Source organism: Ruditapes philippinarum, unplaced genomic scaffold (assembly GCF_026571515.1).
Source record: "Ruditapes philippinarum isolate M1 unplaced genomic scaffold, ASM2657151v2 ctg426_1_1_1_1, whole genome shotgun sequence".
Lineage (NCBI taxonomy): Eukaryota > Metazoa > Mollusca > Bivalvia > Venerida > Veneridae > Ruditapes > Ruditapes philippinarum.
The window spans coordinates 159,990-229,455 of NW_026858313.1; the positions used below are offsets into that span (position 1 = coordinate 159,990).

General features: G+C 32.5%; 1 protein-coding gene across 2 annotated transcripts; it reads right to left on the reverse strand.

Annotated features, from left to right (window-relative positions):
• Positions 1-3,280: 3,280 nt before the first annotated feature.
• Positions 3,281-41,123, reverse strand: LOC132752760 (high-affinity choline transporter 1-like). Of its 2 annotated transcripts, none has more exons than XM_060743144.1 (9): positions 40,886-41,123; positions 21,404-21,608; positions 10,958-11,065; positions 10,284-10,439; positions 9,280-9,428; positions 6,675-6,830; positions 5,493-5,622; positions 4,679-4,902; positions 3,281-4,377 (listed from the first exon to the last, which is right to left on the reverse strand). In XM_060743144.1, the coding sequence occupies exons 2-9, from the start codon at positions 21,576-21,578 to the stop codon at positions 3,757-3,759; spliced, it is 1,719 nt and encodes a 572-aa protein (XP_060599127.1). In that variant the 5' UTR covers positions 21,579-21,608; positions 40,886-41,123; the 3' UTR covers positions 3,281-3,756. The 2 variants fall into 2 exon arrangements, with proteins under 2 accessions (XP_060599127.1, XP_060599128.1); XM_060743145.1 differs by lacking the exon at positions 40,886-41,123 and adding an exon at positions 40,625-40,810.
• Positions 41,124-69,466: the final 28,343 nt, after the last annotated feature.

Below are 69,466 nucleotides of genomic sequence, written 5' to 3' on the forward strand. Positions count from 1 at the left end.
AGCATAATGCACCATGAAATGTCCCTAAAGAAATCCTCATTGGGTCAAATTTTATCAAATAAGTCTCGTTTTTATTTCCTGAGTCCAAAAAACCCATTATATCAAATCACTAATTTACTCTATATGGCCCCATTTTCTGAGTCCCCAAAATTCCACATCAAATCTCTACTATACTCTGTCTTGACTATTTTTCATTCTCTACATGTAGTTCAAAAAATCCATATCAAATCATTATTGTACTTGTTTGGCCTCGTTTATTTAATGTCCAAAAAATCAATATCAAATACTTATAGTACTAGATCTAACAATGGTCTGTCAAAAAATTGGTGATGTGGAGGTCATTATACATTGTTGAATACAATATGTCTGATTCTATTAAGCTTGTACACAGCAGCAAAACCTATATTGGACTCGGCTAGCAACTTGTCCAATACAGGTTTGACAGCTGTATAATAGTCAAACAGAATACAGTATTGTACTCAACAATGCATAATAACCTCATAGTATCTAAGGACAACAGAGAAAGCAGGTCACCGTTTCTAAATTCACATATCACGTCACAAAACAAACATGTACTTCCCAAGCTTTCTCAAAGGGAAAATAATTAAGGAAAACAATTATCTATTTTGATCCCCAGTATAAATTAAAAATTAATTGAGCCACGTCATGACAAAACCAACATACTGGGTTTGCGACCAGCATGGATCCAGACCAGCTTGCGCATCCGCACAGTCTGATCAGGATACATGCTGTTCGCTATCGGTTTCTCTACTTATTATAGGGTTTGTATGCGAACAGCATGGATCCTGATCAGACTGCGCGGATGCGCAGGCTGGTCTGGATCCATGCTGGTCGCAAACGCATTATGTTGGTTTTGTCTTGACACGGCTCATTATTGTTTTAAAATGATCCATATAAAGCACACATCTACTAAACCAACACCTGATATGGCTGTGCTAAAATGTGACAAACATGACCTAATGAAATAAAACTTTTTCTAAAACCTTCAAATTTCACGGAGTCAATTATCCATCTTAATTCACAAAATAAATCTGACTTATTAAATAAAATTTAAAGTTCTTTATTTTTAGACAAAATTACAAAAATCATAACCTATTTCATACTTCTTTTTATCATCATCACAAATTTTCTTGTAAGTTTTAATAAATATACATGAAGGTAATATTGAACCAATTCATTAAATTATCCCAGATATCAATTGCATTATAACTTTTTAAATCTTTAAACGTTAGCAACATATAATCTATCTTAAAATACCAACAGTTAAGAGTGAAGAGCGAGACCAGCTTGCATATCTGTTCAGACTGACCTTATTTTATAAAGTCCTTGTACAGGTTACATCACCTTGATAAGTTAATCATGTGACTAAAAATCGGCAGACATTTAAATACTTTCATTAATTATTAGTAGAATCTATCATAGATTCTTTTTACTTTTTTTATTTTTTTACCTTTTTGTACATTACGCACAATAATTTAAAGATAAATGAAAGATTAAACCCAAAGTGATGAAAGTATTCAATCTGAAATAAAAGTGAAAATAAAATATTTGGTTCTGTACCGGTGGAATTTTATTTTTGATAGCAATGGTTTTTGTTTTGATCAGGGGAAGTAAACCCATGCCGGGAGTCTGAATTTTTTATACTTAGTGGTGCTCAATTTTATTATAACTATTTTGATATACCTTAAACTCACAATGGACAAGTCTGAATTCAAAATAGAACAGATCTATTAAAAGATTTTGAAAGAGTTATGGACCCTTACTGAAATTTAATTATTTAATCTGTTTAAGGTAATCCCTTGGTGGAAAAGTAACACAATTTAATGTAAAAAGTATGATTAAAAATTGATTAAAAATGTTTCTACAAAATATGATACAAAACTATAAAATCCTAAAAAATATGTAAATGTAAATGTATAATGCTCGTTGATATGATATGTTTACAAAGGTGAACTGAACACAACAACTTTAAATTTGCATAAAAATCTAAAAATGAACTTCAAAACAAATTAGTTTCTAAAAAAACAAATTGATAGCAAATATGCATCAATATTTCATTGTTTTGAATATGAAATATTGCATTATTGATCGCACAGTCGTTATTTGAATTGATATCATCGGAAAAATACCCTCAAGTGTACTTTCAAAGTTTACGCCTCTTTTATATTCAACTCCTATAGCCCTATACATATCTTTTAATTCTTTAGAAATGTCAAACATGAGTTGTTTTTTTTAACTTTAATAATGTTTAAATAGTGGATTAAGAGCATGAAAGACGTTTAACCACTGAAAAGTAGTACTGAACATGCAGTCATGAGTATATTTTTTGGCAACTGTAACAAGATATCAAAAATAAACAGTTTTTGAGAAAAGAAATGCTAGCATTTCTGAGGCATAATGGGCCTTTAAATGGATATGTGGACAAAACCATTTATCAGTTTAAGTGACAATTTTAAAATATATACTGACTGAATAGCAAACAAACATTGATCAGACGGCACAAATGTCCAGACTGATCTTGATCTGCACTGGTCGCATGGGTAGACTATGTTGCCACCATCATACTAAAAGAAAAATCCTACCATTTGGAATATCTATCTTTTTTTTAAATTATGTATAATTCACTTTAATTGAAACTAAACATAACTTGTTTTGTTAAATTAACCTTGGATCAAACATTCTGTTACATAAGGAAGTATATTCTAGTCATAATTATAGATCAATATTGATGAAAATACTACCTAAATGAATATCATTTTGAACATTATAAATGGACAAACAATGATGATGTGCATTAAAAAGTATTGTATTTCTTAACTTTTCTCAGGAAAATAAATTTAAGAAATAATATATCCCAAACTGTGATTTTATCGCTCAATAACATCACTGTTTGGAGTTCGGATGCGAGGAATTATATCACGAGGGCGTAGCCCGAGTGATATAATGATGCGCATCCGAACGACAAACAGTGATGTTATCCAGCGATAAAATCACCGATTTTGGATATATTATTTCGATTCTAACACGACATAAACAAAAAAATGCTGCCGTACCTGCTATTAAGCAAAATTGCGCCTGATTTGTTTCCGTACTTATTGTCAGCGCGTCGGATTTTATAGTGGTTACGTCACATGTATAATGATTACGTCACATGTCTAAATATAGAGCGTCAAACAGTGACTCTATTGCATAATAACACACACTTTCGGTTCTTCTATGTTCAATAGGGAAAAATGCGGGTCGTGTTAGAATAAATAATAGTCTACAGTCTTTGACTGAAGGTAAAAACATCTATTGAACGGTCTTAAGTTTGTCCAAAAGTTGGTTTCATGTCCTAGGACTTAGGATACACTTAGGACTCAATATGAAATTCAGCCCAGACACTTAATAATTTACATCACAGGTTTTGTATAATTATCTATTTGACAACAGTACAACAATGTAATGCACAGTTTATAAATGAACAAAACCTTATGTTTACTACACATTATCAGCATTGAAAAAGTTTAAAACAAGTAACCTTAGCATTATGCAAACAATTTAACAATAAAATTATATATTGAAATTTTTTCCAGACAAATGTAATGTAAAGAACAACCAACTAAATTTACATCACAACTAATAACGATTGCTAATTTCTAAATATTGTTAGTTTTCCAGTGCGTAACATAACCATAGTTTGGTCCCACATACGAATTTGCTTTCACACATGGCATATTCTCTAATTACACAAAACTATTTTTCCGTATACATATCTGGCGACAAATTCTTCTCGTATTCGTAATCCTTCCCTTGTAAAATCGGAAGATCATCAGCTGAAAATTTTAGTGCTGGGTTAATTTTTCCATTCTTTTCATCCGTCGGAGTGATTGCTGACATTTCACTATGTTCTGTATCACGTAACGCTATATTTTCATCCGGTGTATTAACAACACACATAAATATATCTAATTTCTGGCGCAATATTCCGTGTTCAAATATGTATTTTGTCAGGTATGAGAAAGATATGATCGATGTTAAAGTAACAAGCATTCCCAGTGTTTTGAACGGGAACAGTTGACCCTTCTCTTCATCATAAAACGGGTATTTTATGAGAATAGGTATTCCGAGTGCTTCTTCACCGCCGGCTAGCCGGAAGAATAGACCGAGTATATATCCAGCAAGAGAACCATATGTGTTAGTCCAACGTAAATATATAACACACACAAGCTGCGGAAACAACACAACATACACTAGGTCAGAACACAGGAACCATAGCGTGTAAATAGAATCCACAGTGATGCCCATTACGGTTGCTAGGATACCAACACCAAATATGGACGCTCTCATCACCCAAAGAATCTCATTTTCAGATGCCTGAAATAAAGTAACATCAATATAATATGTAATCTTGACAAAAGGTGCCACAAGTTGAACTATTCTCTATGTTTGATGACTCTCAGCACTAGAAATATTAAACCAATAGCTATTAAAGGGGTTGAATTCTGAAAAAATTAAATCTATTGCAATAAATACCTTATTATGGATTCTCTATCTATAAGATATACAAAAAATCTAAATCTGCATTTTTTGTTTTATATGGTAAGATATATACATGATTGTATCTCCCATTTAATTAGAAACTGTGTGAAAAATAAACAACTGAAACAGATCTTACTTTTTGTCTAAAAATCAGTTTGTACACATTTCTGGCAAACATGGCGCTAGCAGACAATATAGAAGAGTCAGCAGACGACATAACTGCAGCAGACACAGCACCAAGTCCAATAAAAGCTACAGCTTTTGGAGTAAGATATTGCAGAACTAATGGCAAAACCAGATTCAAATCGTCAGAAGGTATCGGAACTACACCAATCTGTGCATACTCGGTTTGATTCCAGTCTGAAAAAAAAAAAATTTGCATGATCATATTATACTTGTATGTGTTTGGATTTTTTTTTACAAATAACAACCTTGATTTTGACAGATTAAAAAGTAAAACAACAAGTGCATGTAGAGGAGGTAACTTAGAAAATGAATATCACAGTTATTAATGATTTTATAGCTTTAGTATTGCATAAGGTGAAAGTCATTTAAAGGTCAAGTTGAGTACAATACATCAATTTCAGCAAAATTTATGGAAATGACCTTAAAGGTCAAGGTCATCTATGAGTCAAGGTCAAATTCCTTACGATATGCTCTGTATGAAATCATTATTCCTGTCCAATCTTATTAAAATTGTGTGACCAGTTTCAGAGAAGAAAAACACACACAGACACCCAAGCAGCTTGACTAATATAGACTGCCTCAAACCAGTACGCCCCACATACAACTGCCAGTATACATGGGTATTATGGTATTTAGGACCTGATATACAGAATAACTAACTTGTTGGAATAAGTCTATCTCATACAGACAGACAGATGGATTGTTTTAGTTACGATTCTTCCCTGAGGGGCATAAAAACAACATTTGAATCATCAACAACAAACCTGTGACAGATGCTATGGCTCCTATAAGAATTGAAGGGATTGCCATTACGATACACCCGAACGCAGCAACGTAAGACAGGATCTGTGCATTACGTACAGTACTTGCTGATAACACTCTCTGGAAATATACCTGAAATACAAAACATATATATCATACGACACAATTGAAAGAATGAAATCAAAATATTGTTTTATAATTTACCTTATTGATGAGGATAAATTTTCATACTGATTCTAAATAAGCAAAAGGCTTGCTAAAGACAGCATGTTCAAGTGGTTAACACATTGGGATAGTATCAGTTAAATGATTTTGGATAGCTTGGGTTGGGTCAAGTCGTAGTTAATTTGAGCAAGAATTTTTATATTCATTGCTTATAGCACTTGTTGGTTCCAGGAATGGTTTTGAGATTTTGTCTATTAGACTCTTACACAAACTAAAAAAAACTTCTGTATATTAAACTTAAAGGCTTGTGATTCACATTAATTTACACATCTTTTAAAAAATATGTTTTATCTTTGTTTTTTCTTTTTTTTCTGAGCATTAAAAACACTATATTTTTGAAAAAAAAATATGAACATTATTATGTTAAGTAACAAATGATTTTAGTTGGTAGAAAATATATTGATGGAAAAATATGATTACATCTTATACAGGAAACGCTCAAAGTCATTTAACAGAACAGGAAAAAGAAAGATGGAACAGACTGGATGATTATATATAATCTCGTAAACAAAAAAAACCAAGTGATTTTCAAGACTAATTTGGCGTCTGGAATTTTAATATCATAGAATAATTGTATTGTTATTCAGTTATGTAACATAAATATATCTTAACTGTTGTATGATAGGAAAGCGCATATTATCCTTTAAGGCACTTTATGCTTCAAAAACAAATAAATTTTTACTTCTTTAGAAAAGGCAAACATGAATTTTATAGCATTTAAATAATGATTATCCTTGTAAGCTGAAGAAAGTAGCAATGAATGTAAAATAACATGTGAAAAAAGTAGCAAAATATACATGTTAAAATCTTTGATGGCAAATTCCCAGTGACTGTGCTTGCTTTATATGTCCCCTTTCCCTTTCTTCTTTCTTTAATTTCCCCTTCAATATCAGCTCCATGCTATCACTAACATAGGAAACCTAACCCCATTTGTCCTCCAAATAACGATTGCCTCTTACCTGCCATGGGATGCCACCAAACATCAGTAGAAGATAGCTGTCTATATAAACACCGGAATAAACCGGATCAACCGATTTCACCCATTTTGCTGTGGCATTTGCTGTTGTAATATCACCAACTGCTGCATGTGTGAATGCAAATGGGATGGACACCCACTGTAATGAATAAATAACAATAATACCAATTACTGCATAAAGTGAAATATATTTTATCTTGCTGAATTTTTTTAATGGACTTGTCCAAATTCAATATTTGGAACTGTTCATTATCATTTTGGGTAAAACACAGTGAAAATTACGTTAGACAGTCACCAGTATTGATCCTGGTCAGACGGCATGTAAGTGCGGGCTGGCCTGGCTCGATACCGGTTTGCAAAGACCCATCACATTTGCTTCTACCAGGGTTGAACAGTTAATTTTCAAACCTGATGTGAAAGCCAAATATAGCTCTATACTTTTTTTCAAATCTGAAGAGCTACCTGAAATATTTAAATAGATTAGAAAAACCATACTGCCTGATTCAAGTCCTATGTAAACATAATTAAATTCATTATTGTTTAATAGAACTCACCTGTTGTCAATTTACACAAATAATTTATCACTTTGTACTTAGAAATATAAATTTTCAACAGTTTTGTTTAAAGTTTTAAATTAATATTTCCAGACCAGGATTTTGAGCACTTACTAAAAAATTCAAGCAAATACTTGAGCATTTTTTTCCAAATGATTATTGATATCAGATTTATAAATTAGATGGTTTCATATTGGTTTTGATATTTGATATTGGACAGTTTTATTGACTATCAATGTGCAGCCTAGATCAAGCCAATACAGATGTCCTTGGCCAAATATAAAAAACATCTCATTTTATAACATTATAACTGATTTTACCTAGTAGTCGGTCTTTAAAGGGCGACCATCGTTTATATTATAAAAAGCGCACCATTATTTTTGCTAATACAGTCGACTCCACTTATAACGAACTCGCTTATAACGAATTATCGTTAATAGCGAACTAAATCTGACATCCCCGGCCGATTCCTTCTTTATCTTATATTAAATCACATTGCTTAATACGTACTTGCTTATAACGAATTTTCGGCTATAACGAACCATTTTTTCAAGCCCCAAATGACGGAATACATTTAAATTTCCTCGGTTATAACAAACTGTTATACTTAGGAAATAGATATCAATTCTGAGTGCATTGTTGTAGAATAATGCACGGTTTGAGTTCAAATGCGTAGTAATATAATCACGAAGGCCGATAGGCCTGAGTGATTAATTACAAAGCATTTGAACGAAAAACGTGCATTATTATACAATAATGCACGAAGAATTAATATCTATTTCCATTCTAACACGTCAAGAAAAAATATAAGTATCATTATAAAGTTGGACTTTATGTTTGGCGGTTAAATTTGTTTTCGCCTCAGAGTTTCCAATAGAAACGTTCTTTAAAGGCCGTTCCAGTGGGTTGAAAAAAACTGTCGTTAAATCTACCGTGTGTAGAAACATTTTGAGAATAACGAATTTTGTAAACGTTGATAAAACTTTGTTTGTTTATTCTATTTCAGTCTATAATTTTCCAAGCGAAATACAAATTATTAAAAGTGAAATAAATGTAAAACTTAACTCGTCTGCGACGTTAAAATAGCGTACTTGATTTTGATTGTTTTGCACGTGCTGTTTGGCGCTACATTGTGACGTCACGTAAACAACACTTTAAACGTCTGTACATCGTTAACGACTGAATTAAAGATATTGGTGTTCGGATTTATTTTCTTAGTTAGACCATTTTCTATCATTCTAGATAGTTTTCACAACAAAATTCGACAAAAAATTGTTTTTATTTATCAGATTTTTCAAACAAAATGGCGCCCTCAATGTGAAAATACACAGGGAGATAATAAGAACGGCGACTGCATTATTGCAGAATAATGCACGCTTCGGGCCTTCTTTGTTTATATAGAAAAATTTCCGATAGTGTTAGAATTGAAATTATATCGGGATGCGCTCGATTAGGATCAGTACATGAATAATGCTATCCGATAATTAAACATTTGAATGATTGCACAAGTTAGTTATGGCTTCAGGGAATAAAGATTTTGATAAGATGTTCTCACAATATAATTTCCTACTTGTTACGGAAAATTTGTATTTCACACCCTCAGTTGATTGCTGTAAATACCCGATAATTGCCAAATAATCGATTTTTTTGTTTGCAATATTAACCAAACGATAACAAACAAAGAAAACAAATGGTAAGAACTTTATAGACAATTAATACATGAATAAATACTTGTACCATGTACATGATATATATTGCTCAATAAACCCCGCATTAAATTTTTTCACGGCAAATTTCCCCATCCAAACAAATCAGCAAGTTGCTGCTACTTCGCTTTTAGCGAACTTCGGATATAACAAACGATATTTTAATGTCCCATTGAGTTCGTTATAACCGGAGTCGACTGTATGTGGTTTTCAAACCATGCAAACCATGAAATGTCTCATCCAGATTCTGTACTTCAAGCATCCAGTACACACCTTTTGTATTTAGATCTATTTTTATTATTTATTCCATAACTTATTTATAACTTACAAGTCCAATGAATATGCAGATAAGTTGTACAACATCTGTGTAAGCTACTGAGTAGAGTCCACCAAACAATGTGTAGAACACGGCAATACAAGCTGACACGATTATTGAAATCTTTGGGTCCAACTCAAGTATTACAGACAATGTAGCACCTGCAAGAGAAAGTGATGTATATCAATCAAGGGCAAGGTAAATTTCTGAATCAAGTTGATCTTCCTTTTTTTTAATGACACTATATATTCATATTGTGACCATCTGTAGTGTGTAGAATTTTAAACGTAACATAAATGTTTTTTGTGTGAAGTCAAAACATGTTTATTTTATATTTAGAAAGAGAATGTGTAGCAATATTAATATTAATATTTTGTAATATCAAATTTGAGCATAGTATATCATAGTATGTCAATGATTCATGGTGTTGGCATATCCACCCAGTTAACAGTTTAAGTCCTATTCAATGGGATACCAAAATTCATATATTGATCTCTTTTAGGTGTCTTTTGGTCTGTTAATGGCAGCCTTCATTTAGGCCATAGAGACTAATACAACCTCGTACACCTTGATAGGACTTAAACCTGAGACCTGTCTTTCCTGAGGTCCATCAAGATAAGTTATCACTTTAAGGACCAGTTTGAGTTAACCAGTTATTACACTAAGGTGATTAAATAACATTGTAAAATAAGTTCTGTTAATTTGTCATCATAATCACCACCATCATCATCACTTTGTCATGAACACTGCCAATAGCACCATCATTATCATCATCAACATTATCATCATCATCATCACCACCAGCTCAACTTTCACAACTTCATCCACTTTTATCATCATAACCTCAACTACCACAACTTCATCCATTATCATCATCACCACTATCATCATCATCATCATCATCATCATCAATATCATCAACACCATCATCATCATAATCATCAACATCAAGATCATAAGTACACAAATAAATTAAACATGTGCATGTATTCAGAAAAAAACAACTCTAAGCCTACCAAGAGCAGCCAAGATAGCAGCTGACCAGAATACCTCTCCTAGTAATGCTGGAATGTACAACAGACCACCCATCCTCTCTCCGTATTTCTGTGAGAAAGGGTCCAGCATCGTAACGTAACCTTGAGATCGCATCTTACTTGCAAAGAAATAACCTCCTGTATGACAAAAATGAAACAAATACATGTAGTATATATGAAATGTAAATATTCAAAATAATGCTGTTTTATGTCTGACAACCTGTCTTCAGAATCTCTTTTAATATTTAGATTTGCATGTAGAAGTGTATGTACATTACACAATAAATAGTCCCGAGTTAAAATAGCAGTTTTATCTTAAATAACAAGAAGAAAACAAAAGAACTAGTGTTAAGGAATTTTCAAGAAAGGTTTTTGTTTGGTCAGTTATATTTAAAACTTGGCTTAAACTGAGTTTTGAACTAAATTGTAAAGATCCCAAGTTGCCAAATCTTACTTCTTCTTTATTTAAATTTCCGTTTACTTGATCTTTTATATTCAGTTATTGTAGTTCTTAAAATTTAGTACTTCTTATTGAACTAGTAAAACTTAAAATACTAATTTGACAATTGTTTTTTATTTACTAGAAAACACCCGTAATTTAAATTCCAGCCGGGTACATCATTTTCTCGATCATAATTAAATTAAAAAGATATTACCTATAATTAATGAAAAAGCATATCCAAATGGAGCCTGGCACCAAACAAAACCATCCCTAACGATATATTCCGCTGTTCCATTGATAAATCCTCCTCCCACCCATGTTGCTGAAATTAAACAAAGATTAAATTATATTCATAACATTGATAAATATCTTAAATGAACTTGACCATCTTTCAATCTAGACAAGTCCATTTATAATTTTTAGGGAAAATTTCAAAATAAGTACATGTATTGACTGCATAATGAACAGTGCAGACCATGAGTAGATGACATGGAATTATGCCCGGCCGATCATGGTCTGCACTGTTTGCATGGGTAGAATCCATTGCCAACAGAAGACTAAGGGTTAAATAATGCTATTAAAGATGATGTATTTAGTAAGTAAGGCCTCAGGAAATAAATTCTTATACTCCAGAAGAAAACAAATGTTAATCTTTTTTACAATATTTTAGTTGTACACAATTTAATTTGACTAGAACTTGATTTCAAATGCTAATAGATCTACTTATAATAATAGAGTTCTACTATTTTGGTGCTTAGACAAAACCCTGCATTAACCAAGCAGAGCATATAAAGATGGAAGGTTACTCTACTGTCAGCAGCACTCAGTGCCATGTGGGTGGGTGGCCATGTGGGTGGGTTTGGGGGGAAGGTAATTAATTTTAAGCATTTATTTTGTCAATTTTTCTGGCAATGGAGACTGTAAGTGAATGTTAGCATCTAAAGATAGAGTAAACAATTAAACAAGCCTCACAAATCCACTGAATTCACCAGAACTAAATTCAATTTGAACAAAAAAAAAAGATTGAAAAAGAAAGAGAATACATTATTAATTAAATGAACTATACTTTACCATGAAATTAATCAGGCATACATTTTAGAATTGAGTCAATTTAAAGTACTACAAATTAAAACTGAAGCACTTGATGGAATAGCTTTCCATGCCCTCTGATTAAGAAATTTCATTGAAGAAATCTTTGATCAACCAGGAAGCTGAAATCAGGCTCCAGATCTAATTTACTTGAAAATTTGCCTGGCAAATAAATGCTATGAATCATTGACCAAAGTTTGTTTTTTTTGGCTTGCCATAGAATAATGTAAGTACAGTGTAACCTCTACAGAGTGACCCCCTCTGTACAGCAATTATCTCTTTACAAAAAGAGTAAAAATTCTATCCAAAGTAGGACTTTTTGCACAATAGATTTAACTTCTCTAAAGCAACACCTCCCAGCAAAAGTAAAACTCTTTTGTCTCCCAAAAGGGTGTTGCTGCGCCGAGACGAGGTTGGACTGTAGTATATTTTAATGCTCAACTTCTTAATATTCCAGATGATTGATTTTAAAGCTGCACACCTCCAGATGAGCGAAAAATATTTCAATAAAATCAAACCTGAGAGAAATGTACTAAGATTTAGGAAAGGTATAAAGATTCAAAGTTCTAGTAATAATTTACATGTTATGTGTGATTAATGACCAAATTTTTCAAAAAACAGGGCAAAAAACATTTAACCCATTACTTCATGAGCATTTTGTGAAAAATGGCTGTTTTCATTGAAAAGTCTCCCGTTACAAGTTCAAATTGCTATAATTCTATAAAAACTGCTTCAACACTAATCAAACTTGGCACAAATGTTGACTGGACCATTGCCCTTGCAACAACATGCTCAGGCTTAAATTTTCTGTTACCATGGCAACGAGGGGACATCTCAAAATTGCCAAAAATCACTATTTTGCGTTGATTTTTTCCATTATAATTGATTTCAAAGTGCTGCAACTTCTCAATGGATTGAGATAGAGTCAAATGCTTTTCAGCGTTGGTTACACGTTACCTTATGATCAATCTGGGTCATTTTATAGCCTCTCACAAGTCCAAAATTTTCTTGGTGATGAGGGGGACTCCGCCCCCCTTCAAACCCCCCAAACAGAAGGGGGCACATCCCCCTTCTGGCAACCCCCTGATGTATCTTTTGGTTGGGGGGCCGCGCCGAAAAAGTGGTCACTTTTTTTAACAACATTTCTCAAACAAAAACAAGTGTAAAGGGTCTAAATAATGCATTTTTTCACCATTTGAGACAACAAAAAGGGGGGGGGGGGGTGAAAAAGGCGTTAAAAGGCGTGTATATGAAGTAATTGGTTAAGTGAAAAAGGGGAATGACTTTGCTAAACCAATTTTAGGATGAAGTGAATAACTTTCATGGCGATGTGAACCAAAAGGTTAACCAGTGCAAAAGAGGTTCATTACAATCTTAAGCTCCACTTGATTTCTTCTTCAAAAAGCCGAGCTAAAGAGTCAAAAAAACATATACCACTTTATACAAATTTACAGACACAAGCTTGGCCATGAAAACATTCACATAAATACCAAATTGACATCTACTTCAAAGCCGAGAACAATCAACCTCAGCAAAAGTTTTTGCATCCAGAAATCAAATTAACCTCTGCACACACAGATGTTATCTATATTATTGCCCAAGAAAAATAGTGCCAATTAATGAAGAAATCATTCTCTATAAACAACATATCTCCATGTAAAATTGTAATGTGATTGAGGTCTCTGTGAATCAGTTTGTGATTTCTGCATGTACTAATGTTAAATCATTACAGAGACATTAAGATAAAACAATAAAATTCACTTTGTATCTTATAACATTTAAAGTGCTGAATTCATGCAATGGTTTTGCCCAGCTTTGAATTTAGAACACTCCATTCTAATTTCAAAGGATTTCATTACTGCAATAAAAAAAATGAGCTTCAAAACCAGCAGTATAGTCAGCCTGACCTGAGACTGCACAGATATGCAGGCTCGCCAGTGGCTCTATACTGGTAGCAAAGGCTAATCACTTCAAGTTCAAGCAGGAAAATAGCAAAATACTTTGATTTTACCTCCCTTACAGGTGCAACAAAGATACCTTCTTTAAGCCTTACATCACTATATTAGTTTTGTATAATGGACGGTCCCTGCATTGAATACATTTTATCACATACCCATGCTGCTTTTGCGACTCCTTTAAAATGGTATTGCACAGCCAGGATATTTTGACATGACGTCATTTGGCGCATTATACAAACAAATGTTATCGTTATCCTATAGTAAGCACATAAAAAAAAAAGGTTCTTTTTCACTTTAAACGGTCTTTATTTCTGGTAAGTTTGTTTGTTTGTTTGTTTCATTTTACGCCTTTTCCCAACAGTATTTCAGTCATATAGACGGGTAGTTTCCTAACCATCATTCCTGGAGAGTTATACCAGTACTAGACTACCTTCCTCTGCGCTTAACTACCAAAGCATCTCACGGGGATCGAACCCATGCCAGAGAGGTAACTGGATTACAAGTCATCGACTCTAACCCCTAGACCAAAGACGCAGTTTCTGGTATGTGATAAATAGAATATTAAATTTGTATAAGTTCATTACTGAATTTATTGACCTCGTTGAATAAACTAATGTTATGCTTCCTAGAGGCTCGCATAATTGAATTGAATTTTATTCAACTTATTCAATAAATTCAGTATTAAACTTACACACTCAATATCCTCTATTTATTAAAGCTTCCAAATTTGGACATTACTAATATAGTGTTATGAAAACTGACGTTCCCAGCTGATATATACATCATTGTGAAACAAAAACCCCACTTGTAACAGAACACAATCCACAACAAATACAATAAACAAGAAAATCTTTGATATTGAACTTTAAACGGCATTAACGAATGATTTATTATCAATTATCAGCAAATATGGTGCTAGATCAGGAGACAAACTTTGCTTTTCTAGAATCAATGACAACAGAATGGGACGCAAGAACAGGATTTTATATCTTACATCACACAACATAGCATGAGAGTAATAATATCACGTCTCACCTTAGTGCAGTAACGTGTTAACTCCTATTAAATTATATACAGAGTTAACCCGTTACAGTGCTAACATGACAATTTAATGTATTGCATGTTTCCCATGTGATACTGAATTGAAATCTTTTAAAACAGCCATGAATTTGAGCAATTTTAAAACTTTAAAATCTGACTGAAATGAGTTTGAATGAGTTTAGTTGAATTTTACAGCAAATTACATAAAAAGAAATAACAAAATTAATGAAACAAAAATTAATTTAAACTAGAAATGTGTCCATAGGACACGGATGCCCCCACATGCCACTGTTCTGTCAATCTTATGACTCTAGGTCAAATATTTTTTTGGACTACATGTGCCACAAGTTGAAAACTAAAAATCAACGAAGGGCCATAATTCTGTTAAATTTGGTTGCAGCAAAAATTCCTTCCTTTACGACCATCTACACATTAAGGTTGTTCATCCCTGGAAGTTTAAGCAAAATCTGCCATCCGGTTTAAGAGGAGTTGCGTTCACAAAATTTCTACATAGTATATAGTGAAAAAATTAACAAAGGGCCATAATTCTGTTAAATTTGGTCGCAGCAAAAATTCCTTCCATACTACCATCTACACATTAAGGTTGTTCATCCCTGGAAGTTTAAGCAAAATCTGCCATCCGGTTTAAGAGGATTTGCGTTCACAAAATTTCTACATAGTATAGAGTGAAAAAATCAACAAAGGGCCATAATTCTGTCAAATTTGGTCGCAGCAAAAAATTCCTCCCTTTACTACCATCTACACATTAAGGTTGTTCATCCCTGGAAGTTTAAGCAAAATCTGCCATCCGGTTTAAGAAGAATTGCGTTCACAAAATTTTTACATAGTATATAGTGAAAAAATTAACAAAGGGCCATAATTCTGTTAAATTTGGTCGCAGCAAAAATTCCTTCCTTTACTACCATCTACACATTAAGGTTGTTCATCCCTGTAAGTTTAAGCAAAATCTGCCATCCGGTTTAAGAGGAGTTGCGTTCACAAGATTTTGGGACGTACGGAGAGACGGACGGACGTTCTCACAGGACAGGAATATTATGTGGCTACTCTATTGTTCTCTCTATTGTTCTTTTTAGCCACGCAAAAGAAAATAGCCACATAAAAGCATTACGGAATGAATGACATCAAAGAGAAAGAACAGTTACCTATTGTCCCTCTAGCCACATAATTACTCTCTTGTGAGTGCGAACAGACGTACGGACGGACACTCGGACGGACAAGTGCAACGCTATATGCTCCCACTCTGTGGGGGCATAACAAGTTTATTATAATTTGGATAATTATGTGAATGTAATGTGTTCTCTCCTTAGTTTAATAGAGTCATATTACATGCATGTGTTTTCTTTCTACAGACATTTTTATAATACATGTCTGTATTACAGCGACAGTCCCAAAATATTAGAACAGTGACAGTTTTGTTACTGTGCAGTTAAGTCCTTTTATATTACAGTGATGACCTTTAACAGTGCAGTGACACTCATATCATTGCTTGTTTTTCTGGATTTTAATGAAAATGTTAACATTTTTTTGATCAAATCCGGCTTTCATGAATAACTAACCAGTAATTACCAATTTCTCCACATTTGACAGACTTAAGTATCCCAAATGATTTCTGAATCAACAGTGAGAGACAAATGGACAATCCTACCATAGTACAGTGACATTTTTATCAAACTGTCCTATTAAAGTGTAGTGATAATCCTATAATAATGCAGTGTCAAGTCTTATTATAGAGTATTGACAGAAAAATAAAAGTATAGTGACAGTCCTATTATATTTCTGCTAAAGTCCTTTTTTATTGCAGTTTATAATTGTGCAGTGACAGTCCTATATTATATTGCCATGACTGTTCTATTATATTGCAGTGACAGTCCTATTTACTGTGCAGTGACAATCCTATTATAGTGCAGTCAAAGTCCTATTACAGTGCAGCCACAGTCCAATAATTGTGCAGTGACAGTCCTATAATATTATCATCACAGTCCTATTATATTTCAGTGACAGACCTATAAGAATGCAGTGATGGTCCTATTACAGTGCAGTGACAGTCCTATAATATTGCAGTGACAGTCCTATAATAAAGCAGTGACAGTCCTATTTTATCACAGGGAATGTCCTATTTTAGTGCAGTGACAGTTCTATAATATTGCTGTGACAGTCCTATTACAGTGCACTGACATTCTTATTATACCACAGTGACAGTCCAATTTTATTGCAGTGACATTCCTATTATAGTGCAGTGACAGCCCTATGATATTTCAGTGACAGTCCTATTATAGTGCAGTGACAGTCTTATAAAAGAGCAATGACAGAGTTATTAAAGGGCAGTGACAGTCTTATTATAATGCAGTGACAGTCCTTTTATAATGCAGTGAGAGTCTTATTTTAGTGCAGTGAATGTCCTTTTATATTTCAGTGACAGTTTTATTATAGTACAGTGACACTCTTATTTAAGAGCAATGACAGTCTAATTAAAGGGCAGTAACAGTTTTATTATAGTGCAGTGACAGTCCTATGATATTGCAGTGAATGTCCTATTATTATGTCATTGACAGTTTTATTATAGTGCAGTGACAGTCCTATATATTATACTGCCATGACATTCGTTTAATATTGACAGTCCTATTATAGTGCAGTGACAGTCATATTATAGTACAGTGACAGTCCTATTATAGTGTAGTGACAGTCCTATTATAGTGTAGTGACAGTCCTATAATATTGCCATGACAGTCCTATTATAGTGCACTAACATTCTAATTATATCATAGTGACAGTCCAATTATATTGCAGAGACAGTCCTATTATAGTGCAGTGACAGATTTATAATTGTGCAATGACAGTCCTATTATAGTGTAGTGACAGTCCTATAATATTGCCATGACAGTCCTATTTATAGTGCACTAACATTCTAATTATATCATAGTGACAGTCCTATTATATTGCAGAGGCAGTCCTATTATAGTACAAAGTGACAGATTTATAATTGTGCAATGACAGTCCTATTATAGTGTAGTGACAGTCCTATAATATTGCCATGACAGTCCTATTATAGTGCACTAACATTCTAATTATATCATAGTGACAGTCCTATTATATTGCAGAGACAGTCCTATTATAGTACAGTGACAGATTTATAATTGTGCAATGACAGTCCTATTACAGTGTAGTGACAGTCCGATTATTAGTGCAGTGACAGCCATATGATATTGCAGTGACAGTCATATTACAGTGCAGTGACAGTCATATTGTAGTGCAGTGACAGTCCTATTAAAGTACAGTGACAGTCCTATTATAGTACAGTGACAGTCCTATTATAGTGCAGTTAAAGTCTTATTATAATGAAGTGACAGTCCTATTACAGTGCAGTGACAGTCCTATTACAGTGCAGGTACAGTCCTATTATAATGAAGTGACAGTCCTTTTATAGCGCAGTGACAGTCCTATTTTAGTGCAGTGAGGTCCTATAGAAGTGCTATGACTGTTCTATAAAATTGCATTAACATTAATAGTTGTTGTCATTTGTGTTTTGATTTTCTATCATACTATTTCTTTTGCTATTCATCTTTCTTGCCATTCAGACAGACATTTGTGCAGATTCAATTACTTTTTTTATTTCCCTAATTCGATAAATTTTCCATAAAAGTAAATAAACCGTAATGTGTCTACAAATAAAAAAGCCATTAAATTGTTCTGATAAATTACTTTCAAAAAAAAGATCCTAAGAAATTCGGTATGAGCTCAAGACAAGATCTGCATCGAAATAAAACATTATATTCAATAAACTGCCGTTCGTCACAGAAGACGTCCCGATCAAACGCTAATTTCTAAAATTGGTTGAGCTGTGCGTCTGATTGTATCTTAACCATTAAGAACAATTTGAACAATACAGATCAATAAGAAAGTTAATATTTGAAATATCCTGGCTGCGTTTTATATCAATATTCCCATAAATAGCTGGCATTCATCATTCCGTACAATACGCCAATTTCGCAATTTCGGCTTATTGATCACCCGCCTTCAGCTGGGCCCACTCGTTAATTTCCCAACGGCTAAAACACTATCAAAATCACTTCTAAGTTACTAAATGTCTATTCGTGTAAATTAATGTAAGAATAAGATGGGACAGACAATATTCCCGGAGAAACCATACAGTAAGTGATAGCATGTTACAATATATACTGACATGACGATAATTGGCGAAATGAAAACATAACAATGTAACAAAACACAAAAGATCATTATACATTATTACATAACATCATCTTAAAATTCCATAAAATTTGTGTTTTTCAATTAAATTAAATAGGAAATAAAGTTCTTTGATACATTTCAAACTAATGAGAAAAAAAAAACTTTTTTTTTTTTTCAAAATTCATATTTCAAAATTGAGATATTTTGATGAAGTAGCAGGGATGGATATTCATCAATATCAAATATCGTAACAGTCTTAGCCAATCTGCAGAATTCAGGAGACATTTTAACAACGTACTTTTACGGTAAATCTTCTTCCCTTGTTAACTTGATATATGCAAAATTTTTCAAATTGTTTAATGGCGATGAAAAGGTTTTTTGGGCACATGTTATACAAGTATTGAATTTAAGCAAGTATATTTTAGATCTGTCTTAAAGATAGCCGAATGCTCATTTGAGCCTGTCTAAAGTATGGTTACTATTACAAACCAGTAACCATAACTTAAAATACTATGGTCATTGCTCAGTCTAAATTTATATGATTAGGCCAACTAGAAGGGGTTTTTTGGGGATTGTATCCCCAAATTTTTTTTTGTGGCTGTAGCCATAACAAAATAGAGCCTTTGTGACATAAAACCAAGCCTTGTACAATCTGCCCTTTACCTAAAGAGGATAAATCCTCTAAGCCACAAAAGATCAGTCTGTGTGACTTAAAGCCAAGCATTATCAAATCTTCCAACATCCTAAGGGGAATAAATCCTCTAGCACAGTGGGTTTGTAGTTTGTACAACTTAAGGCAAAAACTCAAGCTTCATTCAGTCAATGTACCCCCTATACCACAGGATGGACAATTTTATTTTATGAAATTTTTAAATAAGATACTTTTAGAAACTTCAAATTAGATATTTTTCAATATCACACCATCATATTTCAGAGCAAGGCTGAAAGTCAACCCAAGTAATATTTCTGAAAAGATAAAATTGGCATCATGGTAATGCTACATTACAACATCGGCTCTTTTTTCTTCCCTAAACTCAATATACATTTACCATGTGATCTTTCTATAAAAAAACCTCTCAAGGAAAATGCAAGTATATCATGGACAAATATCCTACAATTTTCTTGTCAATATGTTCTCCACTATAAGATATAACATTCAACTTCAGACAAAATCAATAAACAAAATCTACAATTTATCTTCATTAAATTATCTTGGTAATTTCAAAATATTAAATGTCTTATGCATGTATTCTCTAGCAAAAATTTTCTTATAAAGAGAAAATATAAAAAATAATGATAAGACATGCCAAATTTTATAAAATAAATAAGAAGAAAAAAATGTATCAACAAACAAATGAGCCGCGTCACGACAAAACCATCATAATGGGTTTGCGACCAGCATGGATCCAGACCAGTCTGTGCATCCTCGCAGTCTGATCAGGATCCATGCTGTTCCCTTACCAACCCTATTACAAATAGAGAAACTGATAGCGAACAGCATGGATCCTGATCAAACTGCGTGGATGCGCAGGCTGGTCTGGATCTATGCTGGTCGCAAACCCACTATGTTGGTTTTGTCAAGACACGGCTCAAATATATTACTCTGAGATTCGGATTATCAGTTTTACATTATTTTAGTGAAACTCATGCAAAAATTAGTGAAATCAGCAAAATTTGGACAAATGAACCCTCTGGAAAACTAGCAAAATGTCAACTCCCTTCTGGAGTATGCTTAATACTCCTTGTGGAAATTTTGTGACTGCCTTTTGGCATGAATGAATAATATATACATGTACATATAAGCAGAAATTAAAACAATTATGGACTATAACACTCTCCAGGTCTAACATTTTTCACCATGACCTTTATTAAGAATAAAGAATATTTGTTTAGGCCTTAAAAAGTTAAAAATTATTTAAAGGTTGCAGTAAGAAAATTAATATTGACTTGCAAACTATCCACACATTAGCATGTATGCCACCAGTACTTTAAGACTTCCTGTCTACTTGTTAACTTCAGACCAGAAACCATGCAAAAACCATACTACAGAGAACTTTTAAAGTGAAATGGAAACAATTTTTAGTGTAAGTTTTGAAAAATTTTACTGTGAAAACACTCAAATATTTTAGTGTATGTTTCCTGAAATTTTAATGTGAAAGGGAAATGTATTGCAAGGACCATGTTTTGAGAAATTTTAATGTGAAAGGGAAATGTATTGCAAGATCCATGTTTTGAGAAATTCAAATGTTGAAGGAAATGTATCCCTCATTTTTAAATTAACAAATTCAGTTCTCTTAGACCATTTTTACCTTCTAATCATATTATCATTTAATTTAAGCTACAAGGAAGCTAATAACCAGTACCTGTCATAGTAAACACGCCAACCAGTAGACCTATATTACGTCCCGCTAACATCACATTTTCTGAGTTTGCATCCGTGCCCGTCTGCTTCGCCTTCCTTCCCGCCCATAGTCCTACTAATAAGATGAGCAGATAGAATACTATGATAGCAATAAGTCCAGCAATGTGAACAGCCATGGTGACCTTTTGATGTTAAATCTGAAATTCCTGAAAATATAGAAAAAACAAAGTTTTATTTAGGGATGTTTTTTCAAATTTTGAATTGTACCATCACCTTTATTCAAATGTTAAGATATTTTGTAAGACAATATGGTCATTTCGATTAAACAGTAAAAATTATTGTAAACATTTATGAATGAAAATGGAAACGAATCCACTTAAACGTGTAACCGTGGGGGCCTTAATGCTTACCAGCATGATTTTCACCAATATATGACAGCAATATATGACATGAACTATTTTCAATTTTGATTTCTGCTTATGCTGGTATTATGATTGGCAGAATTCCTTACAACATACATCATCCTCTTATAGGTTTAACTAAACTTAATCTGCAAACTACACACGGGCTTCATTGTATCACTTCACAATCCTTTGTTTCTTCAATAAAAATACCTTTTTTTTTTGGCTGGGTTTTTTAAAGTTGCATCAACAGTATACAGGTCATATGGCAATTACCCAGCTTGACTGGTGGAGGAAGACCTCAGGTGCCACTCTTAGCATTATTTCAGGTACAGGGGGCACCTGAGTAGAAGTACCGACATTCCGTTAGCTAGCTGGATAGCTTCCCCACATGAATGAATCCAAAGTCCTTATCAGGATTCAAACCTGCAGAGGTGAAGGGCAAATGGTTTGAAGTCAACCACCTTAAACACTCAACCATAGATGCCCCTATGAAAATATCTTTGTTTAAACAAAAATTCAAACATTTGTAGTGTACCATTTCCACACTGTTTCAATAACAACCCAGACCTTAGTTGAATGGTTTTTTGAATATCCCATTAATTCATCTGACCTTAATGATATTTTTTGGTGCTTCTTATAAAAATAACTTTTTTTACAAAAGTTGTAACAGAAATAAGACTATACACATATATCTAAAATGATATATTATCAAAAATATAGCTATCTATTCAAGATTGACATTCAAAACATAATGCAAAGTCATTTTCCCAAAAAGATCTTAGATAAATTTTGAAGTTCAATAAAAGTCACCAAAGATCTTGCATGAAAATTCAATCATAAAATCTATGTGCGACCTTCCTTTTCTAATTATATTTAAATGCCAATAGAACCCCATGCGTCCATATTTATTAATTAGCAATTGACGCAACTTTTCCTTTGAAGCTTTTTTTATCCATCTTTTCTAACCAGCTGAACTTATGCATAAAGCACTTGAGAAAGACAGAGGTCTGTTAATTTCACCGTTTTAAATCAATCTGTACAAACGTCTCGTATTAAATTCTTGTAAAATCAATCGCATTGTACCAATTAAGCCGAAATATCCTGTCAGACAAATATCATTACAGTACGAGAGTATTAGATATGGTGTTACAGAGCATGTTCCATACCGTCACTCATTAGGGATTATAAAGATGTCATTTTTATACAGTTTTCTCGCTTAACGAGATCAATCATGGTCGTGATTAGGCATCTCTTACGATGGCTATTGATTTACGCACCCTATGTCTACATATATATACACTTCATACGCTGCATATAATGTATATCCAGAAAACTAAACTCAACAATCAGATGTTAAAGTCACTTTAAATTTAACATAACAATAATAAGTACATAATTATAAAGAAAACTCTTCAATCACCTGTAAAAGTCACTTAAAATGTAACAAAATAACAAGTCATGGCAATTCTACTATGAGTAATCAGTCATGACAATTCTACATTAACCAGTCATGACAATTCTACATTAACCAGTCATGACAATTCTACATTAACCAGGCATGACATTATTCTACATTAACCAGTCATGACAATTCTACATTAACCAGCTATGACATTATTCTACATTAACCAGTCATGACAATTCTACAATCACCAGTCATGGCAATTCTACAGTAACCAGTCATGGCAATTCTATAGTAAGCAGTCATGGCAATTCTACAATAACAAGTAATGACAGTTCTACAATAACCAGTCATGACAATTCTACATTAACCAGGCATGACATTATTCTACATTAACCAGGCATGACATTATTCTACATTAACCATTCATGACAATTCTACATTAACCAGCTATGACATTATTCTACATTAACCAGTCATGACAATTCTACAATCATCAGTCATGGCAATTCTACAGTAACCAGTCATTGCAATTCTATAGTAAGCAGTCATGGCAATTCTACAGTAACAAGTAATGACAGTTCTACAATAACCAGTCATGACAATTCTACAGTAACCTGAGTCATGGCATTTCTACAGTAACAAGTCATGGCAATTCTTCAGCAACCAGTCATGGCAATTTAAAACTAGAGGATGCTTTTGTAAAAAAGCGCATGTCTCCCCCACTGCTGAGAATAACTGTGAATGGAAACAGGAATGGAAATGGAGATAAGATAATGTAAATACCCGGTAGTCACTTCAATGAAGGCTGTCTATGGATGGTTTCTATTGTTAAGGTTGTATGAGAAGATGCTTCCTAAACTGTTTGTTTTTAACCAGGTATTCAATTTTGAAAATCCTGGTTATTCAATCAGCGTATGGCAGGCGGGCGTCAAACGAAATTGCACTTGATGGTCATATCATATATAGTTTCACAAATGAAATTAAATGAAATTGTGTCTGCTCCATAATTCTTCAAACCTTTAAAGGATTTTGATGATACTTGAAACAAATGTTCATATTGTCAGATTTTTTTACACTATTGAAAGACAACTCAAATTACAATGTATGTAAAATCATGATAACTGTAGTGTGTTGGGATGACTCCACTCGTTTTCACAATGAAGCCTCTCTGGTAGATACTTGAAACAAAAATTCACCACATCCAGAGAACGTGTAGAGTACATGTTTCGTATGGCTGGTTCCAAGGTCAAGGTCTACTTGACACTTGAATGTCATATCATATATAGTTTCACAAACGAAATTAAAGGAAATTGTGTCTGCTCCATAACTCTTCAACCCTTTGAAGGATTTTGATGATACTTGAAACAAACGTTCATATTGTCAGATTTTTTACACTATTGAAAGACAACTCAAATTTCAATGTATGTCAAATCATGATAACTGTAGTGTGTTGGGATGACTCCACTCGTTTTCACAATCAAGCCTCTCTGGTAGATATGGTCAATAAGTGTGTTGTGTGCTGTAGTAGCCTTGTTTATTATTTGTTTAAAGCGATGTCCGGAAATGAGAATTTGACCAACGGTCACTGTGACCTTGACCTTTGACCTACTGACCCCAAAAACAATAGGGATCATCTGCTCTATAAGACCAATCATCCTATGAAGTTTGAGGGCTGTAGGTCAAAAGGAACTCTAGTTATCATCCGGAAACGAGAAATTGACCAACGGTCACTGTGACCTTGACCTTTGAACTACTGACCCCAAAAACAATAGGGATCATCTGCTCAATAAGACCAATCATCCTATGAAGTTTGAGGTCTGTAGGTCTAAAGGAACTCTAGTTATCATCCGGAAACGAGAAATTGACCAACGGTCAGTGTGACCTTGACCTTTGACCTACTGACCCCAAAAACAATAGGGATCATCAGCTCTATAAGACCAATCATCCTATGAAGTTTGAGGGCTGTAGGTCAAAAGGAACTCTAGTTATCGTCCGGAAACGAAGAATGGACGGACGGACTGACGGACTGCTGGACGGACGGACTGACGGACGGGGCAAAAACAATATGTCTCCCCCCGAGGTGGGGGAGACATAATTAAACAGTCATGGCAATGCTACAGTAAACCAGTCATGGCAATTCTACAATAACCAGTCATGATAATTCTACAGTAACCTGAGTCATGGCAATTCTACAGTAACCAGTCATGGCAATTCTTCAGCAACCAGTCATGGCAATTTTACATTAACCAGTCATGGCAATGCTACAGTAACCAGTCATGGCAATTCTACAGTAACCAGTCACGACAATGCTACAGTGTCCAGTCATTTTGATGGTTGCTTTGGCTTTACAAAGATTTCTCCTTCAGTATTAAAACAAATTTTTCTGGATAAGAATTCATGAGTTAAATAAATAAAAATGGGTCAAAGACAGAAAAAGCATTTAGGTTGCATATATATACCAAATATCATGATGCTGTGGTGTTACGAAAAAAATTTACAACTGACCATTAATATCGAAAATTTAACTAAGTCGGTAAAAAGGATGTGGATGCACAACAGACATTAAATCAAATCCCACAGTATGGGACCACATGTCAATGCTTTATGCCAAATATCAAGAGGCTATGATAAGTAGTTGCTGAGAAAACTGTTACGAAAATTTCCTACCATTGACCATTAATGTCGAAAATTTAACTAAGACTATAAACAGGAAGCGGATGAGCGACAGACCTGATACTGAAATTTAATCCCATGGTATGGGACCACAAAAGTCATGTCAATGCTGCACGCCAAATATCAAGAGGCTGTGATTAGTAGTTGCTGAGAAAACTGTTTCGAAAATTTCCTACCATTGACCATTAATGTCGAAAATTTAACTAAGTCGATAAACAGAAAGTGGATGAGTGGCAGACCTGAAACCAAATCCCACCGTATGGGACCATGTGTTGATGCTGTATGCCAAATATCAAGAGGCTGTGATAAGTAGTTGCTGAGAAAACTGTTACGAAAGTTTTCCCCCTGCCTGCCCGCTGCCAGACATTCACCATACTTATAATAACCTGGTTAATGCACCAGTGCAACCCGGCCAAAAACCAAAGTAAATTGGATCAATCTTTATTGATTGACTATCTAATGGAAATAATCTTAGACTGTTCAAAGGGCTAAAATTAGTTACAGATTTTCCTTACATGAGGACAGTCAATACATAACATTATGTAGACCAGCTAAAAAATTTTATTTTTTTCATCACTATATGATAATAGCTTTAGTTAATATACACATTGAATATTTTCGTCAAAAATGAAAATGTGCTGCTTTAAAGCTTTCCTTAAAACTTAAAAACAATGGCAAAATCATAGCAACATCATCGATTGTTACAAAAGAACAACTGAGAAATAATATTTTTTTGTTTTGTTCATCAAGGAGAAATGACAGGCCAATCTCTGAAATGCCATAAATATGAACACTTTGCAAATATTTCTTCTTCTTTGTTCATATCTTACAGTTTCAGTTGTCGAGAAAGGAATAATTTCATACATATTTAGGATTGACTGCAGTAACTTGTATGAGATAAAGAAAGACTTAGAACAGTCTTGCAGTCAACCCTCGATATTATTATATTTAAGGATTTAGTAATAGCATCACTGTAATATGTCCTGTTCTAAGAGAGAATTCAGACTTGTGCTGAAAATATGAACATAAACAGGATGTAATGCCCATTATAAATATCACACAATTTAATTATTAAACAGGATTTGTCAAAATGACACAATTACACCCCACACCACCTGCCTGGCCCTGCCTGCACCAGATGGCAAAGAGATGGTATTTAAACTTTTGGATTTTCAAATCCTTGTTAAAGGCCGCACCTTGCAGAGACAGTCAGCTTAAATCACAGTCCTGCAATTATTTCACTGAATTGACCCCTCAGAGGACAGACAAAAGATAAACACTTGGTCCATTTCTCTTGCCCTTCCCCAGGGTTGGGTGTGGTAACAATGGACTGGTGCCCAGTAAATAAGCAATGGGGTGAATAAATTATAATGTTGTTCCAGTTCATTTGAGAATCTTAGAACTTACACATCTTATTATTACAATCATTTTGCACAATAATTAGAGCTATCAAAATGTAAAACAGCACGCTAAACTATTCTCCATGCTTGACAGTAACAAAAGGGGCATAACTCAGTTAAAAGGTAAGTCAGAGTTATGGGACCAGTGTGCTTACCATATTAGATAATCAGAGAGAACAAGTGTATAAAGTTTCAACTCATTTCTTTCAGTAGTAATGGAGATACCAACTTAAACATAGAATCTTTGATATCAACTTGAACACAGAAACTTTGATACCAACTTGAACACAGAAACTTTGATACCAACTTGAACACAGAAACTTTTAGTACCAACTCGCAGACTTCCCGAAATACGTCGGTCCGACGGACATGTCCGATAAATTTTGATCAGGTCCGACAATTTTTTATTCCGGATCGGTCCGACTGTCCGGCTTTTATCCAAGCCGCATGTATACAAAATGGCGTCGCTAAAGGTGCCAAACCTAGGAAAAAACGAAAATCTACGTCAGAAGAGTGCGCAGAACAGCAATAAAAGGATGAAAAGAATAGACCTGAGACAAAATTTAATGAAAAATGGAAGCAGAACCACGAATCATTGGTGTATGACAGGGAGGAGATGAAAATGCGCTGTACGGATTGTGCCGATTGTTACGGCGAAAAAATAAAAAACAAAAAGTGTCTTAGAAATACAAACACAAGTTTTTCTTTGATTTTGATCAATTTTATTTGGTCCGACAGATTTTGTTTCGGTCCGGCAGATTTTCATGGTTTGTCAGACCAAATGTCTGACAGTTTTTTTCAACTTTCGGGAAGTCTGAACTCGAGATACCAACAAAAACTTGACCATGGACCTAACATAAATACAATAGCCATCCCTTTTCATCAAATCATTAAGCTAAAGATAAAGTACTATCATATACACCTATAAAATCCTTTGCAAATAATGTGTAAAAGTGCCTTTAAAACACAAGTCACGATTAACTGATGAATTTATAAAACAACAACATTTAAATAAAGTGAACAACGAAAAACTGTTGACAACACTTAAATTTGTTTCTAAAAATAGACACACATAATTAAAGCAATTAATATGACACTCATGGCAGCAATTCTAAACCAATCAAATATTAGTCACATGATCCATTGTAATAGAGTACATTTGAATTAACTATAGTTTCATTATCACTTGTAAGTACAATGTACACAATTTCTAAGAATACTCATGACATGAATTAATATGCTGTACTCATATTTTATTTGTTAATTTCTTAGAAAATACTTTTCTAATTCTTTGAATCCCTCTGCTTTGTCTGTATGTCTTTAATAATTATACTTTTATACTTTTGAGAGCCTGACTCCGACTCTATACTGTAGATAGGCATTACTGAGCTCTTCACAGCTAGCAGTTGGATTTTGCTCAGTAATTGTTCAAAACCTTAATGGGGTCTGATGGTTGACAGTCTGATTGGGCTCAGAGTATTATCATTGCTGGCAATTGGACTGAGCTGACTGCACAGCTGGCAGTTGGATTTTGCTCAGTACTGTTGACAAACTAAATGGGACTGATGGTTGTTGGACTTAATCCAGCTGACAGCCTAATAACTGGGCTCAATACAGTTGACCCATCAAACAACAACTTTGTTTTTAAATTTTGATAATTGACTGCCCCGAATGAAAGCAGGATATGTCCATTTAAGAGAACATTTAATCTGGATATGGGTTATTCAGTATTAGGATAATTGCTTCTTTCTTTACAATGGGACATTTAGTACATTAGGCTAAATGCAGAGATTTTAGAACAACAATATTTCATTATGATTCCGGTATTTACATCAAAGTTTCTCATAAAATACTTATAAAAGGCATGTTTGTATTGAAATCATTCTGTATCAGACATTTTATAACCAACTGTCTACTGTAAAAATGATTCAAGCAAAATATTGCAATAAGTATAATACGTACAAACCCCTTCAGACGAAATATCTTAAATCATAACGAAAAGCCTTATGTGATATGGTTTTAAATCAAATGAAATATTGTAAGAGATATTACTTTCTGGAAATCACATTTTATGTACGATTGTTACTTTCATATTCTTGGTGGCAACTTCTTTATCAACAACAAATCATATTTTGATTAGACACTCTGTTCCGTTTGCAACATTTACAATAGCAGATAGCATTCCTATCTCCGTAATTGATTTCTTAGAAGTGAGTCGAAAAATTGAGTGTTTATTGATTAGCTATACCAAAAGATCAGACAAACAACACTTGCAAAAAAACTATCTCTTTAACTGGCCAATCTACCAGCTATATTAATAGAGAGGAATTTTATTAGATTTATACACAAAAAAAGGACAAAATTAATAGATAGATCAATAATATGTATCTTACAAGAAATTCTAAGGAATAGGACGGCCTAGTCCTGCAGAAACATTACTGCCGCCTGAACTCCTGAAATTACTTGGTTTCATAGGTCAATTATTTCCAAATTGAATCTTCTGTTGCAGAAATAATTCTAAATTTGTTGTGGCAAAGTGTATTAGAAGGTCATTTTCTCACAAAGAAAGTTTCTTTTTTTTTGGGCAAAAGTGAGCATTCAATGAGTATCATTGTCGGGTGCCCTTGTCCTAGAATCAACACGGTTACAGTGTATGTCACAAAGTCTCAATAAATGGTTGTTAATAAGTGAAAACAGTTGGATATCTTTAAACATCAAAGTAAATCTAATGTTATTTGCCAAATTTCTTCAACATAGAACGCTTTGATTATTCGAAAATATAATGCATCAAACTAGCACTGTAAATCATGACCACCCTCGGATATTTCAAAATAATGCTTTAAATATATTCACAAAATTTAATAAGAGAATTTATTAAAAATGCAGGCAAGAACAATAAACAATGCATGTAAGCATTCAATTTCTTTGATTTTCTTATCTTTTCTTAGGGGTGCATGAGGCAGAGATTAATTTCAAATAGCTTAAACTCCTGTATAGTCAATATTGTGTAACTCAACATTAGTTTGTTGTTTTTTTTAGTAAAATTAAAACAAATTAACTTTAGGGAAAATGTCAAAAGTACAGACTGAATATCAAACAGTGATCAGACCTTGGTCTGCCTTGGTCACATGGGTAGAATATCTACCAAAGGTTGAACAACACTAACAAAAACTAGCTATTAAAATTGAAATTAAAATGCTTTCCAGAGTTTTGTTTCTACTATTTGTACAGAAAGTATTTCCAGTTTAAAATTAATATTATTTTATTTGTGCTTCTAAAGTGCCCCGTCTTAACCCTTTAAAGTGGAAAATTTATATCAATGTACTTTTAAATTTGTTATCAAAATGCATACATGACTTATTATGGGTAATAAATTAAACAAAACATCTAAAATAGAACCTACTTAAAAACACACCTCTCATGGATTATTTGCTTTAAACCTAATACTAAAACATTCACTGCATTAATTATTCATGGAATGAAAACAAAATATTTCTAAATATAAGAAATATAAGAATGTCCCTACTATACACAACATAATCATATTTACTGAGATCAAACATGGTAATTGATTGAATCATGAAAGAAGAGACAAATTAATTCAATTTCATGAGCATGAAAGATCACGAAAGCTGATTTAGAAATAGTTTGATGTACAAGAAATCACAATGTTAAAGGGACTCCACTGAGGTTTTTTTTGACAAATGACAGGACTGGAAGTATGTTTCTGAGATTTGTGTACCAGTTGATGTAGGTCTGATTGGGCTCTATTATACTGCTGACAGCCTAACCAGACTCTATTATATTGCTGACAGACTAATTGGGCTCTATTATACTGCTGACAGACTAACCAGACTCCATAATATTGCTGACAGCCTAATTGGGCTCTATAAAAATGCTGACAGCCTGACTCCAGCACTCTATTATACTCCTGACAGCCTGACTGGACTCTATTTTACTGCTGACAGCCTGGCTGGAATCTATTATACTGCTGACAGCCTGACTGGACTCTATTATATGCTGACGGCCTGACTAGGCTCAATCATATTGCTGACAGCCTGATTGGGCTCTATTATACTGCTGACAGCCTAACCAGACTCTATTACATTGCTGACAGACTAATTGGGCTCTATAAAAATGCTGACAGCTTGACTCCAGGACTATTATATTGCTGAAAGCCTGACTGGACTCTATTATACTGCCGACAGCCTGTCTGGACTCTATTATACTGCAAACATCCTGACAGGGCTATTTTATATGCTGCCAGCCTGACTGGACTCTATTATATTGCTGACAGATTGATTGGGCTCTATAATACTGCTGACCACCTAACCAGACTCTATTATATTATTGATAGCCTGATTGGGCTCTATAAAAATGCTGACAGCCTGATTGCTCAATCATATAATTGTCAGCCTCAGAATGGGCTCTATTGTATTGCTGACATTTGGACTGAGTTCTGGACTGTGAGCTGGCAGTTGGATTTTGCTCAGTACTGTTGACAAACTAAATGGGGTCTGATGGTTGTTGGACTTAATCCAGCTGACAGCCTAATATGTAAGTTTCTGAGATTTGTGTACCAGTTCAGCTGTAAGTCTGGACCAATAACTTGTGTTTCAAATTTTCAGGTCATTCCTTCACCCCGTTATTCCAGAATAATAATTTTGAATTGTGCAACATATGAAAAGCATTGCAATGCTTTACACATAAATGCAAGTAAGAATGGCACAAAAAATGATTTATATCTATTTGTTATCCTTTGTAGGGTTTTCCATTTTAAGTGCTTCACTTAATAATTTGTAAAATTTTAAAATTTTATGTTTTACTCTGGCCTTAAATGGACCTCAGTGGAGTTCCTTTAATATATATTTCAGGTATTTTTGAAGTGTTATAAAATATTGTGTTTTTATACCTCAATATTTTTTTTTAATCTTATTAATCCCATGGATTCTATTCACTGTTATTCCCTACAAAACCATTATATTTTTATGCCTAGCTTTATAAAGTACTGGATGCAAACTTTGAACGATCAAACTTATTAATTTAAAAGTACCTTAACTGAAAGATTGTGGTTTGTAAATTTCTGTGAAATCAAGTGGTGCATTGCTTTATACATTTTTAGTCATCTGAATACCTGGGATCAGAGTACTTTAAAAACTTTCTTTCAGAAAATATCTTATTTCCATGAGAAAATAAACGTTTTCTATCACAGATTTTCTGTCTGAGAATTATAATTTTTATATCCAAGTCTATTAATTTGTTTCCAACTATTGCCATTGTGTCACTTCAACAAATGACTTTCTCAAAAATCAGAAAATAATTTTCCACTTGATTTTATAGACAATTAAATCAGTCGCATTGCCTTAATGAACGGACATATCAGGAATCAGGAAATGTTAAATCAGGAATCAGGAAATGTTAATGGACTGAGAACAAGTCAAGGCACGTGAAATTTGTCTGCCTTTGCCTGGCATTTTAGTTTGTTACAGGAAGACGCATTTGCATCACAGAAAGATCCTGCTGAGGCTGGGATTCCAACTTGTGACCACCTGCTTAAACCTTTACCTCATATATGCGCAAAACAATGCTCTTTCAAACCCCCCCCCCCCCACTTCTTTATTAGTGAAAAAAATGTCCTGTTAGGGCCCCAAACACATGTTTTCGTTTGAGAAATGTTGATAAAAAAATGTGACCACTTTTTCAGCGCGGCCCCCCAACCGAAAGATACATCAGGGGGTTGCCAGAAGGGGGATGTGCCCTCTTCTGTTTAAGAAGTTTGAAGGGAGGCGGATAATCCCCCTCATTGCCAGGGAAATTTTGGACTTGTGAGAGGCTAAAAATGACCCCAGATCGTTCATAAGGTAACGTGTAACCAACGCTGAAAAGCATTAAATGACTCTATCTCAATCCATTGAGAAGTTGCAGCACTCTGAAATCAATTTTGATCGAAAAAATCTACGCAAAATAGTGATTTTTGGCAATTTTGAGATGTCCCCTCATTTCCATGGTAACAGGAAATTTAAGCCTGAGCATGTTGTTACAAAGGCAATGGTCCAGTCAACATTTGTACCAAGTTTGTTAGTATTGAACATTTTTTTATATTTTTTAAGCAATTTGAATTTGAACGGGAAGATTTTTTCAATAAAAACACCCTTTTTTCACAAAATGCTTATGAAGTAATGGGTTAAGAGCCAAAGTAATAACCCTTTAGACCACTTAGACAAAGAGGTAATTTAAGGCTGTACCTAAAAGTAATGAAGCTAGGTATGCACTCAAGCATAACTTAATATATTAACCAGTCCCAACTAAACATTTGAACAATTTGACAATTTTAAGAATCTATTCCATTGGCAATGTTATCTGGAACTCAGCAAATTAGGGTTTTTCCCCCATCTAATCCAGTGCTATCCCAGAGCAAATAGCAAATGTATTTTTTCCCCATTTGATCCCAGGGTACAACTTATTATAGCTTCACTATGCAGGTAACCATTAACTATTCTATGGGTGATACAAAAGTTACAATGTCTTGTGCTTATTTAAAATTGTTATATGGACTTTGAAAAATATTTGTGGTGGTGCGCAAACTCTAACATAAGTGGTTACGCTGATGCTTGGGCAGACTTTGACATTAAAACCTCTCAAACAAACAATGGAAAGTTCTAAATTTAAAACATAATAATTAAGTTAATTTCTCATATTTAGTCAGCACTGTCATGGTAAATGATTGGACAAACCATCACAAGTGTAATAGATCAAAGTTTAATACATTTTCTAACAGGATGTATTCTGAAATGATATGACAGGTTTTCCATTTATCACACATCAATGATCAAAAGATTCTGTCATAATCAAAGTCAGGTTGCTGTTAGTGGCAATTTCTCACTTCATGTTCTTGTTGTTATTTTTTTCCTCCATGATTATTTTACCTTTTTGATATAAATGTTCATGCAATGCTTATTATTTTTAGAACGAGAATCATTTCATTTCCTGTTCAGACTAAAAAAAAACATACACATCTGTATAATTATATGTTACTGTGAGGCCTTGAGGTTGTACATTTAACCCTTGCCATGCTAAATATCTTAAAAGGACTTAGTCCATCTTTCAGTCTTGATAAGACCATTTGTTATGTTTCGGGAATTTTTTTTTAAATAGGAAACAGTGCATACAAGGATTAGACGGCATGGCTGTCCCATTTGACCTTGGTCTGCACTGGTCCAATTGGTAGAATCAGTGCCCAGTAGCAGACTAAATGTTAAATTACAATATTTACTGTCATTTAATGTTATTTAATATTATCTAGCTTTCACATATTATTCTTACACAATTTGGGATATTTTATATATATTATTAAATTATAGTAAACAAAATAATTCATGAACAGCCTGAAATAAAAAAGCTGGTATAATTTACTCCCTGAATATATTAAATTTTATTATGAGATGTTTTTTAAATGCTAATGTATGATTGGTCAATAAGGTCATTAAATCATGTCATTTTACATGACATAAACTTGGCATCAGCATAATAAAAGCTGAAATTCGATACATTTTTATACTCCCTTGATTGCTTTTATTGGCGACGCCGGTGAGCGGCGTCGTCTATTATGGAACGCTTTTTATTTTTGCCTATGGAAGGAGCTAGTTATTATTAGCAGTTAATTTCATGTTGTGTAAATTAGTTTTATTTTGATTTCGTAAAAATCAAGTAAAACAAATGTGTTGTTATATTTGTATTTAATAAACTTTATGTAAAAAGCATGTGCATTGTGATATTATTTTCACGAAATGCGGGTTAAGTTTAACAGCTTGTCCCTTAGTTTTAATGACAATACTAAAAACCCGGGATTTCGAATATCGCCCACGCCCCCCATTGTGGTCTAGATTGAGGCCGTATCATTTATATACATTTTTTCAAAAATTTTCCTACAAGAAGAAAGTTCAACCTGCAATTTGAGTATAAGGATAGGTAATTGAAAACTGTTTGTAAACGATTATCCTTATTGATTTTATCCTTATTACATTTATCTGTTGCGGCAGGAATGGTTTGTTTTACAAAAGTGTACCAGTATGGGGATGTTGAAAGCTATCCGTTTTCGAATTTACGGCGACACAGGGCCATTTTTTTTTATGAATATTTTCCATTTTTTTGCAGGGTTTGATAAAATTGAACCTGCAACTTTATTTTTGCTTTTTTATCGTTTTTTTTGGGGTTTCAGTTTTTTTTATTTTAAGGGAAGTAATTGTTTACTAAATTTTTTTGTTTTTTTTCTGTCTATTTGGATTACTTATAATATTTTTTTGGTTGTATATAATTCCCATTGTAAGGTATCAAAGCATGTTAATGTTAATTTTCGTTTTTCAATTTTTTTAATAAAACTGGGAATTTTAAGTTATTGCATGTCATGTATATCTTAGACGTAGAAATTTGATATGTTGAGATTTATAATTTTTCTGCATTTAAAGAGATCAGATTCATTATTTTTTAAAGGTGAACTTTCATTTAACTTATAAATGAAAAACATTATTGATTGAAAATGCCCTTAAACTTGGATGCAAGCAATTAATTAAAAAAGTCTCAAAAAAATCATTTGCTGAATAGTTATTCTAGTTTTTTTCTAACATGTGCATAGTTTGAAAAGGACAGCTGTTGTCTGTACTATTTGTAATGAAGAGACACGGTCTCAACCTCCGGTCTCCTGAGTCAACCGCAGCGACAAAAGACTGAATAGAGTAGATTGTTTACTTGCCTTGAATAAATTTGTGCACTAAATTTATAGTGGGGGATTTGTCACATGAAAACCAACATGTACAGAAAATAACTGGGGCGCCAGATGAAAACATGAAAACAAATCAACCCACAAAGTGGTTGTGTTGATTGGTGCGATTTTCATGTTTTTGCCCGGTGCCCTTATGCAAAAACAAATCCAGCCTTCATAAAAATTTCTTCTTATGTTGTCACGGGTTAATGATTTGGGTCAAGCTAAAATTTTTCTCATCCTTACTGATATAAGCATTTAAAATTTCCTATGCTCGTAACATAAAAAATTCACGGAACCAAATGGGATTTGGGGAAAAAAAATTAGTTTTTTTGGGGGGTTTAGAACGTTTCATTATTAAAGAAAAAATTGTAGCAGGAGGGATAGTCATTTTGGTTTCTGAAAGCCCAGGGTTTGAGCAGGGTCAGGCATTTCAGTCGGGTTTAAAAGGGTTTTTTCAATTTGACACATTTTATTTTTAACAATTGCTTTTTTTTAAAATGGACAAAGGCAGTATTGCATTTTTAATCAAAAAGGGGGCATTTGATACAGTTAAACACTATCCGGGCAATAAGAATTTTTTTTCTTTTTTTATAAAATTTCAGGACTCAATTAATGACATCTTACATTGGTTTAAGTCTTATCTCTGATAGTTAAGCTGGTTGATGTGGCTGGGTACTTATTCTACTACTGCTCTGAGTTACCTATGCTGCCCCCGTGATGTTCATTTTAGGTCCTTTTTATGTCTAATAATGTCAATTACATGTCTTCAACCCTAAGCAATAAGCTTTTATTATAATGCACAGGCCGAGTATCAGGACCCTTGGATAAAAAATATGGCCAGATTGATAAAAAAACCTGTGTTTCATGCTTTAAAAAGTGTCAACCAACAAAATAAAATGTAAATAATGACCCCCTTTAAAAATATACTTCAAGTTGAAAGTATATTTTTTAAAGGGGGATCATTATTTACATTTTTGTTTTGGTTTTATAAACACAGTTTTTTTTTATCAATCTGGTCATCTGGTCTATTTTTTCTTTCCCATGTCCGGGATCTCGTGCGCAGTGGATTATATGCTGATGGACTCGAGGAATCCTTGTGTCTCATAAGAATTAAATCTGAAAGAAAATTCTTTTGGTAGGTAACGATGAGTCTTAAAGATGCTTAATTGAATAAATTGCCTTTGCATCTTGGAAACAGAGTCTATTCTTTTTTTTAAGTTTCAACTAACCTGGCCCTAGCTCCAGGCACAATGTAAGTACGCAATAAAGTACACAGCTGGTTTTTAAGTATTTAGGTGCAAATATGGATCAAATTCTTTTGGCGTCGCCCTTTGATGCTTGCATCAATCTTTTTTGTTATATCTATTGAAGGGTGTTTGAAGGATCAACAAGGCCAAAAGAGCGGGCGGAGGGACACTTCAAGTAAAATACAAGATAAAGTTTTGCGCTAAACAAATCATTCAGTGAAGTTCACAACTAACATTCTCTGTTTTTAAACAAGAATCTTTGCTTTTTCCATATTTTACCAGTCTTTTTTCTTTTCTTTTTCGATATTGATAAATATTTTAAAGTATATTCGAAAAATTACTTTTTTCAAACGGCTATGGGGACAACCGGGGGGTACAAACAATTTTTCGCTCCCTTGATTTCACAGCTGTGAAAACAGTTTGTATCAAAAATATAAATCCCACATTTAAATTTAGAAAACAAAAATACAATTGTTTCCCAAAAATTTTCAGTAATTTTTTGACACTGATGTGTGTCTAAGTCACTATAAATACCCCTTTAGTTCTTAGTAGCCGTTTTTTTCTTGGGGTTCAGGCAAAATACAGCATTTTTAATATATACCAAAAAATTTAACTTTAAGTCTTTTAAATATCCCAAAATCCTCACTTTATTAACTCCCTTGGGAGAATTGTAAAGCCCTTTACAACGTCACATGAATGATGAAAGTCACATGACGTAAAGTCAAAATTCAAAATTAAAACACCCTTTAAAAAAAACCTAACGCATTTTTTTTTTCGTTTTTTTAAAATTTTCGTACCTGGGCCTTATATTTTATAAAAAAATATAAAAGTTACAAAAAATGAAAAATAAAATTTAAAAAACAAAAAAAATAAAATAAAAATATTGAATTTAAATTTTGTGTGGGGAGAAGGTCATAACAATAGAACTTAATGACATTATTACAAAGTATGACTAGTACAAAGTATGTTTGTTTGTTTGTTTGTTTGGTTTGGTTTTACGTCACACCAACACGGTCAAGGTCATATGCGACTTTCCAGCTTTACCTGTGGAGGAAGACCTCAGTTCCCTGCTTTATGGTACCTGAGTGAGAACCACTGATAGTCCTTAAGCTAGCTGGATTGCAAAGTTTTGATGGTAAAATTGTACAAAACATTCATGATTTCTTAGCTTTTAATTTGGGAAGCATTTAACAGACAGTTTACTCTCTTATATACATGTATATAAACCCTTCCATTCCTAAAATTTGCATAATAATTAACCTGCATAATATAAGCAGCCAGTGCCTTGAAATCAGGACAGTACAATGTTATTTTTAGCAGTTTCAGTATCAAAAGAATTTAAATGTGTAAAATTATAAAACATACAGTTACATGATATACCCAAAGCAAATTAATGTTTTATAAATAACATTTTTTAAGGGCGAAATTTTCTAATGTCATTCAGGGGTCAAGGTCATGTTCCATTTTATAATGTAAAACAATTTCAACTAAGTTTAGTTTTATTTTTCCCTCTAATGCATGTCTCTAAAATGAGAATTCAAGTCCCATTAGCAACTCATTTGCATTTCAAAATAATGTGGCGTGAAAAAGGTCACATTTTAAAGTATTTTTTTTATTTTATACCATCCTGATGTGTTGAAGTTCATAGGCTGCTAAATTTAGAACCCGAATAACACATGTATACAGGGTGCATTGCTCTTTTTTCTGTACAGTGTTTTTGGATTATAGAGATATAAGAATTTTTTCCAGACATGTAATTATCTGTTTTGCCAATGAAAAGTAAAAATGTTTTGCCAGTGAAAAGTAAAAAAAAAGAAAAAAGATTCTGCCATTATTTCATTAATCATTCCATACTGGTGCAAAGACCTGCTAAAATTTAGGCAGTCTTTTAAGAATAAGGGTTATTTCAACATTTTTATGCAACTTGTACAAGTCATGCTATATGCGGATTTATTTAAATTAAATGTGCCTAGATGACTTACAGGCAAGAAATTAAATGCTTAATAATTTTATAGAAAATGTGTTTTTAAGTGCTTGCAGGTAAAAAATTTTGCTTTGTTTTGGGAAGTTACAATATAAAAATTATTGTAATATTACATAGCCAAAATTACAAAGTTAAATTGTTATAATTTTCAAGCATATTAATAATTGAGCTGTTTAAATAATGTAACCATAGCAACTGTGGAATATTATCACATGAAAATATATCATTGAAATTAATAAATTATGCTATCAAATGACAAATACTCAATGCCTTGATAACTAGAACATGTGGAACAATTTTTATTTTGCATATACTTCAATTCAAAAATTTCCTTTATCAGTACATAATTATTTATTTTTAATAGTGTCATCATCAGGCATGGGTTATGTAAAAACGTAATTGTACTGCACTGTAATGGGTTATATTTTCACAAGTAATGGCATATTATATGTAATACACATACATTAAAAAAACAAATACATATATACATGTATACATGTATAAACAGAGTTTATTTTTAGCTCACTCTTTTAAATAAAATGTATTTTTGTATTTTTGGAAGATTATAAAATACTGCTTATTTTTAAATATTATTAATCTAATTTATGATTTTCAAACTATTGTGGAAGCTGAATAATATTGTCATAAAAGAAATCCACATAAAATAATTTAGTAACCTGATTCATTTTTGCTATTTTGAAGAGATAATTGTAACTGCTTTCCTATGATAATAATCACTTTATACAGCTTCTAGTGTCAGTTTCATTTCACAGTTTTTAAACTGCTCAAATTCTGACCTTGAGAATGTCATTCCACCAAGAATATGAATTTTTTGTATCAAATATAACTGGAAGCAATCTGAATATATCAATAATGATTTTTTTGAATTTCATTTCCCTCCTAATCCGAGTTTATTAAATAAACATGTATAGACATTGTTTTTAAATGTCGCTTTTCATTGGACAATTGTGACGTTTATATGGATTTATATACGCCGCTGCAGTCAATTTATGAAGAAATCTCACTTTTTTCTCTAAAAAAGATGCTTGCTGTATTATGAATTTGTTAAAAATATTTCTGACAAGTTTTATGGCCGTATATACAAACAGTTGTTTGCATATAACCCTTGCCTAGTGGTTGGATCGGGTTATATTTCAAACAATCGTTTATATATGGCCATATAACCTGATAAAAATAATATAAAGAAAACCACCAAGAAATCTCAACTCTTAACAATTTAATCATATTTTCATCTTTAGTCCAGTACTGTGCATAAGTTTAATAATTTCATTGGCTATAAATTCATACATAAATTTAAATAAAGAATTTTGAGGGGAAAAAAACTTACAATATAAAATCATTCCTCGGGAAATTTTTTACACCATTCCCTTGATATTAAACACCAAGTGTTCATATTCCCAACTTTTAACAATCACATGTTTATTAGAAACTGTTTAACTTGGTTTACTTAAGCAATTTTTAGGTATTTAACTACCAATAACCATGTCTCTGATACTTAACAAATTGTTTCCGTTTCATTTCCTACCTTAAGAGAGTTATTTTATTTGCAGCTAATTCCAACAGACAAGATAGCGCAAAGAATAAATACCTTCAAGTGATTTTTGCGCCACAACACTATTTTCCCAGAATACTTTATTAATTCCCTAAGCACATCCTGTCTCAAGTTAGCTATAGACTGTGACAAAATAATCTGTGTAATAATCAAAGAAGCAGTCTAAAAATCTTGTAGACTGGTTCCAATACCTCTTTCCACAAATCTCCCAACACCATAATTGGAAGTTTTCCTTACACTTTTTCTTGATCCCAGTGGCAAATCCTTTTTATCCAATAAACTGTTACAATAACCGATTATGGATTCCAGTATGCAGAAATTTTTAAAGAACAACCAGTGCTTCCGTATATAGTCTAAAATATTCTCCTAATCAAACCTAATAAAAAGGCTTTTGACTTATTATTCTGTAATAAATACAGCAAGAATAAACATTTTATTTTCCTTTATTCCAATAAAAATGCTTATGAAACCTTAAAAACTATCCTAAAACTGTCTGTTTCTCTTTTTTTTAAGACTTTCATGAAATATATCCAGTACAGTATTTAAAAATTGGACACAAATTTCAACATGTATGTGATAATGTGAATGTTTTTAGAGCACAATATTATGATTTTATTAGTAAATGTGATATCCAAAAAAAGACTGTTGAAGCTAAGCTTTCTTAAATATTAGTACTCTGGTGGTAAACAATTAGTTTTATTAACACATACATTCTAAAGCAGTTGACCAATAACTGTTTGTTTAATAATGTTTGATAACTGTTTGTTCAGTATGATCAAGCCCAGCAATTTTACAAGTTACACCCAGAGAAGTTTGGAACCCTTAAACTGGCATTTATCTCCATGCAATTTGCACAGTAAGTATAGAGCTCACCAATTCCTTAAATAGAAGTTTGGAATTCTTATTGGCGAGAATTTACCACTTTGTAATTTCATTAAAGTATTAACATTTAAACCTTAAATTTACCTTATTTAATGTACCGTAGATAACTGTTTGCAGGTATCTTTAATATAAACAAAGTGTACAAATAACAACCTGAGTTAGTTGTTTGTTTCCTGTAATAGAATTAAACTAACAAGCCAATTAAATCAGACTTATCTCTCATTTCCTGCGGGATGTGCGGCTGGTTTGGGATCGGCTAGCTTAATATACTGGGGTCATGGGTTTGTTATTTTTCTGCTTCAAGCTCTGATAATGGTTGCTTGAACTGTAGATAGTACAATAAGAGTAATTATTTTCAACTAAAACAAGCAAAAAAAGGTTTTTGTACAGAAAATTTTATATCTTGATTCAGCAGATCATCATCCAAAGAGCAAGAAGAAAACTACATGTTTATGTATTTATCTTTCACAAGAAAGTTGAAGGATTTAAATCTCTGCGGAACTTATTGTATAAGCTAGTATGAATATCCCATATATGATGAATATGACATATTTATGCTATAATGTCTGCCAGCTTATAAGCATACAACAATAGAACAGCCTGGGCATTATGGTATGGTGAACATAAATGAAAGGTTGAACCTATCTTCAATGGGGAGGAGATTTCCTCACAAATTTTGACCTACATCATTGATCATGATCAAATAATGCCCTATTATGATCATGTAAACAGTAATTACGCAAATGGATCTTGTATCCATTAATATCAATATCAAGGGGCTATTATATCCCTGCTAGTATTGGCTTCATTATAACTTTAAAGGCCCATCATGAACTAGCAATGGCTTTAAATTACCTTAAATACCCATCATGAACTGAGCAAGGGCTGCTGAAAATTGACTTTATATTACTTTTAAGATCCATAATGAACACTAAGCTAAGGCTGCTACTAGAATTGGCTTCATTCACCATAAAGACCCATAATGAACTGAGTTACTCTCACCTGAAAGTTATACAAAACATATTAATGTTATAGATACATGTATATTAACAAATTTTGTATTTCAATTTTAATATTGCAATAGTCAGGTTTTCTTAAAATACACTGGCCTGAGTACCACATTACAATAATTATTATTATAACAATGCATTTTTTTTTCTGTTCCAATTTTGAATGTTCTTGGAACATTATGATGAAATGACTCATTTATGGTTGCCTGTTCAGTTTTTTTGCACTTCAAGCAACAACAAGACTGTAACATTATATGAAACGAAAAGCAACAATGGAAGTTTGATGTTGTATCTTACCAATGCCAAACCATAATGCAGCAAATGGCAACAATGTTGACGGCAACTGTTGCCATTAAACCTAAGGTTGCAGATATGCATTTCATTTTTCAGTCTTTATTGTCCTTAAAACTAAGCAGCAATAATGAATATTTTTATGGAACAGAATTAATGCATTTATTCTATCTTGCTTGATGACATTGGAACTTGCATTATGCTTAATTCCATCTTGCTTGATGACATTGGAACTTGCATTATGTTTGATTCCATCTTGCTTGATGACATTGGAACTTGCATTATGCTTAATTCTATCTTGCTACATGACATTAGAACTTGCATTATGCTTGATTCCATCTTGCTTTATGATATTTAAACTTTGCATTATGCTGGTTTCCATTTTTCGTTATTTCATTCAAACATTTCGTAGTCACCAATTCTTTCATTGAGTGATAACTAATAAAGTGGAACAAGCCATTTGGAATACTAAAATGTTAACGTCATATACCTTTATGCATAAGCTACCTTTCTTCATGCTCTATACAAACCATTTACGGTTTAGTTTTTTTGTATTACTTTTATGTATAAGTCATTTAAAATTAACTATTTAATGTTCCCTGATGGATTTTTTAAAATATGACTTATAGCTCGCATTGCGTGATTACTATTAGCTTTCGCTTATATCCATTATGCAGTGTTTATGCTTAATAAAGCTCGGTGTCTGAGGCTTTGTGGATAATGTTTGATCATCTTACATTATGATAAACAACTAAAACTATGTCTAGCGATTTGTGAACTGTTAAGGGGCGAGAACTCTGTTATCGATGTCAACGGAATTTTTTCCACGATTCGCCTATCATCGGAATTTTCCGTATAGATACTGCGTACATGTATATATAAATACATACTAAGCGTTTAATACATACATTGCAGTTGAAAGAATATAAATACAAGTAGTAAAGGATTATGCAATATAATTTTATATATGTATACAGTCTAATAGAAAAAAATATGCTCGTAAAAAGTGATGCAATGGGGCAGTTACACGTACAGTCAGTGGCGGATTCAGGCCCTGGCTTAAGGGCTGCACCTACCCCCAAATATACGTGGATTATATACGTGTCAGTTTTATGCAATAGTCTTCTTAGTGTACTCCCTTACCAAAACATATTATGCTGTTATCCAGTTGTCTAGCACCTGCCTAGGTACTGCGAAGGTCTTATCTAATGACTTGGACATTAAAAAGCAAAAATTATTGGCCTTTTAACTAAATAAATGTCTGAGTCACTAATAGTGGGGAATAGGTATGTAACGCATTAAAATATACATGTATAATAAGGAAAGAAGGAAGTTGTTTATTTTTGTGAACATGTGCATAGTCAATTACAAATGAGCCGCGTCACGACAAAACCAACATAATGGGTTTGCGACCAGCATGGATTCAGACCAGCCTGCGCGTCCGCGCAGTCTGATCAGGATCCAGGCTGTTCGCTACCAGTTTCTCTACTTGTAAAAGAGTTGGAAAGCGAACAGCATGGATCCTGATCAGACTGTGCGGACGCGCAGGCTGGTCTGGATCCATGTTGGTCGCAAACCCATTATATGTTGGTTTTGTCGTGACGCGGCTCAAATGTTGGGCATATGTGTGTCTGATTATAGATCAGACATCCCGCACACACCACCACATTCGCATACATTTGTGCTTAATGATATACTATGCACATCTTTCAGTAACATATTTTTATCACAGAAATTTATTGAAATCTATAAAATTCTTACTAATATGTTTTATTTAAATAAAAACACATACACATAATGTATAGGAATCTGCTTTCCTTATTACGGGTCAAGTAAAGTTGTGTCTGTCTTTAAAAGAAACTTCCATATATTTTTTTTGTAATAACACTATACATTTACGAATGTATATTCATACTGCCCACCTACAGTGTAAAGGATTGAAAGCACAATATTTGTGTGAAGCCAAATTATATTTATTTTATTTTACAGAAAAAAATCAAGTTTGTACTGTACTAAGTAGAGGTGTAACGGTTCATCGATGCATCGATAAATCGCGATCTGCCCTGTCCTCGATGAATGCATCGTAATGAATTTATAAATTCCAATATATCAGGATGCAATAGATATTTCACCACCCGATGCATCGATATAGCGGGAAAGTATCGCAATACACTAATAGTTATGGTATAATGAAAAATGCCTTTAATCCTTAAGTAAAAAGTAAAAATCCTAAAGTAATAAGTAATGTAAATTGTTGAAAGATCAAAACTTGAATATAAGCTATAATAACAAGTTGAAGAGTTTTTTTTTGTTATTGTAATAGTTTTATATTACATTCGTAATTATGCTGTGAACAAATGACCAAGTTTTTTATATAGATAAAGTCTGAAAGTCAATGTTGTGATATGTATTGCATCGAGACATAAGAATCGCAATATGCATCGCATTTTATCCAAGTATGCAATACATATCGTGAATCGCATCGTTTGGAAATGCAAGTATCGTGATATGTATCGTGACAAAAAAATGGCAATGCACAGCCCTAGTACTAAGTCCTGGCCATGAGTTACTAGATCGTTTAAGTCGTGGGAACGAGATATAACTGTGTCGTGCAGACGAAATAATTAAATCAGATTACACCATGATTTTCTAAACTTAGAAAATTTCTGTTTAAAGATTTACGTGCAACATTAATTTTTTGAAAATACTGAAGTGTTCACTTTGAACTTGATACATTTCTTAAGGATCATCAGGCCCATAAACCATACATTAATTTTGACTTAGTTATAGCCCTTTGTTGGGATAATTCTATGATAGAATTGGTCATTTTGTACGTACAACGGCCTGTTAACATTTGAGAGGGACTTAGTCCTGGTTTATTTTATTGGGTAGGGACATTGCCCGTGGACAGTAGATATCCTATAAGGATGTTTGAGGTCACGGGTCAGACAAACATGACACTTCATGTAAAATCATTGTCTGATGAATGATTTAGAAAGAATAAGCTGTAGTTTATATAACCTAAAAAGATCAGTAGATGACATCTAATATTTTTTAGGCAATTTGGTCAGAAATCAGGGTCACAATGACGCTAAATCTTTGACCAATCAATAACTTGTATGAATGGTACTTTTACAGACAGGAGAAGTAGGGGCATCCTTGCTAGGAAAATTCATATAAATAGTGTAATTTGATTGGTTATTTATCTCGTTTGCACGACTTAACTTTCTCGTGGCCACCACTAAACTTTCTCGTGGCCACGACATAGTAACTTGTTCCAACGACTTATTCCTCTCGTGGCCACGACTTAGTCATCTCGTTCCCACGACTTAATTATCTAGTGACCACGACTAATTAAAGTAACTCATGGCCACAATATAGTATCTCGTTCCCACGACTTAACTATCTCGTGGTCACGACTTAGTAACCCGTGGCCACGACATAGTATCTCGTGCGCATGAGATAAATAAAAACACACACATGTCACCTTTGTGCCACCGTAAGTTTGAGCATAGTATATCTTAAAATTCAATTTCACTATTGCTCATACGACTATCACACACGCTCAAAAAGAAATGTAAACAATTATATAAGAGGTGAGTTGCCACTTGTAGGATGAGTTATTAGAGAAATCTATAACATTTTTTTTCACATGCTGGCGGAATCTTCAAAAACACGCACTTTTCGTCTGTCGCATCGTGTTCTCTTGTTTTCCAGTAAATTTTCCCTTTACATGTCAGTCTCCAACTAACACTGTTCTGTATACGCCCCTGTATAAAGGGGACGTAACTTTGTTTTACTCCACGTGCCAAAATACGGGATCATCCGGAAAATAACGGGATGTACCGATAAAGCGACACCTGCTGTCATAATACGAACACAAATTATTGCAACTCGCATTATGCTTACTGCCAACTGCTTAGTGCGTACTGTCACATGCGACTATAATATCGCTATCGTTGTCATCTTCGTTGTCGATGCGCAGTGATCCTATATTGCATTATATTTGTAATCAGTGAATATATTGAAGCATATGAATGCTAAGACACATCAAATTCGCCAATTATTGATCAAAATTAATAATTTATTGTGACATAATGTCGACAATATAAGGCAAATTAAAGGTACTGACAGAAACTAACCATGTGACATATAGTTATATCAAGAACAAGCAAAGAATGTTATCTTAAACACCAAACATAATACGTTGATCTTTATAAAAGATGCAATTAAACATATCGCATATTAAAATATGTGAGTTTGATGGTTTAGTAGGGAACACATGAGGTTGAAATTACATGAAAGTGCATTCAGTAATAATAAGGCATGATTGAATTCAGCAAAACGCAGGTTTTCATTGTCATAAAGAAGTATAGAAGCAAGCATAATGTAAGTCCCAATATCATAAAGCAAGATGGAATAAATGCACTAATTCTGTTCCATATATTTTGACAATGCAGTCTAATATTAAACTGTACTACTGTATTCTTGCAATACAGTTCAGTATCAGTTAACAAAATGCATAATCTCCACAGGACGAGTAAAGCTGTAAAGTCAAAAATTATTCTTTACAGACTGTCTGTGTAGCTTAAAATCAAACAAAATACAAAAAAAACAACAAAAAACAAAACAAAAAAAAAATAGTACCTATCTAGCATGGGTACAGAAAATTAGATAAAAAACCCATATTATTTGCACACTTATCATTCATTTGACAATTTAAACAAGAATTATATAAAAGTTGCGTCACTGACTTGCATGCCTGCACCTATTATCAGCCCAGTTCTGTATCATTTATTTACCAATCTCAACCTCCAACTACATTACTCAAACAACTATAATAATTCAATAAATTGATCCTAATAAATACAGTCTACAGTTTCACAGGGCATCTGGCACTTTCCCATAATTTCTGTAAATAAAAAAACAAAACACACCCACTCTGTTATCATGATTATTTGTAGGAAACAGGTAGGTTTGTCACTTGAAAATGATAATTTATAAAAAGTCAATACATGTGTATACTGTTATCATTTGCATTCTGTTTTATGTCTTATTTATTAAAGATCCTGTAACACAATTTTTTTTATGGTTTTATATCATAAATATGATGCTCAAATTAGGTTTATCAATTTTGTAAGTTTCAAAAAGCATTATTTATAAAGATATTACCGAATTTAACATATCATGTAAATAAAGGGAGGTAATAAAAAAGTAATTTTGTATAAAGTTTAAGTCAAATTTTCATTAAGAAATGAATGCATATATTCTAATGATTACATACAATATGTACAAATATTTGAAGTACATATTTTACATATTCTTAGATGTTTGAAAATTGTTTTATAAGCAAAATTATATACAAATATATAATTTCACTTAAGTGTGGTATACAACCTCAATGACAACATACAGGATCTTTCAATGTTATTTATCAAAACACAAGAACCTAGCTCTGGTAAGTAATACTAACATGCTCAACTGAATGATGAGTAGCAGCATTAGCATATACTGGTATTTAGTGACTTATTTGCAAAAAAAAATATTTTGATTCTGCACTACTGACCTTGACCTCAAAGCAACATATATATTGATATAAAAGTTCCAGTCAGATCTAGTTAGGTTTTGTTTGAAAATCCATTATATCAGTTCTCTAAATTCAAAAAAAAAAGTTGGTAATTAAGAGAAATTTATACACATTCTCAGCCTTTTTTTTAAATTTCATTTTCCTAAAAGTCCTCAATTACGATTTGAAAAATGCTTTCATATCTCAGTTTATATATCCTGTTCCTTAATATGAGTCATCTCCCTTTTCTTCAAAACACCATTTGTTTTAAGTAAAATATTTTTATTCACTGATTGCTATAAATCACTTTTTACTTTATATAAGTCAAGTAAAGGCTTGACCTAACTTTTATGACTGCTGAATTTAAGCTCTTTGATAGCTTAAATATTTCAAATTGAATCTTCAAACTCAAGGGTAGTGTCATCATGTGACCTAAGAAGCCACATTTGATGCTTTGTTGTCTTTCTGTAAATGAGCCGTGTCATGACAATACCAACATAATGGTTTTGCGACCAGCATGGATCCAGACCAGCCTGTGCATCCGCGCAGTCTGATCAGGATCCATGCTGTTCGCTATCATTTTCTCTACTCGTAATAGGGTTTGTAAGCGAACAGCATGGATCCTGATCAGACTGCGCGGATGCGCAGGCTGGTCTGGGATCCATGCTGGTCGCAAACGCACTATGTTGGTTTTGTCGTGACGTGGCTCAAATAAGTAAAACAACAACAAAGCAGGAGATCATCAATTGCTTCTTTTAGTTTTGATCAATACAATCACAGTAGCTAAATTATAGCTGCATTCACCATGCATATGCACAAGTGTATACTTTGTTCTAGGCAACAGAAGAACCCAAGATTAGAATCATTTTGACACACCCATAAAATTGTGACATTTAAACTTGACTTTTGATTTCAGAATAAATTACCATCTCTAAATAAAGAAACCTGAAATGATTAAACTCACTAAGGCTTTTTGACCAGCTGACCTGCAAGGAATCAAAACCCTTGATCTGTTTGTGCATCCCCGCCAGGCTTCATCTCTGATAACCTTCTGCATTTAGGTTTAATATAATAATTTCAAAACAGATTTTCATTTGTAGAAATTGAACTAGTTAACATATACAAGTCAGAATTAAGAGATAGTATTTCATTATTTGATTAGATATGATATGATATGATATGAAAACATTCTAATCTTAGCTGCAAATTATAACACATTTTACAAACTGATATAAAATTGTTTGCATTGGTATCAAAATGTATTTCACTCATGAACACCAGCTCTTATGATTTTCACTCGTAGCTTTATAAGGCCACTCATGAAAATATAACATCTGGTGTTCTCTCTGTGAAATATGTTTTGGCCTAATATGCAAAACATGCAAATATCCTCTATCAATTTACTTAAGAGGAATGTACATGACAAGTGTAATGAAAATTAATAAATACTATCTTAAATGATGATATAACATAAAATATTTTGCGATTTTTTTTAAAGAGAATGTAACCCCTAATGATAATGACAATTATGGCTTAAAACCTCTGTGATGTGAATACAGTATAAAGCTATGGAAAGACAAAAAAATACAAATTTAGGGGTACCGTATATAGATGTTAAAGGAACTCCACTGAAGTCTAATAGCCTAACATCATAAAATTTGAAATTCTATCTTTAATCAACTGGTGCACTTAAAAAGGAAAACTATGCAATAGATGATATGTAAATATATTATGTCTTATATTGATAATAGATTTTTTACTTTTCTTTTCCAGTTTGTTGGCAAATTTGAGAGAAAAGCATCGCAAAGCTTTTAAATTTGGGACAATTTGCACAGAAGTGGAAGTGCATGGAGTGATCAAATGATCTGAAATTTTGTATGTAACTTATTCATCCACACCTACATCAAGTTATACAAAAATTTTTATTTTTTTTCAGTCCCCTCATGTCAAAAAAACTCCAATTAAGTCCCTTAAAAGAGACTTTATAGTACACAATTTTTCGTCACAAGTAGGCAAGGTATAATTCAGCAGTTTTTTTTTTACTTTCAGGAAGAAACAAAAAAAATCAGTTCTGCTAATATCAATAAATAACATTTCATGTTGATTAACTACAAATAAACTCTTTTTATTTTACTTACAAGCCAATCATAAACTTTCACTTAAAAATACAAAACAAATATTATCATTATTTATATATACCTCACAGTGTATAGTCTTATCAGTCCAGTTTTTGAATATCTACTTCTTAAACTATGATCACTTAGACTGATTCATCTCAAAAGTGCATATTCAAATAGCCTTCTTGACTTTAGATTTTAAACTACATGTACTTTTTTTTATTGCTACATTTCAAGTTCAACTGATACAGTGATAGGTTGTTAAATAGATACATGTAGATAAAGGATATGGAGTAAAATAGGATGTTGATAGCCCTGTTTCTGCCCAGTAAAGACCCTTAAGGCAAATGTAAATAATAAATATTTGTTAAAAAAGACTCCTTTAAACATTTCTTTTATCACTTGGAAAGATTTATAGCCCTTTTTTTTCTAACTTTGAAAAAAAAACACTATGTGATTAACACAGTTAGGGCTACTTTTGCATCTTTTGATCTCCTTTTGATAATTTACGTGGACTGTAAGTGACATGTAAAATGTTTAAATTACTTTCTTTGTTCATTTCACAACATTATACTTTAAAAGACATTATTATAATTTTCATGAAAATTAGCATGAATCTGGAGGCATGCTGCTTTAAGTTTAAGATTTATTATATTTTAATTATACCACTGAACGCATATTAAAATGATGCAGCCAAAAAATAATCCAAAAAAAACAACAACAAAAAACAACTGGCAAAAGAACTTTATATAAAAAAAAAAAAAAATACACCCAAATAATTCTTATTACTTTACACAGAAACTGGTTTTATAACTTTTATACGGAAGTCTCGAAGTTCCGTTCTCTACAAGACAGCGCGGATACTTCATTATTTATTCAAGGAAAGTTGTAAACACTGACAACTACCCTGATTACCACCATAAAAGGTAATCATTTATAACAGACAAGTAGACTATTTTCATTAAATATTCAACAGACAAAACAATCACTTCAAATTAAGTGATAAATGATATCTTAATCATGCTAAATTTGAATAATGGACTTCCCCTGCATAGAATTTGGAACAGTCCATTGTTTACGCAAGGTATTTTGATAATTTAATAACTAAAATTACTAAAACAGTCTTTCTGATGAGACTTAAAATTGAGGTACCATGTATGAGTACTTAAACACTTGGTACATTAAAGAACCAGGAGGAGCTTCTAGAATTTGGGCATCTTTCTGTATCCGTATCTCGCACTATCCTCCAAAATATAAAAGGACTAATACATTTTTAGATGACTCGCCCATATGGGCAACTGGTGGCCAGTATAAATAAATTAAAATACACAAACACAAAGTAACCATATGTAATGTGCAGTGTGACTTAACTTAAAGAAAGAAGAATTTTAACTTTACAGTTAAGAACTATAATAAACTGTACTACACAAAGTGAAACAATCAAAGCGAAAACAATCTAATTGTAAAAAAAAAAAAATCAATTTTTGCTCTGTTATTTTAGCAGTCATCAAGTTCACTTCATGAAAATGTTAAATTAATTTGCCCTGCTATCAGTTGAGTATAAAATACTGATTATTGTTTTTCTCACAATTATGAGATTTTATAACTGTGTCATTATAGAACAGCTCAAACTCAAGTAGCTTCAGGGATGGTAGACTTGTATTAATATTGACAGAGTGTCATGCTTCTTAAAATTAATTCTGTTATAATCAGTCTCATTCATTTTCTACAAATTGGAATTGGGAATTGTGTTTAAAAAAAAGGAAGAAAGATATGCCTATCATTTGACATGCCTCTATTTGGCATGCCTTCTTGTAAATAAGTGGGGTCAATATAACAGCAATTTCAAATAAGGCAGAATGACTTTGACCTTAGAACATAAATGTAAGCAAGCAGTATTTATGGTTAAAATGACCTTGACCTTAGAGCATTCAAAACTGGCAATGACATAAGTTAGGTACCTGTAACCATGGAACATTGAAAACAAGTAAAGTTGCAGTATCTAAAGACTGAGGATGGCATTGACCTTAAAGCATTCAAAATTAAACTATCCCTGACAGGATGGTCTAACCTAATAAAACATTCAAAATTGAAGTAGCCAGAGACAGGATGGCCTTGACCTTAGAGCATTTAAAAGCAATGCCTTTAGTCAGGATGCTTTTAACCAATCAACATTGTAAACAAGCTCAGACTGGTCTTAACCACAGAGCATTCAAAATTAGCAATGTCTATAGACAGGATGACCTTGACCTTAGAACAATCAGCAATCATTATTCATGGTAAGAATTGCATGCCTAGAACAAGAGTGCAATGTGTACTTGACTTACAAACATCAAAATTAGTATGTGTGCTTTAATAAATTAAATTTTTTTCGATAATCACCCTTGTTGGTTTTTCATGTTTTTGCTCATTTTCTTTACTTTAGGTCTTTTATGTTGATTTTTTAAATGGCAAGCATATTGAATAATCTCTTTCCTTTCCCTAGTGAGAGAGTACATGACTACATTTTATACCTGGAGAGATATTAATGTATATTATTCCTGTCCCAAAAAACAAAATCAAATCTCTACAATCAATTTAATGTGACATTTCTGACAAAATGTTGTATATTATACTTCTCAATAATTTTGATTTTAAAAAATGGCTGTATTCCAACACTCTAGACTAAAAGCACCTAAGTCTTGTATCTAAATCATACACTAATTGCTTCTTTTCTCAGAGATAAAATTGCTTGTGGGCTATCAAGGACCTTTTATTACACCCATAGCCCCTATTTCAAATCTACAAATCAAAATTAGTTTACTGGACAATTATTGAATATCATCTTCTAAATATATTATCATTTCAAGTCGTATTTGAACAAACAAATTTTTTTTTTGCATTTTTAAACTTTTCTTGCCATAAGTCAAATATATAATCATCAAGATAAACATGGTAACCACACAAGACAAACTAATTATTCTTGTCTCCAAACCAACGGTACACACCCTAATAACAGAGTCTCTTAAAGTAACTTTCCTTAAATGGACATAAATAAACTTTGATTCCATATTAAACCGTTCCTACACTCAATGTTTCCTTATATGGAAATAAGACATATTGTCCCGCAGCTAGAAAATGTTTCGAAATTTGTTTGTTTGTAAATGGCGGCAAATGTCCTCCTACAAAGATACCCAGCCCTCGTTTCTTTATATGAGGCTGATTTCATCCTAAACATCTATTTATAATCATCAGTTAGGAGGTAGAGTGACGATGAAAACGACCATATACGGTGTATCCCGGCAATATCGCATGATGTACGACACCCATTCTATATGTATCAATCAGTTAAGACGATCAAAACAACATGAACATTACAACATTTACCAATAAAGTATGTCTGTGTTACCATAGCAACCATATTCGTGATCATTCTTCAAGACTATAAATGGTAGTCTTTATTCCCCTCCAAAATCGAAGAATCAAAATTCGGCTCTAAACAGACTTCCATGAAAAGGCCATTCTGCGACTGATCATTCTTGAGAAAATATTCAGCTGCCACGAGAATCAATATTGAAATAAAAATTACATGTTTGAATCATTTATACTTTATGATATTCTTCCAAAATAAGTTACACTCTTCCAAGAATTTTTCAAAAGCAATTTCCTCTTTGTTTTTTTATAGATTTTGCCCAAATAATATTGACTTGGTTAGATTTTTCCATGATTTATTTTTAATTTTTTTACTTTTTCCCAGAATCCTTTCATAGTCCATTTTTAGATGTATATGTATCTGTTACTTTATAACTGACAAAAGTATTGTATAAAATTACTTCTACAACTATTCATATAATCTGAACTTGGGTAATTTGAAAGTAAAATTTATTTTCAGCCAAAAGAATACAACTGTATTCAGGAGTTGTAAACCTCATTAGTTTGAAATAATGTGAATAAGATTACAAAATCATTTAATCTTGTAAAAAAGAAGACATATATTCTGATTAAATTTGAAAGTCATCATTTCTTAACAATTTAAAAAAGAAGAAGAGAAAACTCACCAAACTGTTGGTTATAGCAAATTGCTATAAATCTTTTAAATATTAGTCATGAATAAATCCTTTTGCTAGAAAATTGGGTTACTATACTAATTATTCCCCATACTATGTGCAGAAGTTGATCAGTTCCAATTGATACACATAAGATAATAATTATATGACACACGACATTAGAAAATATAAGAAAAACAAAATCAGTGAGAAAAATATCAAAACTTTTTTTTAAAAAAAGAACCTAAATCTGTATAAGCTATCAGCTGTGGTATATTTTATTAGAGGCTATCAAAATCTAGTTATTCCCTGAAGACAATTTAAGCTATAGCAGATTACACTTTCCGAGGCTAGAGTGGCTTTAACGATGTGCAAATGAGATACTTCTTGACAAGATTTGTAACTGAAGATTGACATAATAGGGCTTCAAAAGGCTTCAGTGGGATTTATGGCTTATAACAAGTGTCTGCAGAAACACACAGATTTTCAGCAGACGACAGTTATGTTTGGCCTCCTTTTCATTTCCTCCTTCATTTGTGAGAATATTTAACAGATGTGTTTAAGAATTAGGATTCAAAAAAAAAGAATTTGTTTGCTTGATTGAGATTTAAATAAAAATAAAACTGTTTACAGATTGCATAAATTATTTTATAATATCCATAATTCAGGAACATCTATATTGTTGCTATTTAATAAGGAAAATACTGCTGTAAAATGTTGATTTATTCATGAGCTACATGTATATTGTATCTGAGTCAATATCAGCAAAATAGACATATTTTAATTTTTTTTGTAAATTGGACACTTCAAAGAAATGGAATTGTGCAGCTTAATGTTATTGTTAGCATTCCTGACATCTCTGAAAATACATAACCTAAAACAAACCTCTGAAATCTATATATCTTAAACAAATCTCCGAAAATACTTACCCAAAACAAATTTCTGAACATACATAACAAATCTTTGAAAATACATACCTAAAACAAAACCTCAGAAAATACATACCTTAAACAAAACCTCAGAAAAGTAACATACCTTAAACAAAACCATAGAAAACACATACAATTGTACCTAAAACAAAACCTCAGAAAATAAATACCTAAAACAAACCTCTGAAAATACATACCTAAAACAATTCTCTGAAAATAAATGCCTTAAAATACATACCTTTAACAAAAGTGTGCATAGTCCTTTTCTTTAAAATTTCCTTTGTCCTTGAGAAGACTCTGGGGAAGGTTTGTTTTCTCATTTCCTGTCATAGAAAAAAATAAAATTGCTAGATACTGAAGACTTAAGGAAGCATATGAAGAAAAGGTGTTAACCAAATAGTACCTTTGAGTGTCCATAAAACTTTTTAATAATAGCTATATGTATAAAGCTCTCTTTGAAATGAAATAATTCATCCCTCCCATTTTTAAGCACCTTGCAGGGAAAGACAACTTGAGCATGATCTGAGCATCTTCAGGCACAAAAAGTTTATTTTTAGTAATGTACATTAACTGCTTTGAATTTGGACAGTCTATTAGTAGTTTCAAAATTTTCAAATCAAAATACTTAAATTAAGCACAAGCACTAGAATGACTGTTAGAAAAATTATTTGAGAAACACCTTAAATTATTCTTCTAATTACAGGACAGCCAATGAGACTACCAGATTTTAGTTTGAAATTTTAAAAGGACCAATGAAAATCCTCCTGTGTTTCATATCTTAACTTTTTCTTTCACAGGAAATCAAGTTGAAAACAGACACTCTATGGCTGAAAAATGAAAACTTTAATAGAAAAAGCTTCATGAAAACTACTCAATTCCTAAAGCTGCATGCCTCCAGATGAGTCAAAATATTTCAAGAAAATCAAACTTGAGAAAAATGTACTAAGATTTTCAGGAAAGCAAAAATTTACTGTAAGTTTTAAGAAATGATTTATAAATAATATGCATTTTATTCCTGACTGATTTTGCAGTATAATTCATCACCATATTTGTACTCCATAACTATTGCAGACTGATGCAGGAAGGCCTATTTTTTGCATATTTTGACCTCTCTCTGATAATTTAAGTGGATTGTAAGCGCCAATATGTAATATGTAAACAACTTTCTTAGTTCAATTCACATTATATTTTACTTTTGAATGCATTTAAAAAAAAAATTCATGAAAGTTATCATGAAATCTGGAGGCGTGCTGCTTTAAAACCCATTTCCTTCTAGAGCAACAAGCAATCGGTCTGTAAACTGATAGCTAAATATGAAGTTATAGGAAGTTAGTTTTGATTTGCTGTCCAAATACAATCTCAAAGTTTCTCTATAATGGTCATACAGCATGCAATAGTAGTCAGACATGTAATAAAGTCATTCATTTCATTCATTTCTCATGACCTTGAGCTGATCAATTGAAAGGTCAACAAGATGGAAATAAGCAAAAACACTTTTCATATCACTACCTTATATAAATGCAGTAACTGGTTACGATCCTAGTGTTTAACTCAAATGGCACTTAACAGTTGATATATGAGTTGAGGCAAAATAATATATCAGGAAGAATTCAACTTTTCATAACTTAAAATCTCATCAAATTAAATCATTTGAATTAAGCTTGAAATAGAAGTCTTATATTCTAACACTCCTTTGTTAACAGTTTTAAGAGTCTTTCCACGCTTTACATCGACAGTGTATCACGGGACTTTATAAATAGCTGGCTTTTCTATTTTTAAAAAAGATGCTCGTCTGTTGAAAATTTAATGTTTTAAAGGGGTATAACTCCAAAAATATTGTTTTCAGAATTATGCCCCTTATCTACTAATTGCACCTTGTCATGATAAGCAAATTTTTAAGTTTCATGTTGATAACTTTTGAAATGTTAGAATAACGAGCCTACATTAAAATGTTTGCATGATGAATAAATGACAATGATGCCACAGCAATCTTAATAACCCAACTTTTAAAATCTTCACAAAAGATGATTAAAAATGATGTAAAATAATTCAGTATGATAATTAATTAAAACATAAGACCATTGAATGCTGTTTGATAACATATTTATATCTTAAAAAGTTACTTCCCTTTTCTCTATGAAATTCCATAGTTTTTTATATAATACACATGTAATATAATGACCACTTTTGTTTCATGATAAACATTAGTTCTGATTTTAAATGACAATGAAGTTGTAAAGTGATTGTCATATAATAAAAAGAGGCTTGCTTTTATTACAACATCTTCCTGAAATCATTTCATAAAAGTTTACATCTCAATTGTCAAATCCTGTATATATCATACAAAAACCTTAACTTAAATATTATCTGAATATTTATATTATTACCCTAACACTAGCATATGCAAAAGTAGCCCTTACTGCTTGCAGTACAAATATGATGTTAAATACTGAAAATAAAAAGAACATGTAAATCGATGATTACTTTAATTTTGAGTCCTTTTCACAGTTCTTAAAATCCTAGTACATTTTCTCAAGTCTGATTTTCTTGAAATACTTTGGCTCATATGGAGGCATGCAGCTTTAAATGGCCACCAATTATGTAATACAGATGTATATATTCCATTAGTAAAATGCTTCCACTAGATTTCTAGGTTTACTATTTTGTTCTGTATGACATGATATAAATTGACAAGAAAAGTATTTTAACGGTGATCAAATAGCTTACAATCTAAGACAAATTACACTCGGGGGGATGTAGAAAATAACTCCTTACTCTGTCTTAATGTCTTCCTATACCAGGAAATGACAAACACGGTTAACTTAAGAAAGTCTGACAGAAATCACAGCCATATCTCATATTCTAAAGATGAGAGTTTACAAATATTCTATGAACTGTTTAAAGGTTTGGAAAGCAGGGGGAAGGGTTTTCAGGGTGCAGGAAAGTGAAATATGCAAAGTTGTTCGCAACCTAAATTAACACTATAATTGTGCTAGCAAATATACTACCAATATGTTGTAATGACCCAATATTTTATAACATTAAATTAAGAATTTATTCTTTAAATGTTTTAAAAAATTTAACTTCACCAGCATCATTTTCTGGCACTGCCCATTATCAATTTTGGGGATTATCAAGATGAAATTAAAAATTTTGTCAACCGGCCAACAGTGTTATAAACTTGGTCAGTAATGTCTGGTGGTGATTTATTAATAAAGATAAAAATTTAAATTTTGTCAACATTGTTAGAGCCTGACTCAATGTGCAAGTTGACATGGTTCTATACTAGCTCGCTTGGCAATTAAAGGCTGTTAACTAGCTTTTATTTCAGCACTCCTGAGTGGGTTGAAGTTCTAATATTTTCTGATGTCATCTTGAGGCTTGATCCCTACACTGTAATGACTTAATGATCTTACAACAACTAACACGTGACTATATTGAAGTTTACCCATCATGAAAAGTTAGTAAACATATTAATAATTGAAACACAGAACTATTTTATTTGTCATAAGTAATGAAATTATTGGGCGTATTACATCTCAGAATATGTTCGCTTAAGACAGGCTTTTTAACAAGCAATACAGGTTGTTCGCAAAATGGTTAAGGTAGACCATGGGTAATGGGCACTATAAGGAACTGTAAAATTGACAAAATAGGACAGTAAGGTGTCTTGAAGGTCACCTGTATGCAAAATTTAAATAAAATTTAACATGTGGTTTATGAGTTATGGATATATTTCTGAACTAAAATTTTGCTAGTTGAAGGGCTTTTTTCAGAAATGAGGAAACTCTAAATAATCTAAAAAATCATCATTATGAAAAATGTTTTTCTATTGCTCATTGTTAAGAAACAAATAATAACATTTAGGTAACAAATTTCACAAGCAAAATGATTGTTTCTAAACAAAATGTTCCTCAATTTCAATGTAGTTGACAAGTGATTCTAATTTATTTGTATACTCTTCAAAGTGGAGGTAATGCATTACCCGTGGTCTACCTTAATTTGTTGTTTGGTGTTAAGACATTGTAGATGTTAAGAAAATCACAAAATGCCTTGTATGTCTGTTACAAATAAGGTATACCAGTATAAATGGGTCTTATAATCCAGACGGAATGTTGGAATCTCAAGTCTGTACATTATCACTTTGTTATAAAGCTTATTTTTTATATAAAATACACAGAATTATGCATCATTTGTTACAAAAGTACCTGCTGGCCTGCACATATGTATTAACTTCAATAACCCAGGGATCATAGGTTCAAGTCCTAATCAGGTCACAACCATGTTTGTTCATTGGACAACAGTACTTGTTGGTTTCAGGAGGCTCAGACTCGACAGCGATTAATATAAGTTGCAAGAACTTGTATCACAAATGAACTTATATTAATATGTTAAAACCATTGTTCACATCTGAAATATTATCAGCATGCATTGGTGTGCGGTTTATTTTTTATTTCATAAGAAACCAGCACCTAATTAAGCTAGTACACCTTCCATTTAAGGAACTGTTCTTTATTGATTTTGAGGAAAAATCAAGATAAAAAATTGAAGTTGGTATTTCAAAGGTTTCAAGCTTGGTCACACTGCATGGGCTTGGTCACACTGCATGGAAGTGCAGGCAGGCATGGCTCTTGACTACAGGTAGCGGAACCTGTTTACTTTTTTTCCAGCATCACAAGTGTTGAAAAGTCACATACTTTACGCTCACAAACCACCAAAAGCTATAACTCTTATTCATAGTCACTGGAAATCATGCTAAAATCCCGCCACACAATTACCACACGATTCTATTTATCATACAACAATAGATCTACAACTGCTCAAAGTTCGGCAACAAGAATCAATAAGATGTCTCTCTCATACAGTTATTTCTTTAACAAATCTTATTTTTGGCAATAATAAACATTCACTGTATTAGATACAAGTCACTTCTTCCCATTATTAACCAGTCTCGTATTTATCATGCACCACTTTACCAGAATAAGAAATTTTCCCGGACATTTTTATCTGTCACACAATTTTGATGGAATTAATTGAATAATATGTTCCTATCGTGTGAGAGATTGTTATCCTAGATTTTTTGTATCCCTCATGTTTTTTTGCTTGACTTTTCAAATATAGGGAGTGCAGTTGTACTCATTTTCCCATCCACGGGTAATATGGCTCCCACAGGAGGGTACCAATCTATTACCATGCAGTACCACATCACTGTCGCCATCACATTTTGGTCAAGTTTTTGTGTGCAAATTGGTATGTTCAAAACTTCTGAAAGAAATCATCACCTTAGTGCAATAACTGGTTAACTCCTATTAAATTTAGAAAGACTTAGCCCGCTATTGCACTAAGGTGATGAAATGGGTTGAAACTTCACACACTTAATATTTAATATTATTATATTAATTTATATTATATTAACATTTGCAAGGTCAAGGTCACTAGAGATATATTGTGCAGAGCACATTATTTACATACTTAAAGATCCTGAAACACATTTTTTTCATGGTTTTATTTCATAAATATGAGGCTCAAATTAAGATTTGTCAATATTGTAAGTTCCAATAAGCTTTATTTATAAAGATATTACCGAATTTAACATTTCATGTAAATAAAGGGAGGTAATTAGAAATTTATTTTCTATAAATTCTAAGTCAAATTTTCCAACAAGAAATGAATGCATATAATTTATTGATTAAATATAATTTGCACAAATATTTGCAGAAAACATTTTACATATTCTTCAATGTTTGAAAATTGTTTTATTTGCATAATAATATACATATATAATTTTTTGCAAGTGTGGTATACACACAGTAACAATATCAATCACAAAACATACAGGATCTTGAATGGAATTTTAATGTTACTTTTTAGATTTGTTCAGTGCCATGAGATGTAGTGCCCTGTGCATGAAACAGGTCTCTCGGTCAAGGTCACACTTAGACTCTTGTCCAGAGCAAAACTTCTACATGCATTGTTTGATTTTAAAATAAATTTTCATCATTATGAGAACTAATGTATTATTTATTGTTTATTCTCATTTGTTCTCTGACCATATTTTGATGACTCATTTTTATTTTATCATAGTACACAATTATGTAAAATTTTAGATTCTTTTCATATGGTCAATTTCTGAAATATGAACAGATACTGAAGTTATCAGGAGACATTTTATTTAGTTATAACCTCTTAAAGTATGTATAATTATACTCTTTATTTCCACATTTAAGTGATTTACATAATAATACAAATTGTTATAAAGTGAAAGCTAACAATTAACATATATACAATTTTGCATAACTATGAAACATTGGTGTTAATAACATGCATAACATATTGGTTAAGTACAGATCAAATTTTATACTTAAACTAAAAATAATTATCAAATAGATATAGATTATATGAGTACATAAGTATTTACATTTTAATTATACATATTTTTCTTTTGATATACTACACAGATCTGATTTATCATTATCTAGAATAATTGAAGTTGGCTTTATGGAAGATCAACAAATTTTTGTAAACATATCATCTGAACACAGAGAAAGCCTTATTCTTGTCTGTACAGATTTCTGGAGGTTTTCCAATTATCCGGATTTTAATCCAGACAAAATATTTTATTCTTTGATGTTCCTTAGCCAACATGACAAGGTTAACTATATACTGAGTTTATAGATTCAGAGATTTTATATAACTCTGAGGGATAAGCATGACAATACTGAAAGTTTTATCCGTTCAGGAACCATAATCCCTTGTGTGTGTTAAGAGATTATCCATCGTCAATTTTGGCGCTAAATTTTGACATCAAGTCAATTTTGATTTATAAAGCCAACTTTCAGGATTGTTTATTAATTGATATGACATAATTTCATGAATTTTTCTTTGAATGATACAATATAAGTAAGTACATAAGACTTTATAAATATAGATATCATAGGTAACAAGAATGCTCAGTAGGCTGATTTTCAGAATTTTTCATTGAATTTTAACACAGTTGTCTCCCTTTTATACTTTAAAAATGTCCCAATTTCTATTCACCTTCATATCTTTTAAACTAGTATAAATATTTTAATGTATATTGAGAGTCACAAGCAAGCTTAGTAAATTTCACAGCTTAGTATTGCATTTTGGCAAAGTTATGCCCCTTTTTTGCAGTGAAAATGTCTTAAAATATACATGTATATATTACAAACAACAATTATATCTCTGAAACCAGAAAAGGTTTTCATAAGAAACTTTAAACATATTAAAAGGGTAAAAAGATTTCACTTTTTGACACAGTTATGCATCTTAGCCTGTTAGTGCCAACATATTCTACCCATGCGACCAGTTCAGATCAAGAGTGGGCACAGTTGGCTTTGCCAACAGTTACTGATCTTTTTCTAAATTTTTTGCTACTTTGTCCATATTTTTAAAACTTTAATTATAAACCGTTTTGCCAAGATTGAAATACGGACAAGATCATTTAATATGTATTTAGCATGGTAAGGGTTAAGACAATTTCCTTTACAACGTGTCAACAAGAGTCAATAATTATTTTCAGACTCAAAAGTTTCTTCCTTTTCCAGTCAAATGAGATCAACCTTTTATATCCCACACCAAAATTTGCTGTGGTTAAAAATGTCTTGATGAAGATGTGCTTTCATTATGAAAATAATTATGTGAGTTTGTGGCAGCTATGAGTATTATATACATCCATAATCTATGGTGTATAAAAGGAAGAAATAAGATGGTGAGTTTTTTTATTGTCTTTGATAAATATCAACAATTTTTATGCAAATTCAAAATGTAATTTGGCCCATATAATCGTCCTTGATAGTTATCCATTCTTGTCTGGTCTGTTGCAGTTTACTTTCCGATAATTTTCTTGTTAAGGTGTGCGTGATGATTAAAGGTTAATATGGTAAAACAGACTCAAAACAACCTCAGCATGAATTGGAGTGATGGGTTACATTATATATTCCTAAACATATGGCATAAACTTACATGAAAAAACCTTGTTTTATCATTTCCTTTGGACATAAATGATGGGGTTTTCGATCAAAGTGGTAATTTTAGAGATGAAAGCTTGAAAATTAAAAGCCACATTATTCTGAGTCAACTTATTAGTTTAGAGACAATTTTCTTACATTAAAAACTTTTTTTTCTTAAGGCAGTGTACAATGTGTCTTTTATGACTAAAAGCATTAGTATCAAAGTATTGTAATATTGTTGCTTAATGTGCCCAACCCATCTCTACTACAGTACTTTGATTTATAAAAAGTTTGAGATTTTTTAAAAAAATTCCATCAGTACAAGTGTACTCACTGTAGAATTTATATCTTGTTTTCTTCTAGTTTCCTTCAGATGTTTGTAGAACCTGCATTTGTGTAAGAATATTTTTTGTTCTCAAATTTAAATACTATCTGTAAAGATTTTTTTTTTTAATATTCTAATTTGGTTCCATTACCTTATGAGAAATAACCATATACCGTGAGTCTAATAGGGCATAATAAGTGGTTAGGGAAAAAGTTTTCTACTTAAATCCTACATTTGCTGCAAGCTATACGCCTTGACTGATGGGAAAATTACGTTCAGTTTTCTTCTTGTATGCTTGAAAATCAATGATAACGCCTTTTCATGCATTAAATCTGTGGGAATTGTTCAGTTTCTGTTTCTAACTGTTATTGAATTTTATGTTTAGTTTTGTTACATTGAACATCATTGTGGTAATCATAACAATTTATCTATTTTCCATATATAATATTTATGCCTCTGAAGCTAAGTAGCATATAAGAATCGGACAAAATAAAAATTTATTATATACATGTATAGGTCAAGTAGGACTGAATGTTCTAGAATATCCAACTAAAACATAATTCAGCATTATTGTAAGGAATTCTTCATCCAATAGTAGGCATGACTATTACATTTGCCACATGGGCCAGCATGACTGAGTGGTTACAGTCGCCATCTTCAAATTATAACTTGCCCCACACTGCTTTAAGTTTGAATCCTATCAAGCACTTAAGGCTACAGTGTTGGTGTAACTTTAAATCTTACAAACAAACTATTTGTGTCATCTATGGAAACTGATTCAATACTTTTCATGTTTCAATTTCAGTACGGGTATTTTGACAAGTAGACATCCCTGAATTATGCAGTGAGCAGCTCATGATCAGGGCAAGATAATAGTTTATATATTATACAGATTTTGATTGAATCATTGGAAAAATAGGTAAGTTACAAGAATTTATTTCATCTCAATTTATTTCAATCCATTCCCTTCAGTAGTTATGGAGATACCAGCTAATTACACGCAAAAACTTAACCAAGAATTTCTAAGTCGAAAAAGGGGCATCATTATGCAAAAAAGCGAACAGAGTTATGGGACTTGTGCCAATCATCTTAGATAATCACAGAGAACAAGTGTGTGAAGTTTCAATCCATTCCCTTCAGTAGTTATGGAGATACCAGCTTGCATGCAAAAACTTACCCAAGAATTTTTAAGTCGAAAAAGGGGCATCATTATGCAAAAGCAAATCCAAGTTATGGGACTTGAGCCAATCATCTTAGATAATCACAAAGAGCAAGTGTGTGAAGTTTCAATCCATTCCCTTCAGAAGTTATGTAGATACCAGCTTACACGCAAAAACTTGACCAAGGATTTCTAAGTTGAAAAAGGGGCATATTTATGCAAAAAAGCAAATCAGAGTTATGGGACTTGTGCCAATCATGTTAGATAATCACAGAGAACAAGTGTGTGAAGTTTCAATCCATTCCCTTCAGTAGTTATGGAGATACCAGCTTACATGCAAAAACTTAATCACAGGGACGCTAACGCCGACAAATGGTTGACTGCATTAGCTTGATTATTCTGCGAATAGTCGAGCTACAAATAAATGCATCTCTTGACAATCAAAAACAAGAAAACAAAAATCTTGGTGCTGCATGCCCTCAAACATCCCTAGAAATGGCCTTCATGTAAGTTTAGACAAGGGATTTTATGTCCCTATTGCATCCTACTAAACAGTGTTCTTTCTTATTATATTTTGGTAATTTGTTTAAAGGAAAGCCCCTGACCTTCAGTTGTTAGAGCTCCTCAGCCAAAAGAAGCTGAAACAGGTAGGGCAAGTCCTTTATAAATTTAGGTGCAGAAAATTATAGTTAAAACAATCACTTATATTTAAGAGTTTCCTGAATTATTCTTGATGAGAAACTTTAAACAGTTTAGACAGATTTAGACAGACTGCATACATAATAATTGGATTTCTAAGCACAAGATCAAAAAATTATCTAAATTTTCCAATTAGCCAAGCAGCAAAGATTTTGCTGCAAATTGAAGATTTTAAGTATTAATTAAACTCCCATAATCCTTGATTTATGACATTTTAGATTCAAATTAGGATAATAATTATTTATAGACAATATAATGTCAGTTCAACATTCATCTGATCAGAATTTGGTTGATTGATATTTACATTCAGGACAAAAAGTTTCTTGGCAATTTTGGTAATACCCTCGATTTGAAAAACAGCATGGATTCTTGATTTATTTTGATATTTTATTTAAAGCGTAGTGTTACCTAAATGTTTTAGTAAGATGATGCATATTACAGTTTAGTCTAAAAATGAAATTTGGTATACTTCATTCAATTAATTTAATGTTTGGTTTGTTTTAGAATGTATCTTTGGTTTGCTTTGATTAATATACAGGGCTGTTCGATATGTTTTGTCTTGACGTGATCTCCTTTAAGCGCTTCCAACGTGGGTAAATTGTGTTCTGACCGGGATAGAGCGAAGCATAACGGAAATCACAAGCACAGAAGGCGCTGAATTTGTTTTGGTCTCGAAATGTAAAAAAAGTGCCACAATGCTTTTCCAGCGTTTTAATTGTAGTAAATTGGCTATAAGACTAAATGCAACACTGATATTTTATCCAAATGTTATATTGACCTTAAAAATTTGCAGAAAAAAATGAGTTGCCTTTACTGGGTTTTAACTCCAACCTCTCGCTTCCTAAGCGAGCGCGAAAACCCCTTCAGCCAGGTGAATTTATATGTGAACGGGGGGCCTGAAGAAAATTTAGGGCTTGTAACGACTTTTCTGTTGTTAACACAGATGTAAATAATCCTGGAGCTTACTTTAAGCATGTATATTAATAAAGAATCAAAGGTCTGAAGTTCTATGTGGTTTTTCTGATCTTTGGCAATCTAAATGTATACTGTAATATATGTATGTATTTTTCCTGTATAAGTTTATTTTTATGTATTATTATTCATTTTTCAAGGCATAAGTTTGATAAATACGGAATCCTGCATAAACTAGGTTTTGCATCAAAAAATCATTTATGTTTATTTTTTTTACGCAGCCAGACTTATCCTTGCATTCATGGCTTACTTCCTTAACAAAGACACTTTAAAAGAATTAAAAAAAAAAAGTTTTCCTCGACGTGGGATTTGAACCAGACCTCTCATCATAAGCGAGGCGTTATCCTGCACCACGGAGAGGTTATACTAAAATGTATCGAATAACATCAAAGTCATTCTAAATTTAGAACTTCCCTTGATTTCGGTTTGTAATCCTTATTTAATTTGAGTAAATTTTTTTCAGGATCTAACAACCTGTTGTTTAAAAAATTGAAGTAAATTTTTAGCGAAAGTCTTCTCGCCCAAAAGTCCGACAGTGTAAGATATACTTATATTCACTACTCGGTTTGTGTAGTATCGGGTAAGACTAATCGTAAAAATAGTATTTTCATTGAAAAAAATTATTCATCCCGAATTTGTGTTGTGCATTTTTTGAAAATTCTATACCCCCCAACGCTTTTTTAAAATTTTTGAATTCGTTGTAATTTGTTGATCTTGTAACAAAAAAAAAATATTTCTTTTTTTTTAAATCGCTAGTTTTAAGCTTTTTGAGAACTACTTGTTGTTGGGTTTTGTCTTAAACTTCTGTTCAAGATTGAAAGTCGCTTTGTATTTACTTATTTTCGATCAGAAAAATTAATAAAAAAAATATTGAAATCTTCGACATTGGAAATTATTTTTCTTAAAAAATTAATGCGTGTCTTTGGCCCTTTCGCAGTGATTCCCCGAATTTTTTGGCGTAAGTGTACATATAAAGGGAAGTAACCGTTCAAAAAAGTGGGCCCCATTTGGCATTTTGCAAATTTAAAAGATTAGACTCTGAAAATTTGCTACCATTATTTGTTTGGTCTGCGACCCCAAACAAATAAAAATCAATACCAATTGTACATGAGTACACGGATTAACACAAAAACATCGATTAAAAGTCCACTCATTGAAAATGTGTGAAAAAAAGGGGGGGGGCAACATTGGAATTTACTGAAAACCCGGGGGTTTCATCAAAGGTCGCGCTGGATTAGGAAAGTTGCGAAGAAATTTTAAAAGGACGTTTTGGGGAATTTTTTGGTAAAAGGTTTATTTTTTTTGGATGTTTGTAGATGGGCTAAGAAATTTGCTTTTAGGCAGAGTGTCAAATTTAAAAAACACAAAAATGGAAGAAAATAGCTCACACCAACCTTTTCTGAACCAGTTTTCAAAAATGTTGTTTAAAGAGCGCGGAAAATACTGGGGGTACGAACTAACGGGTTTACATCAACAGTTCCTTCATTTTTAAAAAAAGCAGTAAAATTAGGAAGATTACAGCACGGGGGATTCCACATCCCTAAATGTTGAACAAAAGAGGTCACGTGTCCAATGTGCTCGTAAAAATTGAAAAGGCACAAAGATTGAAAAAAAACCTTCCTAAATTGGTTATGGGTGATAAACCATATATTAAAAACTACGAACCCCAAAGGAAAATAAGTAAAATTTTTGGGCTAAAACTGAAAAGACCCTTGTATTCCCAACGAAACATGAGTGTGGTAAGATGTTGTACGCATTTTTTTACAGCCGGTCTACCCATAACAGGTCCCTGTAAAAAGGGAAGGGGCAAAGGCAAATTCTCCGTAAATGTTGCTTAAAAAAGCTGGAAAAAAATTTCGGGAAAATTCAGCCGAAAAGGGATGAGCACATTAAATTCTCCATGACATACCCCCTGTCCACCAAGGCTGCTTAGTGAGGGACTTTTTTGTCGGGAAACATGTGACTGTACTCCAGCATCCCCGTATCGCCAGATTTTTGTCCCGATGTGATTTCTTCCTGTTCCCCGACTTAAGAAATTCTCGCTGGAAGAAAATTATTCCAAGAGACCTTCAGTTGGGTTCTGCCATCTAATGTCTCATCAGTATACCCACAAAAGACTATATCGGGGTTTCAGATGTGGTGAAGAGACTGAAAATTTGATAACAAGTGCAAAGGGATTAATTTGAAGGGATGCCCCAAAAAATAAGTAGGTTTTCTTTCTTTTCATAGAAATATAACCTTAGTGACAATACATATCGAACAGCCCCTCGTAAATCGTTGTTTCTCAAATGTTGCTTGATCCCGAAATGAAATGATATGTTACATTTAAAATGAAATACAAGTTTGAATTGTTCAAAATGATATGTTGGCTTCAAAATTAACAAGTAAATGTTAGCTTCAAAATGATATTTGGCTTCAAAATGAAATGTTGGGTTTATCAAAATTATAAAAATTTAAAAAGTAAGTTTTTTCTTTCAAGAAGCTGAGACCTTCAAATTAAAATTTTTCTCAATGAAAACGTTTACTTGACTAAATAAAGGGTTAGTGAGAGGTATTGGAACTCTATCAGCTGTCAAAACTTTGTATTAAGAGAATATATAAGTTGGTTTCTCCAATAACATGAATGGGAACGGTTGAAACTTCACCACTTGTTTGGATCAAAATAAATG

Excerpts from the sequence above, each read along its gene's own strand:
- LOC132752760 (XM_060743144.1), bottom strand. The coding sequence starts at position 21,578 with ATGGCTGTTCACATTGCTGGACTTATTGCTATCATAGTATTCTATCTG. Across the intron at positions 9,429-10,283 it reads TGCTATCTTGGCTGCTCTTG|GTGCTACATTGTCTGTAATA; the intron begins GTAGGCTTAGAG and ends TTTCTCTTGCAG. Across the intron at positions 4,378-4,678 it reads AACTGATTTTTAGACAAAAA|GCATCTGAAAATGAGATTCT; the intron begins GTAAGATCTGTT and ends ACTTTATTTCAG.